The 71,892-nt window shown below is 34.0% G+C and overlaps 7 protein-coding genes and 1 pseudogene across 10 annotated transcripts in view; 4 read left to right on the top strand and 4 right to left on the bottom strand.

The window, feature by feature from the left end:
- The window catches only part of LOC7479689 (filament-like plant protein 4), a 6,027-nt gene extending 2,140 nt beyond the window's left edge, over nt 1-3,887 (top strand). For both annotated transcript variants that reach the window (XM_052450361.1, XM_052450362.1), the window contains exons 3-6: nt 1-85; nt 167-2,603; nt 2,778-2,823; nt 3,191-3,887. The exon at nt 1-85 is cut by the window's left edge and continues 135 nt beyond it. In XM_052450361.1, the coding sequence (XP_052306321.1) occupies nt 1-85; nt 167-2,603; nt 2,778-2,823; nt 3,191-3,646 (3,024 nt within the window). In that variant the 3' untranslated portion in view covers nt 3,647-3,887. The remainder of the gene's footprint in view (nt 86-166; nt 2,604-2,777; nt 2,824-3,190) is intronic.
- Nucleotides 3,888-13,390: 9,503 nt separating this feature from the next.
- Nucleotides 13,391-14,112, bottom strand: LOC7490659 (protein SMALL AUXIN UP-REGULATED RNA 51). The gene has a single exon (XM_002300681.4). It carries the CDS (start codon nt 14,024-14,026, stop codon nt 13,712-13,714), a length of 315 nt encoding a protein of 104 aa, XP_002300717.1. The 5' UTR covers nt 14,027-14,112; the 3' UTR covers nt 13,391-13,711.
- A 10,310-nt stretch (nt 14,113-24,422) lies between these two features.
- On the bottom strand, nt 24,423-28,386 carry LOC7490658 (ATP sulfurylase 2). Its single transcript, XM_002300680.4, has 5 exons — nt 27,588-28,386; nt 26,341-26,746; nt 25,903-26,163; nt 25,313-25,399; nt 24,423-24,818 (listed from the first exon to the last, which is right to left on the bottom strand). The coding sequence occupies exons 1-5, from the start codon at nt 28,133-28,135 to the stop codon at nt 24,687-24,689; spliced, it is 1,434 nt and encodes a 477-aa protein (XP_002300716.2). The 5' UTR covers nt 28,136-28,386; the 3' UTR covers nt 24,423-24,686.
- A 1,887-nt stretch (nt 28,387-30,273) lies between these two features.
- On the top strand, nt 30,274-41,691 carry LOC7479688 (5'-3' exoribonuclease 3-like; annotated as a pseudogene).
- Nucleotides 41,692-53,164: 11,473 nt separating this feature from the next.
- LOC7490656 (cytokinin riboside 5'-monophosphate phosphoribohydrolase LOG1) lies at nt 53,165-55,683 on the top strand. Of its 2 annotated transcripts, none has more exons than XM_006386116.3 (7): nt 53,165-53,475; nt 53,908-54,005; nt 54,108-54,138; nt 54,226-54,325; nt 54,558-54,628; nt 55,025-55,168; nt 55,250-55,683. In XM_006386116.3, exons 1-7 carry the CDS (start codon nt 53,341-53,343, stop codon nt 55,343-55,345), a joined length of 675 nt encoding a protein of 224 aa, XP_006386178.1. In that variant the 5' UTR covers nt 53,165-53,340; the 3' UTR covers nt 55,346-55,683. The 2 variants fall into 2 exon arrangements, with proteins under 2 accessions (XP_006386178.1, XP_024450628.1); XM_024594860.2 differs by having other exon boundaries at nt 53,899-54,005.
- A 2,167-nt stretch (nt 55,684-57,850) lies between these two features.
- Nucleotides 57,851-61,262, bottom strand: LOC7479687 (endoglucanase 2). Its single transcript, XM_002300679.4, has 6 exons — nt 60,813-61,262; nt 60,174-60,460; nt 59,371-59,805; nt 58,835-58,973; nt 58,547-58,713; nt 57,851-58,424 (listed from the first exon to the last, which is right to left on the bottom strand). Exons 1-6 carry the CDS (start codon nt 61,021-61,023, stop codon nt 58,092-58,094), a joined length of 1,572 nt encoding a protein of 523 aa, XP_002300715.1. The 5' UTR covers nt 61,024-61,262; the 3' UTR covers nt 57,851-58,091.
- A 1,522-nt stretch (nt 61,263-62,784) lies between these two features.
- Nucleotides 62,785-65,841, top strand: LOC7479686 (L10-interacting MYB domain-containing protein). 2 transcript variants are annotated; one of them, XM_024594415.2, is made up of 3 exons: nt 62,785-62,946; nt 64,325-64,660; nt 64,738-65,841. In XM_024594415.2, the coding sequence occupies exons 2-3, from the start codon at nt 64,331-64,333 to the stop codon at nt 65,338-65,340; spliced, it is 933 nt and encodes a 310-aa protein (XP_024450183.1). In that variant the 5' UTR covers nt 62,785-62,946; nt 64,325-64,330; the 3' UTR covers nt 65,341-65,841. The 2 variants fall into 2 exon arrangements, with proteins under 2 accessions (XP_024450183.1, XP_002301982.2); XM_002301946.4 differs by having other exon boundaries at nt 62,823-63,075.
- Nucleotides 65,842-71,205: 5,364 nt separating this feature from the next.
- Nucleotides 71,206-71,892, bottom strand: part of LOC7490655 (probable diphthine methyl ester synthase) — a 3,674-nt gene continuing 2,987 nt past the window's right edge. Inside the window, exon 7 of the mRNA XM_024594444.2 lies at nt 71,206-71,469. The gene's annotated coding sequence lies outside the window, so the exon portion shown is untranslated. The remainder of the gene's footprint in view (nt 71,470-71,892) is intronic.

Here is a 71,892-nt window from a genome sequence, read left to right as displayed (position 1 = left end):
AAGCTGTCTGCAGCCCATTCAGAGATGACTACCAAGGAAAACCTGGTGAAACAACATGCTAAAGTTGCTGAAGAAGCTGTCTCGGGTAGGACACTGGTCTTGTGATACGACACCTGAAATTTAGTTTGGAATGAATTGTATTGAATTTGGATACCTTTTAATGCAGGTTGGGAAAAGGCTGAGGCTGAAGCTTTGGCATTGAAAAATCATCTAGAAACAGTTACACTCTCAAAGCTCACTGCTGAAGATCGGGCATCACATTTGGATGGTGCTCTCAAAGAGTGCATGCGGCAGATAAGAAATCTAAAAGAAGAACATGAACAGAAAGTGCAGGATGTTGTACTCAACAAGAAAAAGCAATTAGACAAAATTAAGATGGATTTTGAAGCAAAGATTGGTAACTTGGATCAAGAGCTCCTTAGGTCTGCTGCTGAAAATGCTGCACTTTCAAGGTCATTGCAAGAGCGTTCTAATATGCTAATCAAAATAAGTGAAGAAAGGTCGCAAGCTGAGGCTGACATTGAGCTTTTGAAGAGCAATATTGAGTCATGTGAAAGGGAAATAAATTCACTTAAATATGAACTCCATGTAACTTCTAAAGAGCTGGAGATTCGTAATGAAGAAAAGAATATGATCATGAGATCTGCTGAAGCAGCTAACAAGCAGCATACAGAGGGTGTCAAAAAAATAGCTAAGCTGGAAGCAGAGTGCCAAAGATTACGCGGTCTTGTTCGGAAGAAATTGCCAGGTCCTGCTGCACTTGCCCAGATGAAGCTAGAGGTTGAGAGTTTGGGTCGGGATTATGGAGACTCTCGACTGAGGAGGTCTCCTGTTAAGCCTCCAAGTCCTCATTTGTCCTCAGTGCCTGAATTTTCACTGGACAATGTACAGAAATTCAACAAAGAGAATGAGTTTCTCACAGAGCGTTTATTTGCAGTGGAGGAGGAAACAAAGATGTTGAAAGAAGCTTTGGCAAAGCGTAACAGTGAACTGCAGGCTTCAAGGAATCTGTGTGCTAAGACAGCAAGCAAGCTTCAAAGTTTAGAAGCTCAATTTCAACTCAACAATCATCAGAAAAGCTCCCCAAAATCTATCACTCAGGTTCCTGCTGAAGGTTACTCTAGTCAAAATATCAGTAACCCACCTAGCTTAACCTCTGTGTCTGAAGATGGAAATGATGATACCCAAAGTTGTGCTGACTCTTGGGCAACGACATCAGTCTCCGATGTTTCCCATTTCAAGAAGGACAATCACAGTGAGAAGTCAAATAAGGCTGAAAATGCAAAGCACCTTGAACTTATGGATGACTTCTTGGAGATGGAGAAGTTGGCTTGTTTAAATGCAGATAGTGCCACTACCATTTCAAGTTCTCCAAACAATAAGGCTTCTGAAACTGCAAACACTGATGCTTTGGCTGAGGTCTCCTTGCAAAAAGAAGATGCACTGTCTGAAGAGAAGCGTGATTTGGATCCACTGGCGAATCACGTGTCTTGCAATAAGGATTCTTCAGCCATAAACTCAGGATCTGATGCTGATCTGTTGTCATTTGGGAAACTCCAGTCTAGAATCTCTATGTTACTTGAGTCTGTGTCGAAGGAGGTTGATGTGGATAAAATTTTGGAAGAAATTAAGCAGGTTGTGCATGATGCAGAAACCGCAGCAAGCTGTGGTTCCAAGGAAGTACACCATTCCGATGCAACGTGCGACAGGCAAACTTGTCCTGAAGATGCTGTTATAATGGGAGAGAAGGAAATCACATTGTTGCAAGAGAATAAGGCAGCCACACACACTATGCACACAGTAAGCGAGGAGTTGTTGGCTGCCATTTCTCAGATTCATGACTTCGTACTATTGCTGGGAAAAGAAGCAATGGCAGTTCATGACACTTCTTGCGATAGCATTGGTCTGAGCCAAAAAATTGAGGAGTTCTCAATTACATTCAAGAAAGTTTTATGCAGTGACAGAAGCCTGATTGATTTCATGTTTGACCTTTCTCGTGTATTAGCAGTAGCCAGTGGGCTCCGATTCAATGTCCTAGGATATAAATGCAATGAGGCGGAAATCAATAGTCCTGATTGCATAGATAAGGTTGCTTTACCAGAGAACAAGGTCATTCAAAATGATTCACCGGGAGAAACATTTCAGAATGGTTGTGCCAACATTTCCAGTCCGACCTCTAACCCGGAGGTGCCTGATTATGGAAATTTGGTACCTGGCTATGGATCAAATACCACATCGTGCAAGGTCTCATTGGAAGAGTTTGAAGAATTGAAATCAGAGAAGGACACAATGGCCATGGATCTAGCTAGATGTACTGAAAATCTTGAAATGACAAAATCTCAATTACATGAAACCGAGCAGCTTCTAGCTGAAGTTAAATCACAACTGGTTTCTGCACAAAAGTCTAACAGCTTGGCTGAGACACAGCTCAAATGTATGGCAGAGTCATATAGGTCGCTTGAAACACGTGCACAGGAGTTGGAAACTGAGGTAAACCTTCTGCGGGTGAAAACAGAAACTTTGGAAAGTGAGCTTCAAGAAGAAAAGACGAGTCATCAGGATGCCTTGACCAGATGCAAAGAACTAGAAGAGCAACTGCAAACGTAAGCTTCGATCCTTTTCTTTTACTTACCATCTATCTTGTGCAAACTTATATGCTATGGTCCATGTGTTCACCAGACTATTTCATATTTTTTGAATTATCTTGGGGAATTTCCTGATGCTTCATCTCTGGATTTGAAGTTTTCTCTAAAATGAATATTTTATCTTATTTTTAGGAAAGAGAGCTCGTCAGCGGATGGCATTGACCTCAAGAGCAAACAGGTTGGGCATCTGTCCTCTTCATCATTCCTTAAATTGTCTTTCGTTCGGACTAAATTTGTTTCTCATGTTATTAGCAATTAGAGGAAAATTATAAGAGATATAAACGTCAGGAATGAAAGGCTTTGCCCACAGATGCTTTCTGAAAAATTAATCTAGTGCTCCAAACATGTTTATAATACAGTAATGTACAACAACATTGTATATCACTCCATATTGCAAGCCCATCTTTGGACCTCACTAGAACAGACCAATATTATGAGCACTCTATGAAAGTTGACGTCGATCTCTAAAAGTAAAATGATCTTTTTTATAGAATGCAAGCCATCATTGATCAGTGTAAAGAGCTAAATTAAAACTATTGTTTCAGGAGAAAGAAATAACAGCTGCCGCAGAAAAGCTAGCAGAGTGCCAGGAGACTATATTTCTTCTTGGCAAGCAGTTAAAATATTTGCGTCCGCAAACAGAGATCATGGGATCTCCTTACAGTGAGAGGAGTCAAAGTGGCGATGGGATTGCCAAAGACGAACCTACTATAAGTGGCATTAACTTGCAGGATTCTGATCAAGCTGAGATGGACACAGGTGCTTCTGTTAATTTCCTCAAAGCAGGTAGTGAATCTCCATCGGATTCATACAACCATCCATGCTATCCATCTGATACAGAGTCAAACCTCTTGAGATCACCGGTTGGCTTAAAGCATCCAAAACACAGGCCTACAAAATCAACCTCCTCATCTTCATCTTCTACCCCCACGCCAGAGAAACACCCTCGAGGGTTTAGCAGGTTCTTTTCCTCGAAAGGGAAGAATGGACATGGTTACTAGGCTTGCAGCCCGCGGGCATAATAATGTTATGGTCGATAAAGATCAATGTAGTAATAAGCTGAATCACCAAATATGGAGTCATCGACCATAACTGGTGTTAGAATCACTTGTGGAGTATTCAAACTCGAGACCCTGAGTTTGTTTAGGTTTCATATTGTGAATGATGCTTTGAACACTGGGTAATTTTTTTGTAACTAATGACTGTATATGGTATCCACATCTATCACTACTACTTTCTTTATAGCATTTGCCTTCTGTAACTTTGTCGATCGAACATCACATGGTTTGTGGAGCTTTATTGAAGCATCTGTAACTTTTTCGATCGAACATCACACGGTTTATATTGAAAAAGAAAGAGAATTTTAAAATAACTAGGGAAACGAAAAATAAAAGAAAAAAATCTATTTATATTGGGAAGGAAAATAAATGAAGGAAATCTAAAAATAACTAGGGAAAAAAAATCTTTGTGGGCTAACCTTAACTTGTTACATGACCTAGCCCGTTATAGAACAAGACATGTAGAATAGCCCGTTATAGAACAAGACATGTACAATGTTCTAGGAAAATGGAGAAAAAGATTTTTTTTTCGTTGAGCTTAAACTTGTTCCATGAACATGTTTACTAGAACTTCCAGACAATCCAATTAGAACAAATTCATACACGACACTTCATATCCTTAAAGATACCGACCACAACCACATTGAAATGTAATTGTTGTGGCAGTTTGACATGGTGGATATGCCTAAATGAATAAATGGGCCTTGCAGTACACAGGCCTGTTGAATACTCATCCTCGAGGTGATGCTCGATTACTCGGCTAACATGAACCCGTCTTTAGCAATATGAATTTTTAAGTTTTCCACACATTTATTTTTTGTTTCAGAGGGAGATTTTCCATTTTTCTTATATTATGTGGCTGTGGACTTTTAAATGATCATGTTAAAGTACGTAGCAAATATCCAAAACTCGGAACGTTTCCACCAATAAAGCTATAGGATGTAAAATTTCTACCATTGAAGAGCTCGAGGCATTGCCTCTTCGTCCCGATGGAAAATGGTGTGCTAGTGGACATTTAGTTACATGGCCCTTTCTGGTTGTTCTTAGAGTCGTGGTGAGGATATCAGAGGGCCGACTGCTAGACAGCCCGAAGATTATCTTAGCCCATTGAGTAAATTGGGAATTTTCAACTCATAAGTCCCTTCAATCCCTTTGTTGCTTAGATCCTCGTGTACTCTAATGGTCATTCGGTATTCGTCTATTTTCCAACGATGCCCTGAATTATTTTAATTGACGAGAAAGGTCCATGCATGCCCAATTGATTATCCTGCATTCCATGACAGAACAAGCAAAATGTCTTTTTTTTTTTAAAAAAAAATTAGTATTTCGAGGGAGAATTATTTCGATCGATATTTTTAAGGGAGAAGATTTTCAACCTGGCTGCTTATATTTGGTGAAGTTTGCTTGTCTTGTCTGAGCACTTCAAAGACAATTTGCTCACTCTTGAAGAGAAATGCAGCAGACGCACACTCTTTTAGACTTTTTAAGCCATACTGAAGTCGAGAATCTGTGTTCATAAGCCCTGGGTTTATGACCTTCCAACACGCTCGCTCATGTACTAACGTTTGAAATTAGGCTCATAGGAGTCAAGGCTGTAAAGTTTACTTGAATATCTAAGATCTAAATAAAACTAGTATTAATCCAGTTTTTTATTTGTTTCTAGACGTATTATGGTACTTTTTAGAAATGGGGGGCATCGATATTTTTCCACTGCCTTGATGATTTAATAGCTCTAAAGCATCCATTAATATCAAATTAGATTTGGGGTGTACACATGGCCATAGATAATAAAATTTTCGAATAGAAGACTCATCGAAATCTAATGGATGAATCAAACCTTGGATATGGCTGCTATTATCCGGTAATTATACTCGGATGCAATATATGTGCAACAAATAATATTTTGATATAGTCTACTCGCTACCGATCACGAGGATAAAATATATGTGCAACAAATAAAAGCACACTCATTGATCATGTGTCCACAAAACTCAGAATTAAAACAACTTTTGTAATGTTTTGTTATACCTTTGTCTCTTATTAGTCTAAAATCTTCGATGGCAAGTACATTAGTCAACTTACTCTTATATGGATATATCGACGTGAGACTATGTCAAAGTATATTTTTTAAGAATTTATTTAGAAATATAGTTGTTTTTCAAAATATTTTTTACTTAGAAATGTATCAAAATAATATTTTTTTTATTTTTAAAAATTCATAATTGATATCAACGCATCAAAATGATCTAAAAACACCAAAAAAATATTAATTTGAAGCAAAGAAAAAAATAAATAAAATTTAATCTTTTTTTAAAATATTTTTAAAATGCAAAAACCAAACAGGGCTATATTCTTGTTCATATCTTAATATTCTTTGCATATAAACACATAAAGTTTGTATCTTCTATTTAAATTAACTTACTCATGGAAGAGTCCTTAGTTTTTTAGAGAACTTGTTTTGCAGATATTCTGATTTTCCAGAAACAAGTTTCTAAATCTTCCAATCCATAATAACCTTAGAAAAACCATAATCTTTACGAGGTTTTCAACAACCAAACTCATCATATATCCTTAGAAAACTGTGTCTGGTTGGCAAATTGGTATCTCATCTAGCTCTATACATATATCCATCCACTGGACATGTTGATCCCGTTTTAATACATGCCTCATGAAAGCATTTTCTTCAAGCTAAATGAGATGGATGTGGTACAAGTAACTATAAGCAACAATTATTTCTACAGAAAAAAAAAACTGTAATCTTCCCGTATGTCTTTGTTGCGTCTCCTAAGCAACCATGTTGACCCAAAATAAGAAATTAAGAAGGATTACCGGTGTCTTATACTATTCTCTAAATATTTATGTGTGTGTGTTTGCCTAGGGGAAAGAGAGCTAATAATATTTTTATTGGTCTGTAATCGTTTATAAATACACATATGTTAAGAGAGCTAATAATGTTTTCCGTTCAATTTATCATCTCTAAAAAAAAATATAGTATGCTAATTTCTCGTCTATTATTCATAATTCAAATCTTAAAAGGACAGTAAAAAAATGTTTTTTTTTATAAACACATCAATTTCTTAATCTGGATATTTTTCTTAAGAATGGAACTGAAAGATGTTATTAATTTTTGATTCGCAAAAGGTAGGTCAATGATGATCTTGAATGTTAGACGGTCACAATTAACTTCGCCCTTAGGGCAATTATTGGGTCAAGTCCTTGAAGGATTTTGATTGTAAAAAATGTACTCCAAATCCTGCTGATGATAGACTGACCCCCCCTTTCATTAATGGGATGTCACGAAAATAATAGAACATTTTTTTATCAGGTTTTGGTTCTAAAGTGTAATTTCTTCTTGCTTGATAAATACTGAAGACCGGAGGTTGCTACACACCGTTAGTCAAGAATTTCTGATGGTGTATGTGGTTGAAGGGGGCAACATGCCTGCCCTACAACACAGCTCACCTCCCAGAGCACGAAAGGCTCTCCTTGTCCAACACCAACTTGTTGGAGCAAAAAATTGAAAGAGAGTAACGGGATGGCAGATAATTACACCCATCAGGTACATTATCGAACAGAAGGCATGCATGAATAATATTATCCATGCAGAGATGGTATTAAATCCTCAAATTAATGTAGAATTTAATATCTCGACTTGTTTATCATCTTTCTTGCTGGATACATGTTTTCTACCATGTATTTCATGAGTTGTACACAAAAAAAAACAATACTTTGAGAAGGAAATTCTGCGAGGTCGCTCGCACAGTATAAAAGCTCCGAGATTTACCTAAAAGAGATAAATATGGTAGACGTTGAGGTGGAGGGGCACAGTTTTTGGTGACTTTCTCGAAAAAGGCGGGAGAAAGCGAGATGCTATCTAGCTTCACACATTCCGATACTCATCTGGAGGGCCCAGCCTAGTTCCGTCAGAAAAATGAATCTGATGGCATTTATGTTATGTTATTTACATAAATACGAGGGTTGGCCATTCTGTTCTGTGTTTCGAAGCCCTGTATTCGTGGATGAAGAATGGCACAGGGATTCGAGAGGCAGATGGCTTTTCTGGGTGCCTAAGAGCACCAGAGTCGATAAAATCTTCGCAGCAAGCGCCTTTTGCGCGAGTGTGACTCTTTGAAAGATACATGTACGGACAATCTATGAAATTTGAGGCCTTTCTTTTTGACGCAAAGGCGAGCTGTGAAATTTTATAGATCAGCTAGATTGATTCACGAAATACCCATTTCATTTTCAACCATATCATTGATGGTTTGTCCCTTGAATTTTGCCCATCTGCTACTGTGTGCCTTTCGACCTTCGCAAAGCGAATAAAAATGAAAAGAAAAAAGAGAGAGAAGGGAGGTTTTTTTCATATAGATGCAGGGGCTAAGAGACTAAAAAAGAAGAATTATGGAGAAGAAACCGGGAATAGCAACCCAAATAGCACCATGATGCAAAGGATCAGCAATTCCTGCAGGCGAGAAATCAAGATAAGGAACGCCGAGTTCAAAAGAAAGGTCCCGATTAACCTACCACCATCAGAATTTACATCTCTTTAATAATATCAGAATTCAAAACCATGCTGACAATTAATTTTTAAAATTTTTGGAAAAGATACTCGTCCATTTGCTTATTGTTATTCGACAATTAAACCACACCATACCTTAATTTTACTACAATTAACAACATTTTAAAAACCCAGAAATATAAAGGGCATGGTTCATTGATGATATTGCATTAAAAGGTATAATCGATCGATTATACCTTTTATAATAATTGATTATGTGTGAATCAAATTCCTCAAATTTCTAATTTTTTTTTAAAATAATCGATTGATTTATTAATAAAACAACCATAATTAGAAGAAAAACAATGAATTTTTAAAAAAACTAAATAAAAAAAAGATTGAAAACAAATTCAATTACAATATAATAGAAACATCAAATCTAAGCTTTATTCATTGGGCGTTTTATATTTATATTTGTCCGGATATGAATGCTTCCAAGTTCCATCACTATGAATAAGGTTAATTTCTGTGTATGAAGATTAAATTTACTAATTTTTATCCAACAAAACAAAGATAAAGAATCAAGTCAAAGACGACATCTCAATCCATTGTTTTAGCGTTAACAACAACTTAACTATTGAGAACCAAATTCCCAAAATTTCTTTCCAGTTGCAAGCGGCCGCCATTAATACAATAAATTATCTATTGTCTTTGGATTATTTTTCTAATAAATTTTGGATTTTAACTACTTTTACTATTTAGCTTTGGATTCTTTTTATTATGTTAGTTTTGTAAACAATTGATGCATTATTGTTTTTCATCTTAACATTGAATTTCAGACTTTTCAAAAAATATTAGAATTTTTTCTACCATAGTGTAAAGCTATAATTAACTTTAGGATTTAAAAACCCTAGTAGTTTTATATAACATTTCATAATTAAAAGTCTTAAATGAATTGTGAAGTTTGTTTTATCATCGGAGGAGGGGCATAGCTACGAGGGGACAAATTGATGTACCTTTGCAAAATTACTTACCTTTTCATTACTGCCAAGCTAGCTAGCGAAGATAAGCACAATGTGACATTGTAACCACTCGATTCGATACAACCACACGAATCGTTATCATTAGCATAATCCAATTCTTCAAACTTTTATATCATTAGTTTATATTATTTCGAAAGGTAGTCTAAAATCACATGTATGCAGCTCAAACTTCTCAATTCTCGACCACTAATGTCTTAATCACTATATAATTTCTTAAGTCAATTCATTTTGGCTCTTTTATTGTGTACAATTACGGCCACTTCTTGAGGCAGATATCAATCTCTTTAATGTGGGCATCTATGTTTGTTTTTCACGAAAAAGCGATCTCCATTTCTTGCTTTTTTACGATTGGATTCATCAAGGTATACCATTTGCATTTTTTAAAGAAAAAACTACAGAATAAGGTCCTGGATTTTATTGTTTCCCCCCATTCTCCTCAATCATGAGAGGTTGGGAAGGTTAGGGAAAGCTGAACTTGTCATTTCAGTAGACCGTGAAGTGGGCTGGCTAGGTTTACAAGAGATTAATAGGCAGAAGTTGACTCGTTTGAAGTAAGATGACTGAGGGCACGTTAAGCTCAGAAAAAGAAATCAGGTAGTAATCGACCCATTTAAACCTACATAACCTAGGATCGAAGTTAGCTCATGGTTCAATTAAAAATTAATTTTAATTTTATTTAATTTTTTAAATTAATATCATTTTGATTAAAATATTGAATTAACCTATTAAATTCAATAATGGGTATGAAGTGAGGTTTAATAGATTTGATTAAAAACATTTTAGTCCAAGATCAGTTACCTGTTTTTTTTATTAAGAAATAACAATAAATTAATTGGGCAAACATGGGTTAACAAGAAAGAGACATTGAAAAGACATAGAAGAATAAATAACCAGGAAAAAAAAATCAAACTCACCAACTTGAGTGATCGTTGATTTACGACTGAATCTAACCTTTTCTCTGCCTGTAATTTTACTCAAAGATTATGAAATCATCGCCAAGAATGCTATTATACATGTGAAGGTTGTCTCCATTTCAACTGCTGCTTGGGGTCCCTTACTTTAAAAATACTACTACGTGATTTCTCTCTCGGATTAGTATATTTCGGTCTTGTTAACGAGGGAATAAGTTAGTGTTTGAGAGCACAGTGTAACTTTTGTTTTTTTTTAAAAAAAATATTTCACTTGAAAGTTGATATTTTTTTAATGTTCTTCGATGAGTATATTATATTGATATAAAAAATAAAAATAAAAAACTATTCAATATATTTTTAAGTTAAAAATATTTTTAAAATGCATTACACATGGCAGCAGCAGACACACCCTATAGACTTTTAACGTATGTACAAGCCTTTTCAATCCAGGAATTTCTTTTACAGCGTCTCAGGTTTTTCTACCACGTATTAGACTATAAGATAGCTTTCTCTATTCTATGAACGTGACATGCCATATTTCAAGACGATGGTGATATACAATGAAGCCACAATTGGATAGGCATTCAATAAAATGGACCGAATATTGAAAACATGAAACCATCCAAAAACATTCCTGTAAAACGTCACGTTATGGTAAATAGGTATTGTTTTTTTTTTATTTTAAAAACGTTTTTTAAAAAAATTTGAATTTTTTTAATATTTTTTTACTTTAAATTAATATTTTTTGATATTTTTAGATCATTTTGATGTGCTGATGTTAAAAATAATTTTAAAAAAATTATTTTAATATATTTCTAAGTAAAAAATACTTTGAAAAATACTCTCAAACACGATCGTAGCAGTGTAAAATGACACAGCCTTAAATTCAATAAATTGATTATTAAAAGTAAAATAAGGGCACCTCATTCAGTGAATAAGATTTTAATATTTCCTTGCTTATGTTATCTTCAAACCTAGCTATTTAGTTAGGTTAACAACATGTAGGAAGAGGGTCCCATGACCATGTTTTATATATTCTACTCATCTACCTACCTCTAATTAACTAATCAAATGTGATTTATATATTTTTTATTTTTTTTTGTTTAAATCTAAGATTAATGTTTAAAAAAATTAATGACTTTTTAAAGATCTATAGACTAATATTATAAATACATTTTGAAAATCGTGCACAAAATAACTTCATTGTAAAATAAAGGCGCGAGAGGTACCCGCTAGCCTGCAATCTGCATGGTCTCCACTGTGTCGGCTATCCTCTGAAAAGAGGGCACCTCATCATGTAATTGCACCTTAACTAATGTGCCTGAGACTAGCTGCTGGGGCACTCTTATCTTCTATTCTAACGATGTGCAGTTCTCACCTTTCACTGGATTAACCATCTGGCTCGGCTCGAGAATTTATGGAGTCCATGAAAGTTTTTAGAGCGTGTCCGTTCAGTGCGGCTCTCAAGGGCTAGATATGGGGTTATGGACCGCAAACAGTGAGATGGGACTACCCTAACAAATATCATGCCCATTTTTTTCAATTAAAAATATTATATATCAACTCACCAAGGCATTTCTTTAATGTAAATGATATTTTGAACTAATTTTTACACGTAAAAATAAAGTTATTATTGATTACATTTGAGTCGTGAATCATGCATTTTTCCTATAAAATTAGATTGAGTTTCATTACTTGATTTCTTAAAAGATGTTATATTTATGTATGAACAATCCTGTTTGTAATATATATATATATATATATATATAATTTTATTAGCTAGGTTTGGAAAATTATTTTTCTTTAATTTATTTTTATGAGTACAAATATTTAAATTTTGTACTTAATAGATAATAGATGAGAATAACTATGACCATGAGAAAATGAAAATATGGAAAGTAGAAGGACATCTCTGGGATCACTGTAATAAAAGTAACCCTGAGTCACTGTTTTGGAGCGTGCAATATGAGCCCTTGCTTTGGTGGGCCACCACTTAATCACTGTGATTATAATAAGTTGATAAGAGATGCTTGTACAGTGCGGTAAAGAGTTGATTTTAAAAATATTTTTTTATAAAAAATATATTAAAATATCAAAATTTTTAATTTTAATATTAATAAATTAAAATAATTCAAAATATATTAATTCAAAATTAAAAAAAAATCTTTTAAAAACAGTGTTTGACAGCAATGACAAACAGTCTCGAAGATTATACCAGATTTTAGCAGTGGCCCCTACCACGTGGGCTATGGTGGATGTGATTGATGAAAGTCTTATGTTTTGTTTTCTGGATTAAAAAAAAAGATTTTCCTCGAACAAGCAAAATTCTCCCTGATTTCAGATTCTGTTTTGGTTTTGTATTTTAAAAATATTTTTTAAAAAGATTAATTTTTTTATTTACTTTCAATTAATTTTTTTATTATTTTCAATATAATAATGTTAAAAATAAAATTTTAATATATATTTTAAAAAAACCCACTAAAAAACAACTGCTTTAAACTCCCGAGCACCCGCTTTGCCCTTTGATTGCGGTCGTAGCTTAAATAATGGTTGGGCAAGGAAAAGGAAGAAGGAAATTCCCATAGAGGACAGAATAGGTTTAAAATATTCCAGAAGATACAAAGACTTTTTATATTTTTAATGAATTCCTCTTTTTATCATAGTTTTTATCGATTGATTTTTTTTAGTGCTACTGCGGTACTGGCATCCAGAGTACTTGAAATGTACCTAAAGCAAAAGGGACTCACTTTCTGATCAAATTCTTTGTGAAAAATATCCACAATCCATAAAAATTGGTGAAGCAATTGCTAAAATATTGTTATAAAGTTATATAAGAGAAGAATTAATTAATACCCAGCTGTTTTCTCAAAAAAAAAAAAAAAAACTACTCAGTTGTTGAATTTAGATCACAGAGACATTATAACATTAATTTGGTTGTGTTTTTTGCTATTTTCTTACTTAATGGAAGAAAATACCCCATGGAAAGGAAATGAGAGTGGTGCTGCGACATGGGTTTTATTTATTTACTTATTTTTGCTAATATATTTCTGACAAAATATTCTTCTTAGGTGTCTGTTAGGCACCATCTTTAACAGTTTTAACGGCCAAGCTGGGAAGATCAAACCCAGGGATAATATTGCAGCCCCAACTGCCAAAGACAAAACCCTAAAATCAAGTGAAAAGTGCGATGCTGTGTCTGTACAAGCTCCTGCATGAGAGAAAGAGAGGGACAGAGTAAAAAGGGGAGCAACCCTATTGTATTCCTTGCATTAATTAGTTCTCTCACAGGGTACAATTTTAGTGGTTGGCTAAATTTCAAACACCACTGTGAGGAAAACTTCAAGCTTCGAGATTTACAAATCTAAACTTGGTGATATTTCACGGGGGTTTTGACCAGTCAGAGTCGCCGTCAAATTAAGAGGGGAAAAAATTAAAATTTTATAAGAGAAAATTGAGGAAGAGAAGCAGTGAAGCAGCTTCATCTCTAACTACCATGCCTTAATTTTCTCCAAACAAACAATATAGCCTAGCACTGATGCAGCTTCCTCCAAGCTCAATATCTGACCAGAATGGACTGAAAAACAACTTCTTCACAAGGAATAGTGAGGCCCATGTCATGATCAAACCCAAATTCTTCTTCTGCTTGTTGAAGCAAAGTTTGAAACTCGGGTCTACTTAAGATAGAGATAGGCACAATGTATCTGCTTCTGTTTTCACCAACATATACTACAAAGTGGCCTTTCGGGACATCCAAAGGAAGGCCTTCTTGGTCATGATAACCTTGTTTCTTTCCTAAGCTTGAGCACCTCTTGAGGATCTGCTTGATAACTGCTGTTTGAGGCAATTTGTTTGATTTCCTGATAGCCATTTTTCGGAGAGTGAAGTTTGAGAGAGAAGAGAGCTTTTTGGGGTTGTGGTAAGTAAGAGATTTTAAGGTAAAGCGTGAAAAGGTCGAAGGGATTGGGGGGGTATATATCGTGAGACTTGAGAGGCAGAGAGAGGAGTAGTGTCATGTGGGGTCGTGGGGGCAAAGGACAAACCAGGGGTGTTTTTTGGGTCTGTCTGACCTTAAGGACATGCTGGGTGTTTAGCCCATTGGGTTTACACCACCTTGTTGTCGTTCCTAGGGACATCACGGGCCCTCTCCCTCTTTCTTTTTTTATATATATATATATATATATATATATATATATATATATGCGTGTGTGTGTGTGTTATATTTAAAAAAAAGATCAAAAGAATCTAATAGAAAAAAATGATTGAGGGTAAAATCATCAAAAATAAATAAATTATAAAATTATCTCAAGTGACATAAATAACAATTAAAAAAATAAAAATCAAATCTGAAAAACTAAAAAAATCAAATGAGGATGAAATTGAAACAAGTTTTTATTTTCATAAGTTATTTAAAATAAAATAAATATCAATCAAAGAGAAGAAAAAAAATCAAATGAGGATAAAATTAAAACAAATTTTGATTTTCATAAGTTATTTGAAATAAAACAAATATCAACCAAACAATTAAGATTTAAATAAAAAATAAAGAGAAGCCAGGGGATTGATTTAAAAATTGTAGGGTAGGATGCAAAAATTAAGGGAGAAAGAGGAAAGAAAGAAGAAGAAAAAAAGAAATTGTTATCAAAGCCATATCGGAGCTCCTTCTTCTGCATACGCCACTGTTATATGGAGGAGACACCGAGAGGAATCTAAAAACGCTCCAAAATGATATTTATGGTTGTTGAAATCAGCTGCATGCGCCCTTCAAAAATGGAATAGCTGAAGCGTGCCTAACACACGTTAACGAATTATTTTTTAAAAATATATTTAGTTAATTAAAAAACAAAACTAACCCTTACTTTTTCTAATAACAAAAAAAAAACCAATAGTGCAATAATAAAAACACCCTCAAATCTAAGGCATAAAAAATTAAACTCCTAAGGGCAATGAGGATTTTTTTACTGTGCAAATAAAAATGATAAGATGAACTCTTTGGCAGTCAAAGTATTTTTGTATATAAGGATAAATTAGTTATTTTAGTGTACATTTTATAATTAAAAATATAAATCTACCTCTCAATAAAACACAATAATGTATTAATTTTAAGGGTACTTATAACAGTTTACTATGTAATTTAAAGGGAAAATATCAATCATGCTCCGGTCAATTTAAAAATATCAAAATGCTCTCATTGCAAAGACAACTTTACGTTAAGCCTAATTTTTTTTTAAAAAAAGATAAGAAGGTAAATTCATTATTCTTGTCTATAGTAAAATGTACCCAGAGAAACATGTGAATTCATAACTTTTTTTTTAGTTGTACCTTCAATTGCAAGTTCATGGAAGCACCCCTGCAGTTTCCTATGCTTCCTCTTTATTTACTTGGTTTTTTTGGGCAGACATTGATCTTCAAGTCAAAAGTGAAACAGTGAAAACATTCCTGTAATAGGACTATCACTTTTCTCGTCAAAAGCAATTTTATTGATCGAGATCACCGTTATCAAACCTATCCAGTGCATGCAGAAGGTCGACTAATCAAGTGATCATCGACGCAGAACTTGACTTGGATTTGTTTATTTCTGAATTATGTTGGGAAATGATGCCGTCAACCCCGGACAATCACAATATGTAAACCCGCGATCTTGATCAAACTTGAGCATAATTCAATGGACTGATTTTAATATATATTTTTTAATTTTTATTTAAAATGATGTTATATCAGTCTATTTAAAATGTTTATTTAAACTACGTTGTTTTGAAATAAATCCGGGTAAATCTATTAACTCGATCCGCTACCTCATAATCCAAATCCAAGCATGCCATAACCTTGATCCATATAATTTCCCTTCACATTTAACTGTTTTCATGCTAGCTGTTTAACTTTTCTGTGTGGAATATTAATTATACATTATTTTTCTTCAAGTTTCTAAGATACAGATTTTTCAGTGTTCCCTCTTACGAGTGGTTGGACACATTCTTCAATTTCTTATGTTTGATCTTTGAAATTCTCACATCACTAGTAACTTTGACTTCGCTTCTCTTTCACTCTTTCACCAGGACTAAGAGCATAGTATCTTAGAAAAAAGAGCAACGTGTGATCAATTCTAAGTGCAGTTCATATGACATTCCTGTGGTAATTCAGATGGAAAATCCAGCCAAGGTTCTACAGGAATAGCCAAGACTTGGCTTAAGATTTAAGGTGATCTGGGCTCGAGTCTTTATATGTAATTAATGATCAAAATGGGGCCTCTTCTCTATATATAAACAAGGTTAATTGACCTGACACTTGTAATTCTATATCTTCATCACTTACGAAATACTGTAAAAAAGAAGAGGAGAATTTTTACCCTTCTCTCATTTCTACGTTGTTCATGATTCAGTGATCAATAATAGCTGTGCTGACTGCTGAGGGTTTCGCTCATCTTAACTGCTAGGCTTGTGATTCTGTGGATTGAGTGACAGATAAAGAGCAGTTATTCACATGCATGTGCATCTGGTACGACTTGCCTTGAAGGGTTTTGCCATAGCAAATTAAGCATGCCGTGCATTTACTCTCCTTATATAACTATAGTTTAGGAAATTCATACATGTATTTGAGAAATAATTTGACTGCTTTCAACAATTTCTTTAGGTGAATGCACTCCATCAAACTAATAGTGACACGGCAGCTACACACTTCGATGCTCTATTAATCCATGTCACTCCTGTTGATCAGCTCTTTCCTTTGCTCTTGGAGGGAGGAGTAGTGCTGATTTTATCAAAAATTCTTGATGTTCATCTACCTTTATTTAGCATTAAGAAAATAAAAATCGGATGCTTTAACTTGATGAGGGCTAGCAGCAACAGGCTCAAGCCAAGACAAGACCACGGAAGATGATCCTCTCATTCCCTTGCTGCTAGGGGTGCTCTGTAAAAATTGAAGAATCCTTCGTATTCTTGGAGAAGGGAGGCAGCACGGCCCCATTAATCTGTCAACGATTCCCACCAATATTGTAATTCTAACACCACTTTTTACGGAATCCAGCGCCATAAATATGGTTGATCAATTATCATTAATCAATCCTTTTGCTTAGCTAATATATATCAGTTTTAATAGATATTTAATAGTTCATATACCTTATTCATCTCACACATACATGTTGAATCCACACATTTATACAGTATTTAAAGCATGAAAAGTGAAGAAAAATCTAAAGCGTGTGAGAATTTGAGGGCGTGGAAAGCTTTTCCTTCCCAGTGAAATAATAGTTCTGATAGGTTTAGTTTTTAACTTCCTGAGAACTCCTGTCAATATATAGCAGATGGGTACCTGTCAGTAAAAATTGTACTTAGTTAAAGAAATGGAAAAAAAGAAACATATTTTTGTAATATTTTTAGGATAAATTTTTATGATTTCAAAATATAAATCTCAACTATCTTTGTTTTTTCTATTTTGAGATAATAACTGATCAGAAAATATTTATGTAATTATAACACGTTTATTGCCTTGAAGAAATTATTGGAAATGGCCTGTGATGGTTCTCCAACTAGTACTAGCCAGCACCACAAAATAAGAACGTAAATGGTCTTGGTCAGCCATAAATAGGGAAAATAAATGAGAGAGAAACAGGAGTGCATTGTCCTAACTCCTAGCCTGGCTATAATGCAGAATACCTTATTCCCCCCATGTTCTAAGGCCCAGAAAACTTGCCATTCTACGAAATTAGCTCCCTTTTTAATGTTTCATACGGCTACTGTCCTGCCTTGTCCTCTTTCTCTTTCTCTTTCTGTATTTTGTTTTTTACTAGATGATTGACCTTTATTACATTCCGGGTCAGACTACGCTGTGGGTAAGATCTTGAATGAAAAGGAATGGTTTTGTGTTGATAATGTTTTTATAGTAAAAAAAATTAAATTATGTAAGGGTTGATTTAATATAACTTAGTTAATTTTATGGGTTAATTCACACAACATGTAAGAATATAATTTGATAAAAAAAATATTTAAGATGATATTTTTTTAATATTAAAATAACAATATATTGGATTGATTTGGGTCAACTCGAGTTAACATATCAAATCTAATACCTGGGTTATGAGACTATGATAACTTCATAAAAAGCAAATTAAAATAAATTATGAAGCCTAATTTTTAATCGATTTGAAATTAAAAAAAAATTGAGTAACAAAGGACCTATAAAAAGATCCGAATTAACCTATTAAATTCACGACCTTGATCATAAGACCAAAATAATCCCAAGAAAAACGAATTAAAACAAATTATAAATTTTAATCTTCAATCAGTCTAATATTAAAAAGATGAGACTAAAAAAAATCAATTAAAAAAATATAAAAAGTAACCCGAGTCAATTCACCAAATTCATGACTAATTAAGGGGATAACTCAATAAAAAAAATAATGAATTTAAAAAAATATTAATTAAAAAAACAAAATAATATTTAAATTAATAATAATATATGAGATGGGATACAATAAAAATTACTCTTATTTTAGTTTATAGTTAATAATCATCATGATAACAACTAGTACAGTGACAGTACCTCACTCCTCGTTTAGTTTGTAGTTAAGTTAATAATAATCATCATGATAATAACTACTAGTACAATGACAGTACCTCACTTCCTTACGGCAATACATGCATGCTTGTATGGTTTATGTCTATCGATACTCATTTGAGATTCTGACATGTTAAAATTAAATTTATTTATTTATTTATATATTTTATTATTATTTTGATTTGGTGATATAAAAAAAAATTAAAAAAATTATTTTAAATTATTTAAAAAAACAATTATTATATCCCAAACACCCTTGACTTTATAAGCAAATACCTGAACGTGTAAACATTTTTAACACTTTCTTGTCGTCCTTCACGGGCTTCTTGAGAAAATGTCCCCAATAGATTACACAGGTTATAGCTATAAGCAATTCAAAGAACAGAAAAACTGAGTGGAAGATCCATGAATCTTGCTGCTTTAATTAGTCCTTGGTCAATAACTTGCATCAAACGGTCGATTTGATAAATCATGAGTCTAATTATGAAAGTCTTATAATGGTATGACTTGACTATAACTGGTGTAGATCTGTGCTATTTACGCAACCGATTGAAGGTTGCCTATGATGCCTGATTGAGGATTTGAAGGAGAGCTGAAACAAGAACTGGGCCATGAGGGTACTCACACGGTCTTCAAAGGAAGCTACCCCCATGTTCTGCGAATGAGATTAGCTGGTGAAAGGGAGATAAAAACAGAAAAGTGGGTCCTCTATAATTCTCTGAAAAGCAGTGACTATTGATGGCTAGACGAAGGCAATTTCCTGGGTAGAAAATGACCGTCTATTATAAGCTAAGCACATGAAGGCCATGTTACTTTTGCCTTCAATACCTCTTGTAAAGACAACGTTGTAAGGACTTTGACCCAAGTCCCTCCCAACTGCTTTAGCCATGTAGCTTACCAAACATTTTCAAACTGTCCCATTTGGATCTTTCGTGGAAGGGCATTTCTTACCATATACGAAATAAAGGGTGGTGAAGCATTTGCCAATGAAAGCCCCATCTGTGCATACTATCAGTTGACCCCACATTTGTATCCTGTTTTTTGTTTCGAGATTAAATAGAAAAAAACCGTGAGGAGTATAGGGCGTGGGTTAGAAGCTGAAAAGGATCGATCCAAGAAACTATATCGACAGTAATAAACATGCTGAGGACAAAGAAAAGGTTGCCATGGACCATACAGGCTACAATGGTAACAAAACCATAGCAATAACAGCAATATACATGGAGATATTGCCATCCTGGGAAGGCCTTAGCCACCACATATGATCATAGAGTCCAATGTATTAACAATTTTGAAGACACAGACGAGATTGATGCAGCTTTCAAACCTAACATATGAAAGTATGTGTAAAATCAAGAAGAAAAGGAATTTTGCTTTGGCCCCCATATAGGGGTGAGCAAAACCGGTTCGGTTCGGTTTTTAACTAAAAAACTAACCAAAATCAAAATTTAAAAAACTTAAAAATTCAAACCGAAACCGAACCGAAACCGGTTTGAACCGACCGGTTTCGGTTCGGTTCGGTTCGGTTTTTTTAACAGAAAAACCGGAAAACCTGTATTATGATTTTTTGGGCTTTTTTGGGCTTTTTAATGGGTTTTCTGATGAGCTTTCTAATAGGCTTGTAATTAATGTAAATATTATCTAATTTTGTTACAAAATTCTATAATATATTTAATATTTTTTGTCACTAAATATTTATTTATATTAAATTATTAGTGCTAATATTGTGTTTAATATGTTGCAAGTCTTTCTAATATTTGTGTTTTGGAGTTTGGACTCCTCATGCATCAAAGTTTAAATAACACACACACCAAATTAAAATTAAAATTACAAAGCATTGCCTTCAAAAGGGCTTAAAAAAACAACAAATAACATTACCATAAAAAATAAAACACTTCATGCAAAAAATATAAATCTTCATTGTGCACATCATCCCAATCAAAAAGCACATCAAGATGACAAGAACATTGCACTTTGATTCCGTAATATCATTGACATCAAAACCTGAAAATCAAGATCTAAAATTATAACATGATAAAATAAATTAGAATATGTAAAAATAAAAAGTAGTTTTTTACCATCAAAGTAACTTTTGAACTAATTATCATCCGTTACTAAATGTAACTTTCCACCAAATTCTACAAAATAAAAAAGTAGACATGTTAGATGATTGCAAAAAATTTAATTAATAAATTACAAAATAATAGGTGCAAGTTTATTAAAAAACATTTACCTGACTCAAGGTTTTCGTAGGTTTCAAGATCATTTATCAAACTTCTAATATCAGTTGAAATTGATCCATGATGCAACCAATTTTATAATTTATAATAGACTTAAATGTACTAAAATTCAAAGAAATTATCAAACTAATAAAAACTTAAATGTCAGGCAAACAAAAAAAAAAACAAAATGGAAAGTAATATAAGCCAAAACATCTGCCAAGCTTAAGTTCACTGCCAACCAATCCTAAGTTCACTGCCATCTGCCAACCATCAAATTGTCCTTGAAATTCTGATTAACAGTCTATTTCAAGATGCAATAAGAACAAATTTGCATCATATATTATAAAAGCAACAGATTCTTAGTCATAGAAACCAGTTTTGAAGACAATCCTAACAATGTCTGTGCATAATGAAACATGCTGCCAAACATAACCAATTTCACAACATCTATATCTTTTCCTTCCAACCAACATCAAAATGAAAGAGGAAATCACACAATGCTTTTCCAGAACTTGAACCGTAAACAACAGCATGAAGAAAATAGCATCTACCTTAAAAAATAACAAAGATGGCAACCAGAAAAATCCAATAGCAATTTCAATACTGTGAAGAGACATATGATGAGAAATCAACAAACAATCAGGAAACAGCAACAAAAGAAAAACATTATGCAACTCCCAGATACTAATACACCCTAATTTTGAAGAAGAAAAAAATAATAAATATACATAAAACAGAGTAACACACTGCATCAACAAATAACCTAAAATGATTGACAAAGAACAGGGAAACAAAATACAAAAACAAACTAAAAGAACCAAGAAACTAAAAAAAAAGGAAAAAAATAAAAACAGAGATTGACAGAAAAAAGAAATCATACCTGTGCGAGTTAGGACACGATTTAATTTCGGGTGTGAAAGGCAACTTGAGGCAGCAACAGAACAGACTTTATGGTCTCAAACCAGCCCACAGGTTGATCATGTTTTCCCTTCAAACACAGAGTTTGTTTTTTTCGTCACACAGCAAGAACAAATGACAAGGTAGCACAATTTGAAAAAATAATAGGAAAAATGGCATAGTTATAAAAATCAACAAAAAATACACAGAATGCTCAAACATTGATTTTTTTGTAACGATATACCAAAAAATACACAGAATCACAAAGCATATGTAAAAAAAAAAAAAAAAAAAACAGAGATTGACAGAAAAAAAAATCATACCTGGTGTGAGTTGGGACGCGATTCAAGTTTGGATGTGAAAGAGGGAGGGACTGGTTTGCTAGATTTGGACTCTGGAGTGGTGTGTGTCGTGCGACTCGTGGCCGTGTGGGAGAGGGATGTGGCTGACTGGCTAGGTTGTTTGTTTTGAAGATGAAGATGGTATGAGAGAGCCAGAGAGGGATATGGATGAAGAATCGAAGATGGATTTACTTGATTTTGTTACAGAGTGAGTGAGAGTGTGGATTGTGAGGTGCGGCTGTGAGGATTGAGGGAGCGGCTGCAAGGAGTCGCTGGAGAGGAGAGAATCTAGGGTTAATTAGGTTTTAGAAATGAGAAAGTGTTTTTTTTTTTCGTATTTATAGTACCCCTTAAACCGAACCGGTTCGGTTCGGTTGGGGTTTTGCCGGTTTCCGGTTTCGTAAACCGAAACCGAACCGAACCGAACCGAAAATTTTAACAAAAAAAATAATCGGTTTACTCGGTTTTTTTTTCGGTTCGGTTTTTTTGGTTGTTTTTTTTTTCGGTTTACTCGGTTTCTCGGTTTTTTTGCTCACCCCTACCCCCATATATGACAGCTAAGCCCCAGAAAATGAAGAATCCAAAGGACTTTACGGATTTGTACCTCAAACTCATTAAGGTGCACATGTAGTACTGTAACAGCATGGAGGAGGAGAATTAATGTCAAATTCATTTGGTGTGGAACACAACTGTATGATAGTTTTGTGTTGCACGTCACAAGAGGGACCAATGTTTTGTAACCATGGGTCCAAGCCAGGGTGGATGAGCTAGGTGTGGATTGCAAGGATGAAACGTGTACGTGCCGTCAAGGAGCCCATGAACTCCAGACAATTTTCTAACTTGTAAAGCACATTCAAGTGCTATTAAACTGCAAAACAACTAACTGTATATATGGATTGATTTTTTGAGATGTTTCAACTACTTTTTAAATAGGGTTCAGAACCGACTTCCATTTTGGAAGAAAATCTAGTGGTTGCGGTTATAAAGTGGTAAATCGTTCGTGTTCTTACTTCCATTTTTCTTTGTTTTGCTCTTAGGTGTTAGAGAGCAGAAACCCAAAGCATTAAGGACAGCTAGTCGCAGTGGTCCTCCTAATAAAGAAGGACTAGCTATCCTTCAGGTATCCCAGTTTAATAACAAGGTTAAGAGTGCAAAATGGCCTGATTAGACCTGCTTGTTAGCACATTATGTCCCTTCGGTTCGGGTCTTAGACTTAAGTACACTTATGGCTAAGTAGTTGAAACTGCGTTTTAACTGTTAAAAATATTAAATTGTTGTTTTTTACATGGATAAAACTTTTTTACTTGTTGAAAACCCAGAGCCACACCAAACCTATTTCGTTTACCTACCATCAAATTTGAGTCACTTTTGGTACCTCAAACCCCATTTTGCGTATGATTCGAGTCAATTCACTCATTGGTTATAAATTTCTCATAAATAATATGTTCTTTTTTGGCCGCTACCATCAAATTGAAAGGATTGTTGACTGACCATTAGTGGTTGAATATTCGAATCCTTGCACGTTAGCATCCTAGCCAGACAGAATCAGAGGGCTAACCACGCCTGTTAGGCCTATGTCCAGTGCCTACCAAACCAGAAGAGCCCAGCATGCAGTGAAACTGGGCCCCTCGTACCGGTTATTTCGAAGAGAGCGTGCCATTATTTTGGAGAGAGCATGCAACTATCTGAAAAAAATTTAGTCCTTGCAGTTGCTGAGCCTCCAACGATGAGACATCGGAAATATCTTGCTCTAGGATAGTATAAAATATAGTATAAAATGGCAAGAACAGAAGAATCATGAGAGGAAGAAAATTGGTAGAAGGCATGGAAAGGCCCACCCAGCATATGCAATGTCTTGACAGTGTCTCTAAAATTTAAAACCTCAAGTCAGAAGAACCTGTTGAACACCAGGTGGCTACATCAGCAATTGAGCTACGAACAACCTCGTTCATGACAGTAAAAAAAAAAAAACCCATCTGGTTCTTCTGGGGTGATAGTTGATGGCAGTTTCTCAATTCAATCTCTACTGCATAACCGGACATGAGAATTTCTTCTCATCCCGCTCCTTGTGAATGAAATGATTATCCAATCAAACTATCAGTCTTTTGAGCTTGCACGCTGGTAGTGATCCACAGCATACAATCCACACAAATCTTTTAAGCAAACAGAATGCACAAAAGCACACACGTTAGTAGCTAACCGAGATACAGCTCAAGCTGACACAATGATATTATCGCAAGGCTCACGGGGAAAGTAAGAAAACCACCTTGGTTAATTTTATAATTGACAGCAATAAATGTTTTTCTTGCGCGTGGATCATTAATTGTCTTAAAAATGAATGACAGAACAACTCAATATTTTAACTTTTAACAAACAACCTAGTGAAAAATTCCATGCTAACTGCCAGGTATCGAAAGAAAACTCTTCAAATAAGTAAACCACCACACCAAATCCTATAGGAAAAACTCTTGCTTCTCTTGAGCTAGTTCGGCAGTAATTCTGGTGATAAATCATAGGTTTAAGCAGATGCAACAACTGGCATTGCCTCTTCGGCCTGCAACTGCTCATAATATTTGACGAGGACTTCCCAACCACCAGGGCACATAAAACCATCAGGAGGGTTCTCACCATTTCTAGCATAGGCCCTCATCTGCAACAAAACAAAGCGGATACCAAATTACAGGTAGAAAATTATATGCAAAACCTTCAGCTGCCTAAAATACGAAGAAAAAAAAAATCTTCAACAGTATTACAGGAAGTTTGAGAAGGTTCTTAAGAGCAAACTTCCACATCTTGAACCCACTATATAAAACCTACGGAACCATGCAATAACTGTGCAATAGCAAAAACAATCACCTAATGATTCCACATTACCCTTGATCAAAGAATGCACACAATCAGCAGTGATTATGCTTTCCTTTCTACTCTTAAAACAAGATTTGCTTGATGTTGTCATATTCTTTGTCAACAAATGGAGCTTGAAATGATTGGATACCTAGGACTTTTGAGTCAAACAACTCATCATAACTGACTTATGGAAATGAATTATTGACAACAAGGAGGAATTCAAGGCTTTTTTGAGCATCAACTCTGTTAGATCCGTAGAAACAAAAATAATTATGATATCAGATATATTGTTCCTACCTTGGTTCCAGAGATGAAGAGGAACTCTTTGGAACGAGATGGATCAAAAAATGCCATCTTCTTTGCCACAGTGTCATATGCTGCCACCTGCACAGTATAATAACAGAAAGATTACTCAATGGCTTCGCTGTGGAGATAATGCCATAAACAAGGATGTTAGAGCCTTGATTTCTAAACATCAGTAATCCATCACATCTTAAGCCACAAAACTTAAGCCCAGCAGATGCATTACAAACTCTCAAGTGTAAATTGCCACCATTTTGACGTTAGATAGAAACAGATATCAAAGTGGAAAACAGTAAACAACAGCACCTCATTACTAGATCTAACCCTGTCTTATATGCGCTTCCACCTGGCCCGCATGTTTGTCAACCAATTGTCTTCTATACTACCTTCAAAATGTTCAGTCTGATCCTATTGTGTCTAGTCAGAGTTAGCAATGGTTGTAATATGTTTCTGCAATGATGATGTTATTAATGCACTTAGATGGAAATAGAAGTTTATGATGTTGTTACAGATCCTAGCCAAAAGTGACAAATAATGCATAGGAAAGGAGCTTTGGCAGAGAGGTGAGAGGTTGTGAAACCTACCCTAAATGGCAAAATATTCAACTTCTCCAGACCTTGAGCCATGCTTAGAACCTTTTTTCCATGATCAGGGTCATATAAATCTCTCTTCTCTGTCGGGTGACCCATACCAGCAGGATCACGACCTACAATGTAAAAGTTAGCACCTGCATTTACCCGTGCCTTGGCATGCCATTGCACTTCAGTAGGACCAGCATAATGCATAGGTGACGGGAATACAGCAACAATTGTAGTTTCAGGGTCAAGAACTCCATCTTCTAGAACCTGCTCAAAAGCAGATCCATGAATGCCAATTCCACAGCAAATAGAATCATTTTACATCATTGGTTAAAGAAAAGAATGGTAGCGGTTTTCCTAGGGTGTCAGAATATGTATCATCACAGAATGGATGATCAGATCAATGTCATCACAGGCTATGTAGAAGAAATTAATGAATACAACCTTGCTGTGTTGTTCCATCCGAACATCCAAAGGAACGTCATCAGCCTTTGTGAAACCTCCTAATGGATGAAGCAGTAGAATCGGATTCTTATAACCCATTTCCAAAAGCCGCCTGCGTGTATCATTCATCAATAAGGCATGCCCATTATGAACGGGGTTTCGTAACTGAAATGCAAAAACTGCATCAGCTTGACGCCTATCAAATTCCTTCCTGAGTTGTTTAGGAGAAAGCCTGTAATGATCAAGTCCATCATTGTATTTGATGGGCTTTAGCACTTCTAGATCTCCACCTAGGAGCCAATTTCCTGCTGGAGCAATGAATTCCTCAACGTACGGCAATCCAGGTGCAGTTGTCCCCCATGTTCTAGCTATTCTTTCTTCTTTGTTATGCTTGTATATCTCAATACTGCAATAAAACTTTAAATTCAGAAAATTCCCTTTTGGTTAAGAGAAGAAAGTCAAGTAACTTGGCAGGTCTGGAGCAGCTTGCATAAGTGAAATGATTTTTTAAATTCAAAGGGCAATGCAGCATGACTACCCACCCAACAACGGAAAATCAAAGTATAACAGCAGGAGTCCGCTTTCCAGCAGTGTAAAGCACAGCCTCTGCTGAAATTTCAGCCCATATGGTTTCTAACATGATGATCACAACCAAGACAAGACCGATAATTGGGTTTTGACACACATGGTAAAGCTGTTGGCTGTCCTGAAGCTGTTTCACATAAACATTTGCTTCAAACATGTAAACAAGAACATCCACTATGTGTTTAAATGAGCTCCTCTAATGCCACACGACAATGGGTATTCACACCATCAATTCATTCAGAATTCCAGACATGGAAGTGTGCCCTCCTGGAACATCAAAAGATTAACCGAACGAAAGCAACTTCGTAATGCATTTCTTTGCTTCAATTCCCACATTCAGAAAATAGCTCTTATCCTTTCCGAAAGATCAACTACCATTGTTTTTTTACTCGAAAACACAACACGAGTTATTAAAAATTCCTGTCAAAACAACAAACAGCATTCCATTTCCACATAAAACTATTAAATAACAGATGGTGTAACCTCGTATAAATTCCAGGTTTAACTGTACTGATTATTAAATTTGCACGCTTGACCACATTACAGAAATGTGTGTGCGTATTCTATTGAGATATACTTCTTTAAAGCCACCATGGCAAAACACGACCATGAATAAATAAAATAAGAAGAAAACATATACAAGAGAAGGAGATTAACTAAACCTTCGAAGAATAGCAAGCAAATCACCCTCAGGACCAACCAATCCAACATCTTTTGAAGACCCAATACTCTCTTTGGTCTCGTCATCAATTGCCAAAACAATAGGAAGCGACATATTCACAACAGTCCTATTTTCCATTCTCAAAGAATTAAAATGCAAACTCTGCAAATACTCATTCTCCCTCATAAACCCTTTCAAGGGACTCGCCCATCCTTCACTTATCACATGAACCCACTCCACATCAATCTTAGCCAGCCTCGCTTTAGGCAGTGATTCTGCTTCCAAGGTTTTTGACCCCCTCTCGCTCTCTGGCACTATAACATCCACCAAGACCCCACCATCTGGCTCAATCAAGGAGCTCTTGATAACTGTACCGGATACAGAAGCTTGAATCATTCCGGGTCTTTTGTTGTTGTATAGAATAGGGTTTAATGCGTTTGAATGGTAGATTGGTTTTGGTCGGATTGCTGGGAATTTTGTTCTGTTTCTTTCGTGACAATTAAGGTTAATTATGCGAGGAGATATGGTTAGTTTAATTGTTAAAGACATGATAATGACGGTGTTTTTTTAATGTTTTTTAAGGTTGCTGTCAGAATTTGGGGGGTGGTTGTTGTGGGAGTAAGGTGGAGAGGCCTGGAGGGGGGCTCTGAATTTGGGCAGCATTTTTAACGGGAATATGATTCAACTGCTAAAGAGATCCACACGTTTGCTTCTCTTGCCTTTCGTGGATGGAGGGAGCCTGGCTTCTACTACTAGTCTCCATTGTGGTTGGGGTACAGAGCCGGGAGGGCAGTAATGGGCTAGAAATCATGAGAGATGAATGAAAGCAACTAGGCAGTAATGGCCACAACTTGTCGTGGCGTGCCCAGGTCTAAACCACTGTGATGGTCAAGAAATCCCGCCCCCTGGCCAGGCCCACCAACTAGTCCAGGGCCCACCGAGAAAAAAACTATATTTATACAAATTTTAAGGCACTTTAATGAAAAGAGTGTTTTTTTTTTTTAAGGTTTAATCTGTTTTTTTAATTGATTTTTAAAATTTTTTTGATATAAAAAATTTAATATTTTTTTTTTAAAATCCGGTGTAGTAAAACCCACGGCTGGATAGGTATTGCCAATATCTTGAAAACCAAAATCATTCATGTTTGCCGCCATGCGTTTGGTAGTACCAGGAAATCATTCCGCCTCTCCCCGACTTTTATTTACTTGTGTGAGTGTCGGACTCTTTTACTTGTACTCTGTTTTCCTGAGGGATTGGAAAAGGGGTGGATGAGAGAGGAGAGATTAGACAAGAGGGGTTGGAATTATTCTTTGTTTTGGCACCAAGTATGAGAAGAACCCTTGAAAGAACAAGAGATAAGCGTTCCTCGGCTATAATTTTCACTCGATTAAATATATTGGTTCTTGTGTCATTCGTCATTTCTCTTCTCGATCATTTCCACCTTGTCCAATCTATTAATCTTGGTAAATGACGGTAGCAGCTAGAAATCGGCAAGGAATGGTCCAATTTAAATACCTTCACATGGTAGACCCCAGTAGAACAAAACTGAAGAGTAAGGGCATCGGGTGATTGAGTTCAGTTGCTCCTCTTGTAAAATTATTGAATATCCTTATTTCATAACAAAAGAATTAGAATTAGGTTTGGTCAACTATAATGTGTATATTATCCATACGAGGAATCTTCTAGTTGAGAAGATCCATCGAATTGAAACGAAGAGAAGGTAGAGCAGTCAGGCAAAGGCTTGCTCTTCTTGTCCACCTGCCACAAGAGTAGTCTTTTCACGCTTGTGTTTTGTCAAGGGGACTGAAGAAAAGGTTACTCCTATAGGGATCTTCGAGATAAACAGAAAATCTCAAATTCACGAGGTCTATCCTTGTCCCGCCACCCTTCTTGACCTCAATGGTTATGCAGATTGCTTTCTACTTTATAATTGACTCGAATGAAAAATTCATCACAACTACTATAGTTTGATCGCAAATAGAGCGCATGATCAAGAGCTTGGTGTTATTTTTTCTCTTAAAAAATAGTTGTGAACTAGCCCATATCGTCATGGACTTCGTCTCTGTGGACCGAGGAGAAAAGGGCTCAACGAGAAGATGACTGTACCATGAGAGAAGCAAGGAGGCCAGTCTTGGATTTGCCAACAGCTTGAAAGGTTGGCCTATTTTGGTGACATGGATGCCTAACTCGACCGGTCAATTGGCCCACCTAACAGATGATGAGATCCTCGTTGATCGTATTTTTGAAAACTCTTTCTCACTACTAATTAAGAACAGCAGAGCTTTCGATTAAGGGAAAATATAGCACACATAGAAGGAGCTCTTTTTTCAATAGTAAAAGATCACATTAAAAGCAAGGCTTAGATGTTGCTAGCCTTAAGACTTCAACAAAGTTTGAAGATCCCCTAGGCAAGGCCCTGGTGTACCATTAAGTTTCCTCCGGATGTATCCTTTATTGGCAGCAAGCCTTAAAAAAAAAAATGTTAGTAAGAATAAACATTAAAGAAATTCCAAGGAAAATAAATAACTCAATTATTTAATAAAAAAATAATATTATTATAATTTCGAGGGAATGTTACAAGACTCCCTCCTTTCATACAGGAGTTTAGCTTGCCAGCACGTGACTAAAATATGAGAAAGCACCGTCAACACACCAGCAACAAAAATCCAGCCATATCAAATCCTTCCCCCGCTTTTCCCAACAGTATAAGAACAAATATCTTTCGTGTCAAAAATCTGTTTTTGCGCGAGAGAACAATCCATTTCCAGCCCCCGTTCCCGATCCGCTTGCTGACCCTGTTACCTTCTAAAAAGACACAATCACCCTTACACTTATCCCCATGTATCTTCCTCTCTTACTCATGACGTCAAATTACCCAGGGGCATCTCTGTAAAACAATTCCCCGTACCCTAACTCGCTGCCGCGTAACGAATCCTAAAAACTAAAAAGTACCCATTATCCACGGACGCAACATGAGAAATTTGCTTTTCTCATATTCTCCGTGGTAAGGGTTAGGGTTCACTTCCTTGCTGTTATGCTATCTATTCAATCCGTTTCTTCAAGCGAGTTGGATTGGTGAGTCGCTGATTTGAGTGATTTGCGATGGGAGTGCCGGCCTTTTATCGGTGGTTAGCGGAGAAGTATCCGTTAGTGGTGGTGGATGTGATCGAAGAAGAACCGGTTGTTATCGAAGGCGTTAAGATTCCTGTGGATACAAGTAGACCTAACCCTAACAATATCGAGTATGATAATTTATATCTCGATATGAACGGGATTGTTCATCCTTGCTTTCATCCCGAAGACAGAGTAAGATTCCGATTCTCTCCCGCCCTTGCCTTTTTGCTTGCGTATTTGAATTTATTTTCTGTCTTTGGAAGTTAATTCTGTGTTTTAGAATGCTAATTTGGTCTTAATGGAGTTGAATCAAACTGGATTTATTTATTTTTTTGATAATGTGATTTATTTTTTGCTTGTTTAAATTTTATTCCTCTTGCAGCCTTCGCCTACTTCTTTCGATGAGGTATTTCAGTGTATGTTTGATTATATTGATAGGCTTTTTGTGGTGGTGAGGCCTCGGAAATTGCTGTACATGGCAATTGGTGAGTGATTCAAATTGGGTCGTTTTCTTTTACTGTATTTTGTAAGTGTACTGATTTTGTGGGAATGACTTGTAGATGGAGTTGCACCTCGTACGAAATGAATCAGCAACGGTCTAGGCGTTTTAGGGCAGCTAAAGATGCAGCTGATGCGGTATGTGTTTATGTTAACAATGGAGGCCTCCTTTTCGTGTTTGCAGTTGGAGAGTGTCATGGGTTATTGGTTAATCAGCAAACCAAGTTTCTTTGTTAAAATTACTGTCTTAGTTTTTTTTTATATTAAGTAAAATTATTTGGTATGTTCATGTATTGATGCAATGGCTGACAATGGATGCTTAGTATCTGAAAGTGAATTGAAGTAACACGAGTTTTTTGGATAAAGCACATAGGTTAGCTTAACCAATTACTTATTGAAGAAGGAAAAATATTTATAAAGATACAAAAACAACTCTTGAAGGAATGCTTATTAGATAAAGATTTTCTGAGGAGCACTTAGAGTTTGTTGGATGAAAATAATCTTTCTTCTTCCTGTGGAAAACTGATGGTTTTTGGAGTTATCAAATTGTTTCTTTGAAATGAGAGTACTAGAGCCCATGATTCTGATAACTGCTCTGTAGTCCCTTTTACTTGGTCATTTCTTGGAAACTGCAATTATCCCTGGTGAACTTTTTGGCCATGCAATAGATAAATCCTTGGTTATGCAAACATCCTGTTTAACTATTTATGGAATTTTCATTAGTTTTGGAATCTTCAAGTTTTTGCTAGTGAACATTTACTTAACTTTTCAGGATGCCCATGACTGTATTTATCGTACATTTTTGGATCTATTTTGGGATTATCTAGGTTTTCAGTATTCCTTATGGTTTTTTTTTCCATATATCTTCATTCTTATTTTGCTATATTCTTCTAAAAGAGGAAAACTTAACACATAGCAGGACATACACCATTTCAATAACTATCAGTAATTCCCTATTTGTATTGTAGGCTGCTGAAGAAGAAAGGCTAAGAGAGGAGTTCGAGAGGGAGGGCAGGAAGCTTCCCCCTAAGGAGTCATCTCAAACTTTTGATTCCAATGTTATCACTCCTGGAACTGAATTTATGGCTGTTTTGTCAATTGCATAGCAGTACTATATTCATCTTAGACTAAATTATGATCCTGGATGGAAGAAAATTAAGGTATAACCCATAATGTGGTCCCTTGTTAATTTTTTTCTCATGCAGTGCTTTGTTTTCTTTTGCAAATATAATGCTATACTCACCTTCTGGTGTGTGTAACAGTAGCAAATGAATAATGCTTGAATTTCAGTTCACATTTCTATTTTGTGAAGGCTATCCTTTCTGATGCAAATGTTCCCGGGGAAGGGGAACACAAAATCATGTCCTATATCCGTCTTCAAAGTAACCTTCCCGGTTATAATCCAAATACACGCCATTGCCTGTATGGTTTGGTATATTTCTTCCTCAACTGAGTCTCCTGATCTTTTATAACCTAACTGTTAGTTTCCTTGTAGTCTAACATTCTTTCCTCTGTTTATTGGTGTTTCTGATAGGATGCAGATTTAATCATGTTGTCTCTGGCTACCCATGAAGTTCTTTTTTCAATTCTTAGAGAGGTCTGTCTTGATGTTTAGAGATATTTGCATTTCTCTAAAAATGAATTCAATTTCAAACTTCTTATGCTGTTTCTTAGCTATTAGTATTAGTTATTTAGCAGAGAGTAAATAGATGGCACTTATTTTGACCAAAGGCTTGTTCATCAATCATCAGAATAAGTGGATTGAAAGAGTCTATTTTAAATACCTGTAACCCACTGCTAAACGTCCACTTATTTTGACAAAGGTTGATGAATCATCTGCTAAATGTTGGATTTTAATTTTCTTTAACGGCCTTTTTTAATGGTTTGGTTCAGATTGTTTTCACTCCTGGACAACAAGACAAATGCTTCCTATGTGGTCAGATGGGTCATTTAGCAGCTGATTGTGAAGGAAAGGCGAAGAGAAAGGCAGGAGAATTTGATGAGAAAGGCAATGACGTTGCTGTGCCCAAAAAACCATACCAGGTAGGTGCATTTTAAAGGTCTTTGAAAGTTTTGGGTGTAAACATCTTTCATTACAATGCATCAACTAGCCCTTTTTGCTTCATAACTCTTTTCTTGATGCAGTTTCTCAATATCTGGATTCTTAGAGAGTATTTGGAGTATGAATTCAGAATTCCTAATCCTCCATTTGAGATTGATCTTGAACGCATTGTAGATGATTTTATATTCATTTGTTTCTTTGTTGGCAATGATTTCCTGCCACACATGCCCACACTGGAGATTCGTGAGGTTCGTGAATAGTTTACTTGAAAGTACATTGTTTCTGTGTTTTAAGATGGATATATTTACTTTGTTGATTGAACCTGGCACATGTGAAAAACCATATGAATCTTTTGGCAATACAGATTGTGAATTCTTTGAGTTGCTGCTTAGGATCCTTTCCCTGCTGAAATAGATTAACTACAGCATAACAAAGAAAACACCCTTTTTTTTAATAAAAAAACTCCTTTCTTTCAGGGTGCAATCAACTTGCTGATGGCTGTTTATAAGAAGGAATTTAGGGTGCTTGATGGGTATTTGACTGATGGCAGCAAGGTACTTCAATGTTCGTGCTAGATGTCCTACATAAATAGTTGGCTGCTGGCAATGGGTTCTATCACTGAACTTACGACTGTTTGTAAGATTGCTCATAAATTGTTCTTTATAACTTTCTGTTTTCTCAGCCTAATTTAAATAGAGTGGAACATTTTATTCAACCTGTGGGTTCATATGAAGATAAGATATTCCAGAAAAGAGCACGATTGCACCAGGTTAAATTTTTTCTCCAAGAGTTTGGATGCATGCATCCCTTTTACTGGAATTATATGAAGTTTAGGCATAATTGTTTTGTGCACCTTTGATCAATTCTGAATTTTATTGATTTTTTCCTGGTTACTAATTGTATTTTTTTCCCTTGTAAATGGGACGATAATGTGATATCTCCGGAAGGGTATTGAAAAGATGGATATGAGACAATAAGATATCTATTAGCTGTAGAAGCAAAAATATTTTCATTTATAAGCAACAGTCTATGGAACCTTCTACCATAAAGTTTTGGATAGACAAGAAGAGGCACAGACAGAAAGAAGCACCTCTTTTCAACACCGTGAACTAATTTATTTTGTCCTTACATTGCAGCGTCAGGCAGAAAGAATTAAGCGTGAAAAGGCACAGGCAAGGAGAGGTGATGATGCAGAGCCTCAAAATCAACCTGAATCTTTGGTTGCAGTTGCCCGATTTCATGGCTCTCGTCTTGCTTCAGCTCCTACACCTTCACCATATCAGGATGATGGAACACATTCTCAGACATCTGATGGTAAACGATCCTCTGTTCGGAGGCATAAAGTTGCACGTTTGTCTTCAACAGCCAATATTGGTGCTGCCATTGTTGAGGCAGAGAATAGTCTGGAAATAGAAGTATGTTTTCCTGCTTGAGGAGAGGCACTTTAATGTAATTCTGACTCCTTCAGCCATTCTTTTTAGGACTCATTTTCTATGGGCTAGCCTTTCATTTGGTATGAGCCCTTGCTGGCAAGGGATTAAGAGTCCATTTGTTTACTCATTTTATTTTCTTATGGAACTGAAATCTGCAGTTTGTTACATTTATATGATGGGCACTTAATTTTTTTCAGGTACATGAAAACCAAGAAGAATTGAAAACTAAGCTTAAGGAGTTACTTCGTGAGAAATCTGATGTTTTTAACTCAAAGAATCATGGAGAAGACAAGGTTTGAGTCTCCTATAGAAGTGTTGATTATCATTCATGTTCTATGAATTTTAGTATCCTGCCAAACTCCCTTTATTGTTTTTCCTTTTTTGGGCCATTAGTTTTTACTGATGTTTCTCTCCAATGTTCCTTTACCAGGTCAAATTGGGAGAACCAGGTTGGAAGGAAAGATATTATGAACAGAAGTTTTCTGCAAAAACTCTGGAGGAAATGGAAGATATACGGAGAGATGTTGTAAGTACATGTACGACTGTAGCTTTGAATTTCCTCCGTCTTCGATGTTTCTATGAGACATGTAAGCTGATCTTATATCTTTGACATTCAACTGAGTAGGTTTTGAGATATACAGAAGGTTTTGAGATATACAGAAGGGCTGTGTTGGGTCATGCATTATTATTATGAAGGTGTTTGTTCTTGGCAGTGGTGAGTTTTTGAATTTTCATTTGTAGCAGTTCTGAGTTCTTGTTTCTGCTGCAACTTCTGCTCTTTCCCTTCTTAAACTTCATGCCTGCCAAAATAAATGGCAATTTGGACACTGCAGTTTAGGTGTTGAGTCGTTGACCATTATAATTGTAGGAAATATTCTTACATGGCTCATTGTTGCAAGATGATTTGATGGTTCAGACCGACTTCTCAAGATAAACTGCAGTTTAAATGTTGTCTTTGCACTTGATGTGTCAATGCCTTCAGATCTTCAACTCAGAACTGGATAAATTCTTTGTTTCAGGTTTTATCCCTATCACTATGCGCCCTTTGCTTCAGATCTCAAAGATCTTGGTCAACTGGACATTAGTTTTGAACTTGGTTCTCCATTCAAACCATTCAACCAGCTTTTGGGAGTTTTCCCTGCAGCAAGGTATCCTATCTATTTACTTCATATCCCCTCAGGGAAGCCATTTCTATTTGCAAAAACTCCTTGAGAAGGAGCTAACAAATTTTTTTTGCAGTTCCCATGCTCTCCCTGTACACTATAGGAAATTGATGACGGATCCAAGTTCACCTTTTATTGATTTTTATCCTACTGGTACACATCTTTACTAGAAAAGAGAGCTTGACCCATGACTATCTTTATATACATGCATGATCAGATGTGTTCTAACCTCTGTTGCATCTATCAGATTTTGAAGTGGACATGAATGGAAAGCGATATGCATGGCAGGTTAGTTTATCTTTGCGATCTTAATTCATCTGGCCTTCCAGGCATGATTGTGTGGTTGGAGTAATTTTCTAGTGAAGTGGTTCTCATTGATTCTGTTGTGTTTTCCAAATAGGGTATTGCAAAGCTTCCCTTAATTGATGAATCTCGCCTTCTTGCAGAGGTCCAAAAAATTGAGCACACATTAACGGTATGTATCTTGAATCAAGTTGGTCTGCTTCATTATTTGTTTCTTTCATTTCTTGAATTTTCTTACAAGAAGATCCTATGGTTTTACATCACCTGACCTGAATGTCGCAATGTTTTGTAGGAGGAAGAAGCAAGGAGAAACAGTATGATGTTTGACATGCATTTTGTGTCATCATCTCATTCTCTCTCTGAGAGCATAAATTTACTCGATAATCATTGCAAACAATTAACAGACAAAGAACGAGCTGAAGTCAAGGAGCGTATCAATCCTGAGTTGAGGTCTGTATTGAATCACTTAAAACAGAATAATTTACATAAGTATTAACTTTGAGTTTTGAAAGTGGGTAACTTTCATGGGGGTCTGAATTTTATTGGTTCTGATTTTTACATGCATTGCTCTTTGTTGCTTCTGGATGTGAACTTTGATAAGTTGGAATAGGAAATGTCAAGTGATCATCTGGGTTGCATAACTTTCCATTCTTAGTGTCATGCCTTCAAGCTTGAATACAACTTTCCTTTCTGAGTCAAACTTTTGACAGAATGCTAAAAAGTTGCACTGGTTGGCAGACAATAAAGGGAAAGCAAACCAGTAATAGTATTTTAATATTGAAATCAACTGTCATCTGGGAAGCAAAGTTCATGTGGCTGCTCTTTTCTCGCTGACCTGGATTTTCTATTTATATGTTGGATTCATTTCATTTTCGAATATTGTTTGTAGATTGTATATGGATGTTCATTCTTGTCTCAAAGAGAATCTTCTGATATGGGGTTTGTGCTTGTGAAATAAATCCTTTATAAACCAGAGAATCAGTTTTCTTTATTTTAATCAAGTCTATTTTCCATAATTGTGTTATCTGAAGTGTTGGATTCTTCTTGTGTTCAACCAAGTTCCTACCATCCCAGAAAGTGGATTTAATTTTGTTGCAGGCTGTTTTCTAGCTTTGAAAATGTTACCTTATAATCTTTAGGCTACAACATATGACACTAGTTTTCCTTTGAGACTGAAAGCTACTCTATGCTCCAAAATCATGTTTTGATTGTGCTTGCTTCCCTAGCGATCCATTGGTGGGAGTTGTTCTACCAATATGTTATATGATTTGTGGATTTAGCACGCCATGCATTCATGTGCCTATTACTGTCAACTTTTGGATGTGACACTCTTGAAGTTTCATATCTCGAGTCATGTTTTTAACTTTTGTTCACTACAAGCTCACCAGCTTGTTATATTCTCAGATTTTGGGTTTAAATGAACTATATTTTCTACAGTAATCACAAATTTAAAATCTGTTTGGATGATTTTCTGATTTTATTTATGGCTGCAGTGATGGGATGAATGGCTATTTATCTCCTTGTGCTGGAGATACTCACCCTCCTATATTCAGGTCTCCAGTTGTAAGCATGGAAGACATTTTGGCCAATGAAGTCATGTAAGCTTATAAATGTTTGAGTGTGATATGACTATCAGATTATTTTAAGTCATAATTTGTCTATGGTTTGTTCCTGTTCCTTTCTCTATTGTTTTTTCTTTTTTTCTATTCAGATGTGTCATATACAGACTTCCTGATCCACACACACACATCACTCGTCCGCCTGCTGGTGTTATATTCCCCAAAAAGGTATGTATTTGGTTGTGATGCCTAAATGCACCCGCAATCAAAGTTGTTACTTGAAATCTCCTCTAGCATGATATGTTTTTTATTAACAGCAAGCGTGACTGCTTAGCTGACAAACCTTGTTTGTTTCTCTGTACTGGTTTCTCATATGCATTTCATTTGCATTTTATCATATAACATCAGGTAAATCAATACTTTTAGATGTGCAAAATCTGGTGCATGTGGGTAGTTATTTACTCTGAGCATATATAATCTGCAATTGCCTTTCTGCTTATTGAATGAAAGTTTGCTGGAATAATTCCAGTCATCTATAATAATTAGTTGGTGTAGGTTTTTTATGTTTGTTTTGGTTATTTAACTTCTAACATGGAGCATGGATATGTTTGGCAAAGTTGTCTTAGCTTGAGAGTCACTATATCAATTTCTGTTTCTTTTTTGTAGACGGTAGATCAAGGTGATCTGAAACCTGAACCAATTTTATGGCATGAGGATTCTGGGAGGAGGCCTTGGGAGAATGACTGGTGTGCTTTACTTGATCTACCCTGCAAGTGAAATAATTCTTGTTTGGTTGATTGCATGATAAGATGCTCCATTCTTTCCTTAGCCGATCACACGCGCATTTATGCTTCAATTACAGTATATGTTCCACTTTTTCGGCTATAACTATTTGATTGGTTCTTCCTTTCAGACGAAATCCCCCTAGAACCATCTCTGCCCATCATCTTGGGGAGGCATCACATCGACTAGTTTCCAATAGTCTACAACAGAAGATAGATCGCAATGGCTATGGCAATCATATGCATACCCCACCACCACCTTATTTTGCAGCTCCCTGCGGCCCACCACACTCTTCTATTCAAATGGGCTGCACAATCATGGACACTATGGAACTTTACAACCAGAAATAGATTATTCTCATGCAGGTTATCCCCGTTCTGCAAGTCCTCATATGCCAACTCACTATGACCATGGATATGGTTCGGCAGGTGCCAACCCCTCTTATAGAAGGTCCCGTCCTCAGAATGAAAGAGAGAACCAAATGAGTGGGCCACATCCAAGGCACGTGTACCACCCACCTGAATTTCATCAGAATGGTAGACCAAGGTATCCACATGGGCCGGTGGAACATACGTCAACTGGGACCTCAACATATGCTTATCAAGGTGGTTATGACGCCTATCAGAGTTACCAATCACCTGGAGCTGGTAGTCACCAGCAATGGGGTGGTAGGTTTCCCCCGCCTGCCAACCATAGCAATCCCAGCAGCAACCGATTTTCAGCACTGGATCATAGAGGAAATAAAATGCCACCACAACATGGTGGAGCAAATCGGAGACCCCAGCCACCTCCTGGCAGTGCTAATCGGAGGCCCCATCCACCAGCTGGTTATGGTCGCCAATGAAGCTGTTTCTTATAACAGAAAGGTACTCTTAACTTTAAAAATTGGGGTTTAAGTTTTTTTTTTTTTTCTAAAACTTGTTTTTAACTTTTTTTTTTTTACTCAAAACATTTATAAAACAACCGTGATAAATTTATTTATTGCCTAAAAAAACCTAAAAAACCCTCCAAAAAATTGAAATCAACCCGAATCCCATAATCACTGTGCTCAGATTTATTTTTTCACAAACTTTAAAGGTACAAAAACACCCAATATGAACTCCTCTAATTAAATGGAATCATTTAATACAAATATAGTTTATTTTGATGGCATAAATCAGTGTCAATGATATTTTTTTTTCTCTACTGTTAGAATCCAGTGACCTCTCTCGCTCTTCCCTTTTAATCAGGGACAAAAAAAAAAACAAAAAAAACTTTTATACCAAAATTAAGTTGGAAAAATATTGAGTGGTATGATTTTTAAAGTTTAAGGATCAAAGTGTATTTTTTATGAAATTGATGGCATGCCATCCATGTTTGATGTCTTTTTATTTCGGTTCTTTTTTATGTGATGCTATTTTTTCATAAGAAATCAAAATCAAGTGGTTTTTTATTAGGATTAAATCATTATAAAAAAGTTTGAGGATGAAATTGAAAAAACATAAAATTATTATAATGTTTGGTGTCTTTTTATTTTGGTAATTTTATTTTTTCATAAGAAATCAAAATTAAGTGTGCTTTTATTAGGACTAAATTATTATAAAAAAGTTAATTGAAAAGGTGTAAAATTTTGCAAAACATTCATATTAATGTGTGAGAGAATGAAGAATATTAATGTGACTTGTACAGTGAAAAACTCATGTATTTTAGAGTAATACTTAATTATATAGATGGCAGAGGGAAAATTATAGTAATAAACAGTGAAGAGTGTATGTACATCACATCCTCGACAAAAGCCGTAGATTATTCCAAGGAGCCATTTGATTTTAAGGAAACGTACATGAAGTTTCATTTCTTTTTCCCTCCTCTCTCTACCGGTCCGTAGTTTGAAGTCGTCGCAGCATTTGTTTGTTCAAGTGTCAAAAAGTTAATGGCCTTCAGTTTTCCATAGCAAATCTACTGTGCGCTTTCGCCTAATTATTTCTTATGAGGTGATTAGTTATTCTGCTATAAGATTGTAGCGTGGCTAAGAAAGAGTGCAGATATGGCTAGGGTTTCAGTTCTGTGGTCGAGATGATGGATATTCTGTTTTTCCAGAATTATCCAAATGATCTTGAAGTAGCCCTGTTTAAATTCCATAAACGAAGACCTTAGCAGTTAGAGAATTTGACGAAATAAATTTCTTTACGAAGTTTAGAATTATTATTCCCACTCTAATATCTTTGTGCAGGGAATGGTATCAGGAATGCTGGTGCACGAGCTGCCATATTAATCTTCTGTTTTTGGGGAGGTGAGTATTTGGGAGAATCTTTTTGAGAGGAGAAAATGTCACGCTTCCAAGTTTGGCCCCTCGCTAATCATAGCCCTTGATAGGCTATATTACCCCTTACCTTTTAGTATAATTATTATGAAATATCTTACTATGACATAATAAAAAATTATGGAAATATTATTTTCTAATAATTAAGCTTCAAGATTAATTCAAATAAAAAAACATAAAGTTTATAATTGAAACTTTTAAAATTTTAATTACTATATCATATTTTTTTTTAAATAGAAATTTTATAGGGAGATACTATTTGGAAGCACAAAAAAAATTCCTTAACAAGAAGAAATGTAGTATGACAAAAAAAATGAAGAAATCAGATTTGGTGATATGCAGTGATTAAAAAATGAAGATAAAATTGAAATATTCTAATTACAGAATAAGACTTTCTATTAGTTATATATTTTTAAGTGTTAGTTTTTTTGACACGGGCTTCAAACATGAATTATTTAATATATTTTGCTATTTTTTCATAAATCAATTTGATAATTATAGAACACACACAAATTAAGAACTCTTAAAAATAAGCTTTACAAATTTTGTCTAATGTTTTATTAGCATAGTCAAATATTAAAAAAAATATATTTTTTGAGTTGAGAGATCAATTAAATTAAATTTTTTTTTGGAGAAATCATATTAAGAGAATATCGATAATACACCAATCAAATATACGATTAACCATATGATGAACCGCACGTATACAGGCAGGCTAGCACCGGCTAGCTTGGTGGGGTTGGAGGTGTGAATTAATTAGTTTGATCCGTATTGTAATTATTTGAACTTGCTTTAATTATATACCCTTAATCTTACTTCTTTTTAATAGAAGAGTCAAACTCTTATCTTGAAGACATTATGATATTGAATAATTAAGGGACAGATTGCTGACTTGGGGAGCCTCAATTTTTGGAATGTCAAGTTTCAATCAGTTTCCCTTCACACGGTCTGCAGTTAGGAGTCTGATTTTTTTTATAAGCTACACGTATGGATGGTTAGGTAGCTAGTCCAAGTCTATGTTCTCACAAGAATTGTTTATTTAGCAAAATCCTACTAGCCGACGTGTATAAGCAAAGGGGAGGTGTGGCACGCCTCCACTGCTACAGTTCTTGATTTATTTTTCTGCTTCTTTTTTTGGTTCCAAGAAACACGTTCCAAGGAACTAGCTAACACGAATGTCACGCCAAGAGACTTAGCAAATATCATTGTGAACAAAACTGAAACTCCCCTTCAAATCTTTACTCGTATTACTGCATCGATATACACTCGCAGTGTCTCCTCTTATACATAGTTTTTCTTTGTTCTTTTAATCTCATTACTTAATATAATACATAAAATACTAATCTTTGAAAGTTTGATGAAAGTGATAGATGAGTTTGCTGCCTGTATAATTTTCTATTCAAATTCAAGGAAAGAGGTCATGAGAGTGTTAGCTGTTACTTTTAGGTGTTTTTAAAAAATATGTTGTCTTAAAATAACATTAAATTGATTGTTTTTTTAGTGTTTTTTTTATATAATTTTAATGTAATGATATCAAATATTATATATATATATATATATAATTATTTTAAAATATTTTTGAAAAATACTCGGCAGTATAATACCAAACAATCAATCATGTATGTTAATGGCAAGTGGTTAGTACATAAATTGCACTTACTCATCTATTATGTATGTGTGTATATATAGATGATGCTATATTGAGACAGTAATGATGGCGATACTAACAATGTTATTTGTCATAATTATGTGATTCTGGTGAATGCGATGGACATAGTGGGACAAAATTCGCACCCATCATGTTTCCTATTGTTTCCAGGTCCTTAACTCCCTATGATCAAGATTAATTTAGAGTCAACCGACATTATCACACACTTTTCAATTTTCTTTTGAACAATTCATTTTCCATAATAGCGATCCATTAATAAGTCATTAGAGATGAGATCAAATGCATCTCAAGCATATACTTCAATAAATAGTAGTCAATGGCATATTATGCGCATACATAATTGTGTAGCAAATGATTAGTAGATACTAAATAATTATAGCCTGTCTTTTCATGTCAGAATTTCGAAACCCTAATCTTGATATCACTTGTCAATTATGCTTGTCCTTTGTCAACAAAATTGGGGATTTGTCAAGAAAATCACCAAGAGGGAGATAGATTTGACAGAGGTTAAAGACAATCGACTTAATTAGTTGGCCTAAAGAAGGCAATGTACTCTCACCATCTTATAACGAAAAACATGTTCCAAACTAATAATAGCAATCCTTTGATAGAGATAAAATATACAAAATGCCATTTTACATTCCAGTCACAAGGTAGATGAGATGACTCGAATTAATTTGATGCAATAACCTCTATATATATATATATATATATATATATATATATATATATATATATAGAGAGAGAGAGAGAGAGAGAGAGAGAGAGAGAGAGAGAGAGAGAGAGAGAGAGAGAGAGGGTACTAGCCTAATATACCTAGACTTGACAAAATATCAAGTTTATTAGCCTTTCTTGCTTCTAGGTATAACATCTTTGAGTTTAGTTATGCGTTGAGTCTAAGTATATGTGGGTGCTTCTAGGTATAACATCTTTGAGTTTAGTTATGCGTTGAGTCTAAGTATATGTGGGTTTATAAAGATGTCATACCTAATATCTTTGAATTTAGCTACGTGTCGAGTTTAAATACATGTGGGTCTGACAAAATATCAAACTCAACGTTCTTGATAATCTTTTTAAACCCTATATTTCTCAAGAGGAGATGATGCTCTAAACTCTCCATTCAAATATCATGACAAAGTTCTGAGACTATATATATCCTCTAAACCACTAGGTAAATGGTTAATATTTTTCTTATTCTCTAAGCATTCATACTTTTATTTTACCAAGTATTTATCATACACAACTAAGAACAAATACTATTGTTCTTAGAATTTAAAGTTCATTCTTTTATTTATTACAATCTTTTATTAAAAATCATTGACTTTATCATCAGAGGATTCCTAATTCCCATAAAAAAGAATTGTTTTGTAGTTGTTAGGTCTTTTTATCATCAATCATCAATTTCATGAACTCTAAAGAAAGGAATATTAACGTGAATGTGTGATCACTCTGTATTCAAACATTTTAAAAACTCAAATTCTTGAGCATGTTAAATTTTAGAACACCATCACAATCAAATCAAAACATCACTTTAATTTTGCTTAAAAAAAGTTAAAACTCATCATTTTAAACTTTTTTAAGAAGTCAAATTAGATTTTAATCACGTTAATAATCTCAGTTATATATTGATCACCTGGATTTAATCAAGTCAATTTCCACATGATGTTCTTGTTTAATTAGACCTTAGGTCAATTTGCTAGACAGGATCATGATTAATTACACCGATTTTATGTCATCTATCAAAATTCTTACACTCGAGTGCCACGTGGTCACCTATATTTTTCAGTCATACAATTCGGTGATTGACATTTGTATTTACATTATCTATATCTAGCTTTTGAGGAGATCTGGCTTGCCAACCACAAGATCCAGCCATGAAAAATTATATTGAGGCTCAAAGGTCATACAAATTCCAAAAAAAATTTGTCACCAACATCCCTTAACCTCAACAGCAACGCCTTTTATCCATTAGAATCCAAATGAATAATCCCTTTTTTAGGGGTGTTAGGTTTTTTCTTCTTCTACCTTCCAAAAGATCAAGCTCCATCGGAGGAGATCATATGTTATTGTCCAAATTAACCACATTAAGGTCTAGGCTACAAAAACCATATAAAAATCACAGGTATAAATATTATATTAGCAATCAAATATGGTTGGTCAAAAAGACTCATCAAAGCTTCTTTAAGTGGAATATTTTCTTTCTTTCTGAGACACACTCTTTTTAAAAGTAGAATAGAGTTAAAATATGATGGAGTAATATGTGATGTGGAGAGACAGACCAACAAGTGTGTTCATATTAATTTGATCAAGGTTATGTGCACGACTTCAGGCCACAAAAGGCAAGTCGGCTTGATCAGAAACGAATGCAAGGAAAGGAATATTTAAAATTAGAGGGGAGTGATTGTTTGAATAAAAAACAGCTAATTATTCGAGGAATCCTCCTCCTGAAAACTAAAATATACTACAACTGGTTAGCCAACATGCTTCGAAACACGAGGCAATAACCAAACCATCTTTGATAAAAATTTTGTGGGGGTTGGATAAGAAATATGGAATTGAAGAGATGAAGAAGAAATTAATAGAGTGGTAACTTATATTTTTTTGGTAAAATATTAAACTTATGGTTTTTTTAATACTTCTCAATAATTTTAAAGTGTTGATATAAAAAATTTAAAAAAATCTAAAAAAAAATATTTTAATATATTTTCAAGAGAAAAATACTTTTAAAAAATACATTTCACCAAAATATCAAACACACACTTATAAGATTGTGTTTAGTATTCCATGATAGAAATGTTAGATATAAAAAAAACAAAAAAATATTTAGTTGAAGAGATATAGTAGGAGACAAAATAAATTTGTTTATTAAATAATTTTAGGGAGAATTTCTATACTTTCAGAATAAAAATATATAGAAACATATTCCTTCTATCTCTATTATCTCTGTCTCTTCTGATTTGAAACTATAATATCCAACATTATTTATAATTGTATGTTTTTAAAAAATAGAGTGATATATAGATTTTTCTTTCTTTCTTCTTTTTGTCCTGTTTCGAGACTATAGTATCCAACATTACTTATAATTATATGTTTTAAAAAGGTAAAGTGATATATAGATTTATTTCTTTTGTTTTTTTATCTAATGATATTTTAATTTATTCTAATGAGTAAATTGTCTTCGAATTCATCCCTCAAAACTTCTAGAAAATGAAAATCATAGGGAAAGAAAAACAATTTTTGGTTTCTGCAATTTTTGAACATGTACATGGATGGTGGAGAAGAAGCTACGTACGTACCCAATAATTAAGCACCATGATACCAAACTACTCAATCAATTTGAATTGTATTAAATATTAACTCCACTAATCAATGGGACACATAGCATTATGTTCTTTTTCTTTATTTTTCTTAGCACCACATATATAGCATTATGTAGTTGAAAAGACTCCATTTTTAATTCCTACTTTATCATACATTGTTTATCACATTTATGGCTGCTTGTTACATGACAAGGATTCGGTTCAAATCTATCTATAGAATGGCCATAAAGGCACGTCACGTGGGTGAAAAATATTGAATGATTAAATGTTCCAAATATTGAATTAATCTAACTAATTAAATAATTGATTTTCCACCCAAACTTTTGCTTAATTTGCTTGGTTAATTATAACATGGATCACGTGGCTCATATTTGTTCTAAAAAATTCATAAATAAAATTAGAGAAGTGAAGAAAATATGTTTAGTTTATAAATATGCGAATATAACAACTTGAAATTATAATAAAAAGACTAGTATATTTATCAAATAAATATATGTAAACTTGCATAAATAATTGAATCACAATTCTAGCATACATATTAATGTATAAAATTAAACAAAACAAAAAAACTACTTACTAGTTGAATGACTTGAAAATTTATCAACTTTGTTACTGTTAAGGATCAATCACGTGTCCTTAAAATTTAATTGCTCCTTACTTGGTATAAAAAGAAAATTTAATATACCTCCTAAAATTCCAACAACTCTATTTTATTTAGATGCACTTCTAAATAAAATCTAAATAACTCAAAAAATAGTACTTAATTCTATCTATAATAACCGAACCTAAAATCTAGATAAAAAGGAAATTTAGAGAGAGAAAAAAAGTTTAAGAAAAAAAAACAAATATAAAAGCAAGGATGAAAATTAGGTGATGAACAGTGTCAAGTTTTATCAAAACAATACAAAACTAATCAACTTCAAACACTTTTTTTTCATCCCGTTTTTACATAAAATTTTAGGCTCCAAAAGTTGATGGACTTTCTTTACTAACAACTTCAATTACTTACCATCAAACTAGTATTACACCGGAATGTTTTTAGACTTAAATAATACGACTTTCGAGAAAGGTCATGGCATGAATGTATAAGTTAATTAACCACACCCCACCCCCCCTGATTACTCACTATAAAACTAATATTAAACTTAAATGTTTTTAGACTTAAATCATGTGATTTTTTATCTGAAATATTTAATATACATATAAGTTGATAAACTTTTAACACTAACAACTTGATTACCCACCGTAACTAAACTCGAGAACAAAAATCTCAATAAGCAAAAAATAATATTTTACCAAAAGAATATTATTTTACAATAAACTCTACCTTATACCCCACCTAAGTGACACATGTTTGTGTGTGGGTTTGAAGCTCAAACTCCATTTTGCTTAGAACATTTCTTATATAAAAACTTAAGTATTATTTGAGTTTAATTTTAACTTTTTAGCTTTTCATTTTATACACACCAAGAAAGTTACATTTTTTTTTATATGAGATATAGAGTTTTTTTTAAGAGGTTTTGGGTTTCGCTAAAATTAATATGTTAATTAAGGATTTTCATTCACCCATAATTTATTTAAAACACATTAATGTTTCATGTTAAAAAATTTATATTAGAAATTAAGCTCCAACAAAGTTCTAACCTTGAAAATAAAGATACTCTATTTTTAATTTGATTTCAAATATATTGATTAACCATGTCGTTAAACAAAGTTTTCAACATTACTTAATCTATTTGCACTTCCTTAATTTCGCATTTCTTGTCAAATGGTCGACAAATTTTAAATCCATGATATATTACCAGTCACCACCTGTTTCTTGTTAGTTTGGTTATAGTGGCACAACATTGAAGGAATATCATGGGTACGTAGCTAACCCTGTCTTGGTGATAGTTTCCCCTAGTGAAAGTATAGCCTTTGAATCTAGGAATTGTCATAATTGGCAATGTTGTCTGGAAGTTATCTCTATTGACCTGCAACTACAAGTAGACACAATCCTTGATTCATGGAAGATTTGGCTTGAACTTTTACCCAACAAGGGCAAAGGTTAGATTGGTGGATTGTCGGCTTTTCTTCTCCTACTTGTTTTCATGTAGTTCCTATCAGCTTCGACAGCAACTACTATTAAAGCCATTTCAAACTAGTTCAGAGAAATTACACTAATGATTCTCAGAATAATAATTAAAAAATAGAGAGACGGAATTTACACGAATAAGTTGACTTTCTCCTAGTAAATTAATATCAGAATAACTTGGACCAAAGTACCTTTTTTTCTCCTTAATAAAAGGGTATTTTTGATTTATTCTCATGCATAAATTAAGAATAACACTCGTTTTAACCAGATTCTAAACAGGTCATTCATGTTTGGAATTATATAATTTTTCTTAATATTTTTAATAAGGTTCAAATTCTAAATAATAATATTAGAAATATATTCAAAATCCTTGCCACTTGACATTAAATGTACGAGCAAGACTTTTCAAGTCATCACTTGTTTTTGTTTCAAGCCTTTATTATCTATATCAAGTTCCAAGTTGACTCACCTTTACGAACTTCGATCTTTATTATTCCCATCGAACGGTCAGAATTAGCAATAAACAATCCATTCTGATCATATTAATCTACCCACAAACATCTTCGTCAGGAATCTCCAGGCAAGAACCCTCCAAGACTAACGTGATTAAAAGTCGTTTACATGGCAAGTGGGTGCATGGAAGTGTCAAAGGTCAGTACTGTAGTTGAACTATCATGGAGTATACTGTTATTTTAGCCTCAAGTTGGTTTACACAATTGCATCCACTCTCTTGATCGTCCTTCTATCCCATACACATGTATTTCTTCCGTATTTATAGGAAAAATATAATTTCTAGGAATAAAAGCATCAAATTAAATTTTTATCCTACCTTAACCTATATTAAATTTCATATCAAATTGAATGGAAAATGACCTGACAAGTTAGCTCCTGACTCGTTCAAAACCCAAATAAGATATATTTAAAAATCGTTACCTGAATTACTGGCCGGATTTGGTTTTATACTAAGCAATGTACAAATTAAACCCATTAATATTGGAAAAGGAAAATTAAGAAGAAAAAAAACCCTAATATTTGTTTAGCAAAATTAAAGGGAAAAAAAGGGGGGGGCGACATGTGAGACGTTGAAAAGGCAAATGGAAATGGAAAATCGAAATTAAGAGAAGACCCGTTCTATATGTCTATTCAAGCCCTTGGACAATGGGAACTATGCAACCACCGTTACAGCTGTGTAACAGGTAATACAGTTTCAATCAGTAGGTCCAAATCGTACGGACCATGACATTCTGATTCCTCTTCCTCTCAAACCTGAGATGGCTCCTCTGGACCTGAGAGTTCAAGAGTACATGTGATGACGTGCATATACCTGGTCATAATTTGAAGTGGGACAGGCTCAGCTTCACATTTTCACGTGCAACTCCTTGAGCTCCTCCACGTAAATGGCTACTACTTGTCTGATTCGCAGATATTTAAAGATTAAAAATTATTGGAGATTTTGAAGACTTCTTTTCAATTCTTTTCTTTCAGTTTGTCTTAGGATTGATTCAAGAAAAAGTTAAATTATTCAATCAATTTATGAATTACCATGTAAATTTAGATTAACCTTTTTTTAATTAAAACTATGTTGTTTTGTTCTTTAAAAAAATTATCAATGTTAATTCAATCATATCTGAATTAGGTTGGGTCGGGTCAACATCCAATCCAATTCAATTGAAAACTTGGTTCGAGTTACATTTTAAATTCTAAATTTATTGAATTAACCTATTGGTTTGGAACGAGTTTAACAATGTTATTGTGATGATAATTACATAAGGTTGTCTTTAAGGATGTTTTAGTGTTTTCCTTTTGTTTTTTTTTTTTAGGTTTGCTTAGGGATTGTTATGTAATTTTAAAAAATTAAATAATATTAAAAAAAAGTTGTTGACGTGTACAAAGAAGGCATCAACGCATGACAGCCCTCTTGTCATTCGAACAACGCGTGCGGGATTATCTGACTATCAAATTCTGCAATCCAGGACGACATTAAAAGTGGCATGTCATCCCCATTCCACCAGTGTGGCGTATACTCACATCGAAGGTATGGTTGGCTTTCAATTGGCTTTTTTTCCTCTCTTTTCTTTCTTCTAGTCTAGAAATTTGCATCAACCCTTCCAAAAAACAATTGTATCCTCTAGTATGTATTTCTATCAATTTTGATACTTATTTTTTTTTATTGCTATTTGTTTTGCTTTTAATGCTTTTTGAACTTTAGATTTTTTCCAATTTCATCCCTATAAATTCTATTTTATTTGATTTATTTATTCAATATGGTTCTTATTTTTTTATTGCTCTTTTTTTTTTCAATTTTGTCTCTCGTCATTTTATTGAATTTATTTTTTATGCAATTTTAGTCATTTGTCTTTTGATTGCTATTTTCTTATCTTATTTATTTATCTTCTTTAAAAAAAATTATCCATCGACATCTTATTTTATTTAGTTTTTTGTCTAATTTTGGTTTCATTCTTTTAATTACTATTTTTTATCATTTTCTTAATATATTTTTTTTTTTACTTTAGTCCCTAATTATTTTCTTTCATTTAGTTTTTATACCATATTTGGTCCGCATTGTTTAGATTTTAAATTATTTTGTGAGTGAAGATTTTACTTTGTTATCTTTTCGTGTCTACCTTTCTATAGGGTAATTCTAATCTCATGACCCGGGCTGATTTAAGTTTATTTTTTTTTACTATTTTTTTTTTAAAAAAATCATCATTTGACATTTGGTTCTCAAGCCTCAAACTTTGCTATTTGCTTCACTTTTCTTTTTATTGAGTTATCCCAATCTCATATCACGGGTTACGGGTTAGTCAAGTTGACTTGGGTTTTTTCCTTGATGTTTTTTTTTCAATTTCTTATTTGACATTAAGTTATTTACTCTTGAACTTTGTGATTTTTTTTTTTCTGTAGTATTATCCTGGGTAACGAATTAGTCAAATTAACCTAGGTTTTTTCAATGTTTTTTTTTATTTGACTTTGATTTTTTTTGCTAGGTCCTTTTGAATTTTTAAACCCGATTTCATATCGTGGGTGATAGGTTAGTCGAGTTAACCCTGGTTGGATCAACTTTTTTTTCTCGACCTTTTTCTATGAAATTGATTTTTTTTTCAATTTTATCATTTAGCATTAGATTATTGGCCCTTGAGCTTTGCTTCTTTTTTTTTCTCTTTCCTATAGGTTATCTGGAGTGCGGGTTAGTCAAGCTAATCTAAGTTAGGTTGAGGTTTTTTTTTTCAATATTTTTTATTGAACTTTGATCTTTTTTACTAGGTTTTTCTTTTGAGTGTCTATTTTTTTTTTATTCCGATCTCATATCGTGGGTGATTGGTTAATCAAGTGAATTCGGGTTGACTTAAGTTTTGTTCTGTTTTATCTTTTGACATCAGACTATTGAGCCTTGAGCTTTTTAATTTTTTTATTTGTTTTATGCAGTTTATCTTGATTTTATATTTCGAGTCGCATGTTATTAAAATTAAACTGGATTAATTTAAATTATCATTACGTTGATATATTTTTTTTAATGTTAAGAAAAATTTATCTTAGCTTGCGGCTTAAGAGAAGTCACCAATCTTGCGTCTTTATTATGTATGCACATAATGACGTGCTCCTTCCTCTTCGTTCATCAATTATTTATTTAATGACGATTCAAGTTGTGATTAAGGGGTTGAAACTTGGAATAAATGGTTTGACCACACCATATATTTTATTTATTGGAGTGGACGTGGTTTGTTTTGATGGAAAGGACGTATGGGGTAAAGGTAGATTAACCACACCATATATTTTACACCCGTTATTTAATGGTTAGATAAATTCAATTGGTGGGTGGTTTCATATTTCTTATAATAGACCTGGCTACAACTTAATCTACCATTATCCATGTCCTGATCGATACGGCCGTTTGCCTGAAGAAGCACAGCTTTTCCTACATTGTTTTGCAGTCTCAATTTATTTTTATTTTTCTAATAATTTATGGAAGTATAATCTCTTGAAATTGTATGATTATTAAATAATAACTGGATCTGGTAATGATAATAACCCAACCATATTAAATCTAATATCTTTTATTTTATTTGGTTTGCGTAGATTTTCATAAATTGCTTAATTTTGATGTAAATAAAAAGAAATATTTTCATAAAAAAAAAACATACCATCTCAATAAATAAATAAATAAATAAATATATAGGATATAAAGCCTAGTATATTATCGACGACCGACACTCATAACCATAACCATAAGTATATGTAAATTTAGGATATGGATTTTACGCGTCTCATCAATCACACGTCATATCTTTGATTTCTCTCCATGCTTTATTTCAATCAGCTCTTATAAAGTTAAATTCTTCTAAATAGACGTCTTTTGACTCTATTCAAATTTATTTATTTATTTTACTTGTTAGCACGTATATTAACGTGACATGCCATCCGCGTAATTAATTAAAAATAAATGTAAAACAAGAAAGTGAAGAAAAAAATATAAAACAACAAATCCCAATTAAACATCAATTGAAGAGTTGATGTCCATTAACTTACACATCAGAATACTTCTCAGAAAATAACGAATTAGAGAGAGTATTTTAGTCTGTTTAAATAGCTATTTTTAGAACTTATTGATTGAATTATATCCATATAGTCGATTGGATTTCCCATTAATTTACACATTCACATTTGTCTTGGAAAATAATGCATTGGAGAGAATCTGGCATCATTAGCAAATAGGCTATTCAAAATTTAGTTGATCGAACTTTAATTTAACAAAAATAAACAAATATTATGATATATGAGATATAGTATTATTATTAAACTCGTTCTGATTTAATAGATTAAATCAATTATTTGTTGATTTAGCTCCTAATCTAAACTAAATTTTAAATTAAATTAAAAGGAAGTTGACTAATTCAATTAAAATCTAGTTTAGTTTTTTTAAAAAATATATTATTTTAATTTTTTAAAAATTACTGCCTTGTCTTGTCTTGAATTGACCCGGATAGTTCAGATTAACATACTCAACATGTTATAGGCGGTGCCGGATTAAATAAATTTGCATGAGAGCACGGAGCGCTTGGTGTTTTTTCCTTCGGTATGCAATCGAGATTCACATGTAATATATTAACGTCAAGATAAACAACTACACATGAATAATTCTTCTTTGTGATAGTGAAACCTCCATCTTAAAAATTCAATGTGAATTTCGTTATATATATATATATATATATATATATATATATATATGGGTGACGTGTGAAGCGTGCGAGTGTCGAGGGGCATCCATTTTTTGATATAAAAAGGGGCCAATGGCAGCGTTTTTCTTTCCCTTACTTTCGGCCTTTGTTTTCAATAGAAAGCGGTAGTAATAGGCTGCCCATAGCCCAACACAACAACACACATTCTCCTCATCCTCTTCTTTCTTTCCTTCCATCTCTTTGTCTCGACAATCCTCTTTTAAGCAAAACATATTATTTGCTAATTAAGCACTTTCACCCATGGAAATTCCACATCAACAGCAACGTCAGCCTTCGATGAAATCAAGATTCAGACGTGTCTGTGTGTTCTGTGGCAGCAGCCCTGGCAAGAATCCTAATTACCAGCATGCTGCTGTTCAGCTTGGCAAACAACTGGTATATATACTACTACTTAGTACTTGCTCTCTCTACAGAAATTAAATCCTAGGCTTATGCTAATGTTCTTGTCAAGGCTTCAATGTTTTCTTTTAAGAATTACACAACTTGGGCGTTTCTCAGGAGTCATATATATGTATATATATTGTATCAAGAATATAAGATCAGCACCTGTTGAGCAAAGTAGCTTGAGGTTTAGTCAAAGAAGCTGAGAAGTTTAGTAAGGGACAATAAGATCAGCACCTGCAGGGCTCCATTCAGGAGCAATCCTCTGCCTTTTCTGCTCTGTTTGGATTAAATGAAACTAAAGAATTATCTAAATAATTGAGTGTAGTTGTGATTATATTGTTTTATATTGGACAGGTAGATTTTACACTTAAACACGTAATTTTTGTTAATTAAAAAAAATTAAGAGCAATAAAGATTTTGCAGGTTGAAAGGAACATTGACTTGGTTTATGGAGGAGGCAGCATTGGTCTCATGGGCTTGATCTCTCAAGCTGTATATGATGGTGGCCGCCATGTGTTGGGGTAATGTTTTTGCCTTTGGTTTCCCACTTCCCTCTCCCTCTGTCACTTCTCCCTCTCGTATTTATCTTGAGTTCTCTCATTTTTTTCTCTTCTTTGTTGCAGAGTTATTCCCAAGACTCTTATGCCAAGAGAGGTAGTTACTTTAATTAATCAGCTTAAAATCACTTGGAGAAAAGGGTTATAAGCGCAGAATCTTACTTACTTAATGTGGTAATTTCAGATTACAGGGGAGACTGTGGGAGAAGTAAGAGCTGTATCAGGTATGCACCAACGCAAAGCTGAAATGGCTCGCCAAGCTGATGCATTTATAGCCTTACCAGGTACTTAATTACTCCTAAAATAAGAAATTAATCAACACTTCGAGCAATAATTATGTTGATGTTTAAATTACCTGCCGCGTACTGGTTGAAGTGCAACTCAATATCTTACAATTTACCAATAAATGCAAGCCGATCATTGAGCTCATAAGATTTTACAACTCAAGATAACTGTGGATACAACGGTCAAGTACCATATTGGACACAGTGAATTTAACTCAAAATCCTCTCACAGGTGGGTATGGAACCTTGGAAGAACTCTTGGAGGTCATCACTTGGGCTCAATTGGGAATCCACGATAAACCGGTATTGAAGATTTTCTTCATATATTTATGCAAAGATTATCTTCAATATCACTGCCCTAGCATTGAAGTTATTCCAGTTAAACTCAACTCAATAACTTGTTAATCCGATTTTTAACTAAAACTAAAACGACGTAGTTTTAGTTTTAGTTTTTTTTTTTAGCTACATGCGGGTTAATCGAATCTACACATTGAATGTAAAAGAATTTTTGAAAAAGTCAATTCCAAAGAATTTACAATGAAATTAGCATATTACTCTTTGATAATTACTTGATGATCATGTCAAGGCGGTGAAAAACAATAGGAGATAAAATGAAAAAACAAAACAAAAATACTTTTCATTTAAATATAAAAGAGGGTAAAAGAGTAAAAGAAACATCTACTTTTTTCTTGGTTTCAGGTGGGGTTGTTGAATGTTGATGGGTACTACAACTCCCTTCTATCATTCATAGACAAGGCTGTCGATGAAGGATTCGTAACACCAGCTGCCCGACACATTATTGTTTCAGCCCACACTGCCCATGAACTCATGTGCAAGCTTGAGGTACAAATTTTTTCATCTTCTTTAACACAGTCAACATGGTCTAGGCCGTCAATTTCTCATATGATTTGTGTGTACATATAGGATTATGAAGCTGAGCATTCTGGGGTGGCGTCAAAGCTAAGTTGGGAGATGGAGCAGCAACTGGGCTACCCAATAAAGTCTGATATCTCTCGCTGACTTGATCAGATACTCCTAAACATGATGGAGAAGAAATATTGACCATAGATTCTGGAAAATCTTTCTAGATGTGAGCTCCATTAAGAAGCGCCACCACAGTTTCTTTTAGTTAGCTGTGTGTGTGGATGATGATATGATTTTTAAATTTTAATTTTTTTCTTGTTTTTTGTCATTATTTTTATTTTATTTTTGAATTAGAGTTTTACCAGTGAGTTTGATTATTACTAGTTCCTATGTCGGTAGTACTAATTGTGTGTTATTGTATATTAATTGCTTAATCCAATAAAAGAAAAAAAAAAGAAAGAAGAAGAAGAAGAAGAGAGAGTACATTGATGTCATGTCTTGAATCGATGGGTTGTTATAAATTAATTTCATGAAAGGAGATTGATAGGGATGTTTATGTAAGACAAAATCATGAAAAGGATCAATAAGGGCATTGGCCCAAAAAACTTCACTGGTTTCTCACATCAATATCAGAGTATACTTTATAATATATGGTTTATATATGTGCCTTTTTTGGTTAAAAGATCCCATTTCTCATTTCTTGAGTACGAATTAATCCTGTTCTGGTCTCAGATATCGAGTTTATGCCTCTTCTTCTTCCTTGATTTGCTATAAGGGGGTGATCAGTACTGTGATGCAATATGTGTTTTTATTTAAAAATATTTTTATATGTGTTTTTATATTAATAAATTAAAATTATTAGAAAAACACTAAAAAATATCAATTTGATTTTTTCAAGACAAATATCCTCTTGAAAAATATTAAAAATAAAAGCTATCGCGTTCCTAAACAAAACTCGAGTATCCGACAAGACGTGATATTTTGTTGCTATTTCAAAACAGAAAAAACAAGAATAATAAAGATAGGAATAAAGCAGATTTAAAATAAATTTTTATATTTTAAAGTAGAAAACAAAAGGAGATATATACTTTATGTAGATGCCGTATAGAAAATGACAGTTGAAATTGCTATTTTTCTTAGGCTGCAAAGGACTTAAATTGATGTGTGTGTGCTTTCTAATTTTATTTTGTATATTTCAGAAGCAATTCACAAAAAAAACATCCTTAATGTAAAGAAACATCTTGAATGATAAGTCCTAACAAACGTAAGGTATTGTGATAAAGCAAAACACAGAATGGTTTGCGGAAAAGATTTTTTTGTCATCTAGATGGAGACTTTACGCAGGAATCTAGCTAGGTGGGGTGCTTGGGAGTCAAAGGATTCAGAAGACCAAGCTGTTTAAGTGAATAATTGAAGGAACAAGGACACGTATCCTGATCGTACCAAGAAGGGCCATAGACAAGTGACTCGTGCACAAGAGGAAGGAGGAAAGGAATGGTGGATAGTATAGTTGCTTTGCTCTTTACTCTTGGTGATGATAACTGTTGGTGTTGCAGATAAGGCCTAGGGACGATGTAGATGTTAGTGCTCACATGTGAAAATGGCATTTTCCTAGAAGTTTCTGTTGGGTCGTGAATGGAAACCAAAAGGAGAGGACCTTTTTGAACTCCATACTTATCAACAATGTTATGCCAATGGTGGGTCATGATTTCTGGTGGAGATGGTATCTAGTGGCCATAGAATAGATAAATTATTTAGCAATGGATCTCTGATTGCATTAAATTTGTATGAACATGAGTTTTCAATCAGCCCAATTGAGTAGTTATTTCAGCCTCCTTTTCTATTGTGCTTTCTGTTTTTGGACAAGCATATACTTGGTGCTCATATTGTTGTGGAAAATGACAGTGCTTCTTCAGGGAGTCTCCATCAACAATTGCATACGAGTCATGAGCTTGGTACGAAAATCATCACCAAATCTTTCGGGAAGATGCAACCTTTCTCGTAGCTTGGATTGTTGCTTCAAAACCTGTTCTTGCATAACGTGCATGGTTTCCTTTTTGTCTTTCCTCGGTAAGAGAAAATCGCGAATCTGCCAACTAACCTTAGTGATAAAGTATTCTGGCTGAGCACCACAAACTTGGAATTAAATCTTGCCTTCGTCAAAGTGGGTGAAGGGAGGGAGAGGCTTGACTTGAAACAAAGATTCGTCCCATCATAGTTCTCAAATGGGAAACTACAAAGTGGGTGAAGGGAGGGAGAGGCTTGACTTGAAACAAAGATTCGTCCCATCATAGTTCTCAAATGGGAAACTACACTGGCTTTCTCTGACTTTACACTTCTTCTGCTGCCCATTGGACATGCTGAGCCAAATCATACCATTCCATGAACAAAACGCCACCTTAATCAGTCTGAAGACTATTATCCAACAAATTTTCAGAAAGGGTTAGTTTTAATTTATAATTTTGTGAGTATCATGGCTCACGTTTGCCAAAGGGTTAGTTTTAGTTTCTAATCAGCAACGGTAAGTTTCTTTCTTTCTTTCTTTTCCTGTGCTGCACTGCTCTTAAGAAGATCCTGCCTTGGTTTCTTTCGATTTTGATATAGCAGAAGTTTTAGAAATTTCAGAGTCTATTAAGAAGTAACAAAGCGGAAGAGAATACATAAAGCAAAAGAGCAGAACACCATATAATTTCAACAAAATTGGCAGAAAAATACTGCTAGAAGAACATTTATATTCAAGGCCCTCCCTCAAGAACAAGAGAAAAGAGCTCCATGCATTAGAATCTTGTCTCAAACTTAATTGTATGAAACAAGCTATTGAACACTAATTTGAAGTGAACATCTCACGACCACAGCTAATACGATACAAACAATGTGTACCTAATTATATACCAGGATTGATTTAGGTGAAAGATGGAACTGCAGAAGAAGTGGTGACAAGACCTGAGAGGAGGCCAACAATCACAGCACCGTTATAGGTGGTTGGCTCTGCCTGCATTGAATTGTTGCGATCATCGACAAATGTTTCATTTAAGAAGGGACCACCAACAAGTGCTCCAGTTGCTACGTTGGGATTAGGTTCCTTTCTTTCAAGCCATGTCCAGCCATCTTTGCAACCAGTTTTTGCATCAGCTGGGATTGAAGCTCCCCTATGATGCACATATTGTGGATAATTCTCGCCATACCCAACAAGAAAGCTCATCTTCATAGGATTATTTCCCAAGACATAATCAGCCTAAAAAGTAAGATAATACAGCATTATCAGGTTTGCAAGTAATCATGGCTCTTGGACATGGTAATTCATCACATCCTAAAGCCTATACTATGTATGAAACAAATATAACATGGGAAACCTACCTGGGATTTAGCAAATTTCCGAAGATCTGATGGTTTATATGAATATCCATTGCAGGATAGCTTTGCAGTTCCTGAACTACGCATGTAATCGCTGTAAAGAGAAGCTAAAAATGCAGAAGCAACGGGATGCTGCAAAGCATTCCATTCACTGACCCATATAAGACCACCTGCACCAATAAGTGGAAATAAGGCCACAGTAATTAGGTATAAAATTTTATTAAAACTTTGAACATGTGCCACACATTTTGAATATCAAGAAAATTAGGTAGCTTGGAAAAAGAATATTACTATCTGTTCTACTCTGTGTGGCCGTTGGAGAATCTGGGATGAGACTGCACATAACAGCCTCGGCTGTTTTCCTATACATCTGAAGGCCTGAGTTTGAGGTGTCTTTGTTGCCAAAGAAAGTTAGTCTCGACAGCAAAACCTGCATCCAGAATAAATGAATTGTTCTCTTAAGAAAGGACATCTGTATTTCAAATGTTGTTGAAGAAATGTACTTCACAGTTCAAGGCCTAGTGTAAGGTATCTTAGTTTCCAAGAAATTAGACCATGATCTATATCTGAACACATTCCAAACAAACAAGGATCTTGACTTGAGAAATTTTAGAGATGGTACCTTCAGGATAGAGAACCAATGAACACAAATCACACCAATGATTTTGTAAATTTTGGCATAATTTAAAAGTAAAAGAACATAACTCTGTCTTGGAATGAAATCAGTATGCTTTAAACATACGTATGCCAAATGTAGAACATGTCCTAAGATTAAAAGAAAAAAGGGGATAAAATTTACATCCAATTACTTGGAACATGACAGATACCTGTGTTCCTGCAAGTTTGTTATCCCAACTGAACCATGTTGCACTTCCCCATTGTGCGAAGACTTCACCATTTTTCCCAGTCACATACTGAAGATATGATTTATCCCCCGTTGCATGATAGAGCCAACTAGCTGCCCACAAGAGCTCATCCCCGTATCCTGTTGAGTTGTAATACGTGGAAACTTCTGGGATACTTTCACTATAAGAACCTCTATATTTGTCGGCAAAAGTAAACAACTCTTTAGCATGCTTAAGCAGCGCGCTTGAATATCTGGAATCAGATTTAAACACCAAAGATGCTGAAGCCAAAGCTGCTGCAGTTTCAGCTGCAACTTCTGTCCCAGGAGAAGATGTATTAATCTGAGTAAGGGGCCTCTTTTCACTCATAACTTCAGGTCTTTCCCAACAACCATGATCAATTTCAGGGTCACCAACCTGTTCCCAAATGATAGCTAATCATATAAGAAATTGTTCATATCCAGGATTCTGCAGATGAAAGATAAAGTTACTAGCATAGCTCTAGGAATGGTTGCAGCTCACATTTTGATTCATCACTACCTTGATCAAATGGCTCACTAGATTAGTTTGATTTTTTCTCCAATAATAAGATTCCAGTTTCAGGGAAAGCCTTGACAATGACAGAAAAAGGCCAAACTCTGGAACTTAAATACCCCCAAACAATCAGCATAAATTTCAAGTTTCTTCCACTTCAAGTGCTCTGAGTATAGCTTATTAAGGCTTGCAAGCAAATAACATCATGACTCAAAATAGAAACATTTAGTGGCTATGGAAAAGGAACTAACTTGAACGTAGAGCACATTCTCTTCAGGATGCGCATTGATAAGGTAGTCAGTGATCCATTTGAGCGAATCTTGTGCCGGATCCAACTGATTCACTACAGCCATTTGACCTCCATACTCAAGGATGGCCCATGAAAGTACTGTAGCAGTAAAAGCCATTGGAAAACCAAACTTCATAAGATCCCCAGCATCATACATGCCTTTTGAAAGATCCAATTTCGCTTGACTTCCATCTGTAAGAGTTGAATCCCCTCTCCAACTAAACTTGTTACTATATCCCAACTCGCCAGCTGGATTAATTAAGTATCATCTTAGTGTTAACATTCATAACCAGAAAGATAATTACAAGGTACAGAAGATTGCAATGCAATAAAAATAGACACAACCAGAGCTACCAAGACAAATTTCTAAGTAATCAAATCAAAGATAGATAAAACAAGGCTTCTAAGCTCAAGAAAAGATCCTAACTTGTGCTATCAATTCAAAACAACAACAATCAAAACCAAATCCCAGTCCTTTTCGTTGCTTCCTTACATTGTGTATTAACTTTAAACAGTCAGAATTATACTCATGTGTTCAAGAAAAAGAATGCTTCGAGTATAGAATAGTGACTGAAACTAAAGTAAGGGAAAGAGAACATACATCTTTGAATGTCAAAGAATTGCATAGCAATTTTGAGAGCATCAGCATATTTCTTCTCAATAGCACCAGGAGGCCCTGTAATAGGAGCAGCCCCTTCAGATTTCTCAGTTTTCTTTTGGACTGTATAAACAATGGCATCATAAACCAATGCCAATGTTACTACCACCAAAAACCACCAACAGCAACCTCTAGAACTTGGTTTCACTCTCATTTTAGCAAAACTAAATCACTCAAAACCAAATCAAGATCAAATCTTTAACGTCCATATCTGAAGAAAATGAAATTCTACGATAAAGGGCACTCCTCGTGTGCTTGCATTGAGCAATGCAAGGAAGAAATTTGGGCTGGCTTTTGGGTGTTGTGTTCAAGGTGTTTGTTATCACATGGAAAGCGAAATGATAGTAGTGGAAAAGATGGTTGCTTTAGGCGCCAGAATCCTACTTATCAAGCTACGGTTAAGTTAGATTGTTAATTAAATAGTTAATTAACCTTTTGCCTCTAGTCTTCGGCACAAAACGAGACACCGACAGTCGTATTATTATTTTCCTAGTAAAAACTATGATTCAACAGTTTTCATTTTGGTCTCCATAGTTTTAATTTTTTCATATTGATCCTATGGCTCAAGGGAAGGTGCCTGTTAATTACTCTTTTTTTATGCATTTCTTTAGTGTTATAAAGTATACAAATGTTGAAAAAACATAAAGTATAAGGACTGAAATGAAATGGGACTGACAGTACAACGGCCAGGTAATAATTTTTTCTTGTTCTCTTTAAGTTTTGTAAGTTTCCCTTCGTGAAATCAGAGATGGATGTTGACTTGGTCAAGAGAGAGGACTCGTGTCTGCCGTTTAATAATGGGACCCGTTCTATATGGACCGTTCAATCGGGTCACTGACGATAAGGACTGTGGATCTGTTTATTCTATGAAGCTGATTTGTGATGGTCAGCTGTGTTTTTAAAGCAAACACCAGTAATGGCTATGGGCTTCAGTGACAAGAAGATGGCAGCCAGGATGTTGGTGTGGTGTCCATTTCAGAGAAAGAGACAGACTATTAAAAGAGTTGGTAAAGTGTGACCCCCTGTTTTCTGGTAAATGTTTAGGTCCAAGAAGATGAGATATATTTCGCTACCTCAAAGTACAAAATGATTATAAAACTTGAATAGGTTACCTAGATTAATTTGAGTTGAAAAACAAATATAATAAAAAAATTAATTGAATTTATCTCTATCAAAAACTTAAATTAATTTATAAATTGATCAACTCAGAGTAAAATAAAATCAAAACTTATTAATTTTTTTTTGTTAAAATAACATAATTTTAATGTTACTCTTAAAAAAAATTAGTCTGGTTGAACTCAAATTAACCCTCTCAAATCAATCACTTTACAATTATGATATTATGAAATTTATACCTAAAACTTTTACTTCAGCAGGGCTTCTTCAATTATTATTAATAGCAAGAAAGTTTTTTCTTTTTATTATAAATAAGAGGTTCAAACTCATAGTTTTTCTATAGTTTTTTAGGAGAGAGCATAAATGCCAGTTGAGAAATGCCCTGGGCAGAGAGAGTCCTAATTTTGTTTAAAGGGATACATTATTGTGTTGCCTAAAGAAATTTGGGCATATATAATTTCCATATATATTTACTTTTCATGTTATAGTTCTAAATTGCAGAGACTTGATGGGGAAATAAATATTTTTTATTTATTCAACGTTACAAATGTTTTTAGATAAATTTATAATTTAACGGTCTTAGCTTTTAAATTGCACTAAAATGAACCAATTTTTTATTATTTTTTTAATAAAAAATATTCAAAAACCTGTTCAGTTTAATTAATTTCAAGTTAGTTTTTATAAATACTTTAGATAATTCGATTAATTCAATCTTATTTTGCAATTAGGCTGAGGACCCGTTATTTATCAAGATAGGGAGCAAAGTTAGCCCATTTCCCAAAACGCGGCCGTTTCCATGGTCGAGTCACCACCAACGTGTAAAACTTGCCGCTATCAAAGCCCAAGAGACAACCAATCAGCTATTGACATGTATTTGTCTCTCTTCAATTCCATCGCACCTGATTAATCAATCACTCAACACCAATTCCAGGCACCAGTTTTTTAAGCAAACGATTAAAAGGTAAATTCCTTCTTCTTCTTCTTTTTAACCTAGTTTATTATTTCCGCCAAGACCGACGGCGCTTGGTGCCGGAGTGACGCCTCTCTCACTCTCCATTCTCTGGCTTCCCGTTAATTTCCTGCCGATCAGGTACCTTGCCTTTGATCACGAGCAATTAACTTTTATTCTGTTTATTTTTGCTCTCGTTTAGGGTTTAATCAGGCGAACAATTAGGTATTCAAAATGGCTAGAACATATAGATTTATTAGCAAAGAATATATTTTGAATGGTTAATTACAATTATAACTGTTGTTAATAACGTGATTAAGAAGTCCATGAATGCGAGCAGACGCGTCACTAAAACTGAGCATCTGTGTTTAAGTTTTGAGTTTTAGGAGTGAATTTGAATTAATACAGTTCTGTGAATCGTGTGATGTTGCGGTACTCCATGACCGCAGCGCTCCGTAATGATGAGTTTATTAGCCTAGAAACCTGTAGTTTTTAACATTTCAATGTGATGCATTTGAAAAAAAGATATGTTTGTTTATTTATTGTGATTAGAATTTTCGATGCTCGTGGATCTTAGTGTTATTGATAAGAAACCGAATTTTGAAATTGTGTGATTTGTGGCAAAACTGATGGACGAAGAGTGAAGTTAGAAAGCAGAATGTGAAACTGTGGAGTTGCTGATGTTGTCGACAAATGATGCTGTTTTTGTGACCGTGTATGTTTGCAGGGGGGACTCCATTGATGGTCTTATGTGTGTATTGAGGAATTGTTTGATTCAGAATTTAACTTAAGGGGATGATTACAAGTTCTGGGAATAATTATGATAGATTTGTGCGTGTGTGATTCTTGTTAATCATATGATTGTTTTGGATGGATTTCGGTGTGACTTTTGCAAATTGATTAAAGTTGTTTTTTAACTATTGACTCATAAAAAAAGTCATAAATATGTGTGGCTAGGAATAACTCTTCACTTGTGAATTCTAATTTGTACTACTACATCTATTCTTTGCAAAAGTTGCTTTGAGTAATTTTTACCAAACATACTTTATTTTAACTTATTTTTGTTACGAGTTATTTATGAAAAACAACCTTTTGAATTATGACTCAAAGTCAAAAGTCTTTTTTACAATTCATGCCAAACATACTCTTATTTAGTCGATTGGGATTCGATATATGATGTTGATGGATTTATGTAGTCCATTAAGATTAGATATATGGATTTATCTAATAGTAGTATAGTACTCTGTATTATGTTTTCCGATCCATGTTTGGCCTGGAACCTGATTGTTATCTTGTTATCTTTGCATTTGAACAATCTTCTTTTCAACTGGAGAGTTTCTGATAATCTTATTGGTAGTTGTTTTTCTGACTTCAAATGTGCTTTATGTAGTTGTACATGGAAGGTGAAACTGGTAATCAATCTAAGCAAGAACGTTTTAGAACAAGGTGGACACCATCCCTTGATAGGATATTTGCAGACTTGGTAGTGCAGCAGATTCAGCTAGGAAACAGACCAAATAATGTTTTTGACAAGAAAACTTGGAATCACATACGTGATGAATTCAACAAGGAGACGGGTTCAAAATTTAATAACAATCAACTGAGAAAGCACCTTGATGTACTGCGGACACGATTCAATAATGTGAAGTCAGCATTTGCTCGAAATGAATTTGCATTGGTGGATCCCTGTGGTGTTGGATTTGATTTGTGGGAAGATTCTTTTGGGGTGTGTTTCTTTCCTGCAGTTACCCTGTTTTTCTTCTTGATCATCTTATTTTGCATTCTGATATCTTCTACTTACAGGCACAACCTAGGCCTGAGACAGTTAAAGTCAAGGACTGTCCCATATATGAGCAACTCTGCAAGATTTTCACAGATACATCAGCTGATGGGAAGTATGCCCAATCAAGTCACTTTGAGGGTTTGGACAAATCTGTTGGAAATGATATTGCAGGTAGAATTTCATGGCCAGATGGCGGAACCTCTCGTTCCGAAGATCCATCATCATCATCAAAATTATCAAAAGGAAATTCTGCATCATCAGAAAAGGCAGTGAAGAATGCAGGGGAAAGAAAAAGGAAACGTCCGTCTGAGACACCTTCTTCAGAGCAGAATAATAGGGATCAAGAACTTAATGAAGCTATGGCAGAAGCCTTGTTGGAGATGGTAGCTGCTTCGAAGTGGAGGGAAGTTGCCGCAAGACAAGATGAGGAGAGATTTACTATAACTAATTGTATTGAAGCTCTGGATGAGATTCAAAAGATTGACCAGCACCTTTACTTTGCAGCTTTGGACCTTTTTGAAGACCCCACCTTACGAGAGACCTTTCTCTCTCTGAAAGGTGATGACCTACGGTTGACCTGGTTGCAGGGTAAGTGTGGTAGATATAATCATTTTGTAGGTTAAGGCATGTCATTTTAAACCCCTCCCGCCCCGCATCGTTTTGCTCCGCTCCCTCAAAGATCTTTACTGCCACTCTTAGTTTTAAGTAGCAAGAATATCCATATCATGGCTTAAAATCTTGATGTACATGGGTTTTAGTAGTGGCAAGGCTAGCACGCTGCTAGGCACTTTCGGTTATTCGTGATTGATCTGTGATTATCACCACCCACAAGGCACTGGGACCGTATTTGCAATCTTGGTGCCATTTGTTAGTAGTGTTTTCCATTGCGGGTGGTGGAGAGCCATCTGGCCATGGTTTTAAAGTCCGGACCAGCTTTTGCAAGTCAACCTGTGATCTAGACCAGTAAGGGTTGAAAAAAGAATAGGAAAAGGAAAAAATTCTCGATGATTGACCTGTAGGTTGACCTATTAACAGTAAGGAAAGTATCGAGCATTCGAGCTGCTTGTGGATAAGCATTATATTCCATTCATTCTCTAATTCTATCCATTTTCGTTGACTTTTTTTATTTTTATTTTAAAAAAAGTTGGGGTTGTGGATAAGCATTGTATACCTTGTCCCGGGTTAGGGTTTACACTATGCTTGTGGATCGCACTTGGCAGTGGTCCTCTTTACTTGGTATGAAGGTCCATTACAGAGGAGCGCTAACTGTGGGTGTTAATTTTGCTCATGAACTTCACTTATCCCAATTGGGCCACGGCATGCTAACTTGAAGGTCAATCTACCATCTAGGCTGATGTCAGAGATGCTCTTGGAAAAATTCTCCTCTATGGCGCACCAATTTTCTACCCCTAACACAAATGATAAAACTCGACTTGTCAAAATCTGGCTATTGGCGATGACTAAGAACAAAATCTACAAAGTGCGTATTTTGTGTCATGCCTCGGAAATCAGAAGCACTCCGAGCAACAATATTCAAGATTCAGTCTAACAAAGCCAGGTGGAAGATGATGAAAATCACTACCATTATGAACCGGGATGTTGTAGCATGGAATCTTACGGTCTTTCCAGACAAACTCTTATTATACTCTGAATTGGCATTTTGGCAGAGGCTCAGAAGTTTCAAAACCTTCTGAATTTAGAAATCAATATATAATCTAGGTAGAATAAAAAAAAAATATACAAAAAATATTAGATATTGTTAATATTTTTTTAGTAATTTTTTTAAAAATAATATGAAGATTAACCTGATATGAGCTGATCGACTTGATAGATCCAAAAGTAACCAGATAACTAGTAAAAACGTTGTTTGATTAACAAATATTCAAGACAATATTTTTAAAAAAATAATATTGAAACGATAACCTGTTAGATCGATTTGGGCCAACACATGTTAACATGTTAAATCCATGACTCAAATCATGAGACTATTATAACTCCATATAAAATAAATCAAAACAAATTATTAAACTCAATTCTCAATTAACTCAATGCTAAAAAAAAAAATTGAAAAAAAAATAAAAAATAACAAAAACATTGACTTGAGTTAACCTGTCAAACCTGTGATTTGGGGTGTGAGATCGGGATAAACTCGTAGAATGTAAAAAAAATGACCTAGGTGAACCCGGATTAATTTGTCAAACTCGCAACTAAGATCATGAGACTGTGATAACTCCATAAAAAGCAAGTCAAAACAAATTATAAAGCTTAATTTTCAATAAACTCATTGTTAAATGTTGAAAATGAAAAAAAAAACAAATCAATCTAAAAAAAGAACACAATAAAACAAACCGAGTCTACCGCAAAACACGTGACCCGGATCATAAAACCAAGATGACCTCATAGAAAGCAAATCAAAATAAATCATGAAGCCCAATTCATAATCAACTCAACATTGAATGATGAAATAGAAAAAATATCAATTAAAAAAGACAAGAAAAAAACTCGAGTCAACTGGGTAACCCGTCAAACCTGCGACTCGAGTCAAGAGATTGAGATAACCTCATAGAAATCAAACTGAAATAAATCATGAAGTCTAATTCACAATCAACCCAATGTTAGATGATGAAATTGAAAAAAAAAAAAAAAAAAAAGGTCAAAACTATTACACGGGTTATGACACCGAGCTAACCATATATAAAGCAAACCACAATAAATTATGAAGTTTAATCTTCAATAAACTAAATATTGAAGTATGATATTAAAAAAAAGAAATATAGATTTATAAAAAAAAGACAACAAAAACATAACTAAAATAAATAGTATTTTGTGAGGTGGTGCACGGTAAAAGCACCACCTAACTCGAGTCTACCAAGTTAATTCGTCAAACCCGTGATATTGTTTATGAGATTGAGCTAACCATAAATAAAGCAAGTCACAATAAATTATGAAGTCCAATCTTGAGTAAACTAAATGTTGAAATATAAAATTAGAGGAAGAATTATAGATTTAAAAAGAAAAAAAAATATTGAAATGAAAAGTGTTTTATGAGGTGGTGCATAGTAAAAACACCACTTTTAGTTTATACTACTAGCTATTTGACCCGCACAACGCCACATGTCATAATTTTTATTTAAGAATAAACCTTAGGTATTCATGCAATTTTCAAAAAAAATAAAAGTATAAATTAAAAAGCTCATGCAAGCATCTAATTAAGTAATCCAATAATCATTTATGTAAACAAAAAAAAATTCCAAAATATAAACTGGAAAAATTAAGAGATGGATGTTAGCCAAGATATCTGATCTTGCAAAATAAAATATTTACTTGTTTGTGTCTACTAAATTTGTTTATTACAACCAGTAAAAGATAATAGAAACAAAAACAAATACAAAACTGATTGAATAAAATAAAAGGAAAAAAATTATGCAAGGCTAAATATATAAGAAGTATTATTTCATAATAAATATTTTTATATAAAATAAAGCTCATCTGTATAAAATAAAAGGAATTGTTTAAAAATTGAATACAAACAACATTATTTAAAAAAAAAACCTTTACACAAAACAGGTATGCAAAACTCACGGCCTAAGCCATGAGAACAAGATAACCCGATAGAAAAGAAATTAAAGATAACTACAAAACTATTTAAAAAAAAATGTTGAATGATGAAATCATAAAAGAAAATGAGAAAAAAAATTATTGAACCGCATGAACTTGTCAAACTCATTACCCATGTCAATAGATCGGAAGCATTACAAATGAAAAAACTCTTCTCTATCAAATTAAAAGTTGAATGATGAAATCGAAGAAAAAAACCACACAAAAACTATGATTACAAGAATAAAGGAGGAAATTGAAATAAATAATTAAATTAGAGGACATCAAAAAAAATTAAAATGTAGGGTTAATTTAAAAAGAAATAAACTTTAACAAAAAGAAAAATAAATCAAAAGAATAAGGGCTAAATTGAAAATAATAAAATAACATAAACTTTGATTAAATGATGGAATTTAAAACTAACAAATTTTAACAAAAGAGCCAAGGAAAAAAAATCAGAAATCAAAAGAATAAAGATTGAATTGGAAAAAATAATATATGATAAATTGTAATTCAATAACTAAATTGAAAATATTTAAAACTTCTATAATAAAATTGTAATGACCCTAAATATAATCATAAATTATAATACATATATTCACAATTATCAATATATATATATATATATACGAAATATCTTCCGAGTATTCTTTGTATTTTTTATACCAAGTTATCGACTCTATATTTTTCAATTTGTAAACATCAATCACAATAATTATCCCATCATCTAGACCTTTAAAACTCAATCATAATATCAAATTCTCATTTTAATTTTATATAAAACAACTATTTATAGCAAATTAATTCATGCCAAACATCAAAGTCTTTCCAAGGTAATTATGTTTAAAATATATATACAACCACATGAATAAATATTACAATTCTTAAACACTTACAACAAAATATTGGTTTTTCCAATAACATCAATTACTTAACAAAATTATATATCCATGCATCTACTTTCTGGTTCGAGGGTGTGATGTATCTAAAAATATAATCATATTAAACATGATTAAAATTGTACATTACGATAAATAAATAATTAAGGACTAACTATTAATGTGCATTAATGTAATTCTCGCATCATTAAATGAAATATCTTATATTTAGTAATTCAATAATTTCATCAATTTTTAATATGATTTCCAAATTAGAAATAAATTTTCAAAAATACTAAAAGTGTATCTAACAAACCCACATATTTACCTTCAATTTAAATCAATTAAATTCTACAATTATCCATTACATCAAGTATTTATCCCATTAACCAGGAAGTTATGTTTTCTTAAATTGCCCATTTGTAAGGACAATATTTATCTTATAATAATCATATTCATGCACCTATTTATCAGGGTATTATTTTCATTAACCATGAAATAATCTTTTGAACTCGTTCAGTCAACAAGGCATTAAACTACCTCTTTATTTCATGACTTGATACTAAAATTACTATATAAGAAAATTGCTTTTGCAATCATTTGAAATAAGCTATTAAGTTACTTCGAAGTGTTAAACACCTACTTGGTTCCTGTGTGTATGAAGAGATCCCTTGTTGCTGATTAGGTCTTGTGGTCTTTTTTGTACCAACACAATTTACCATGTCATTACTCATTCATTTGAACCAGTACAATTCTAATACTAATTACATATTTCTTGATTAAATCCAACACTCTTAAATAAGTTTAATTGAATTTTTAAATCAAGAAGGATAAAATGCCCTTTGTAATTTTTTTTATCGATATAACTCCCCGAACTCTCAAACGATATACTCAATTCATCTAAAACCATCTTTTATATTAACAAAATCCAAATCGAAACCCCCCCCCCCCTTTTTTTTTTTATGTGTCATGGCCAAACTTCAATAAGAAAAGAAGGTGAAAATTTGCCTCCCTTTTTACAAAAATCATTATTCAATTAACCTATCAACATTAATTATCTATAATTTGGTAAAATTTCTAAACAATTTTATCAAAACTCAATTGTCTCAATTTTCTTTTTCTTAACCGAAATTCATTTGAAAAAAGAAAGTGAGGATTTTTCTTCTCTCTTTGAAAAAACCTTACTCATTTCATCTATTAACATTTATAAGCCTATATTTTCCTACAATTTCTAAACAATTGCATTAAAACCTTAAATATCTCAAATCTTCCTATTTGATCGAAACCTCTAATAAAAAGGGGGAAAAGATTTTGTTTTTTCTATTTAAAATTAAACATTTATCCAATTATAATTCATGCTTTCTAACATGGTTCGATCATAATTTGCATTATTCCCATAATTAATGCACAAACCCACAATTTTACATAATCACAATAATTCAGTTCCTTCATCAAAACATAAAATTAAAGAAAATAAACATTTGGAGCATGTTCTTTACCTACTTTGACAAGGATTCAAGGAAAGAATGCAAGAAAAATCAAGTTTTCTTCTCCTCCCTCTTCAAACCCTAGCTTGAATTTTTTCTTCCAAAACACTCACAACACAAAAATCACCTCTCTAAATTTGTTCAACTAAGTTAATCATTCTAATTATACACTTTTATTGATGAAATCAACAAGAATTAAAGTTGAAAAATCACACAAATCCTCCCCCTATCTTTGTTTCAAATCGTAAGCCAAGAGAGAATAAACAAGGCATTTATAGTCCAATTTTTCTTGTGTTTACACATTGACCCTCATTACTTTTTATTTCTATTTTGACTCACAATTCTCCTTTTTACTTAATTTACATCATAACACCTCATCTTTTATTCTGTTGTATCCCTTCACAATACCTAAAATCTTTTTATTTAATCTATTCAGTGTTTTATTTATTTTATTTGGATTATAATTTATCAGGTTTTCACAAAAACCAGGGAAGAAAAAAAAATAGAATTGACAAATCTAAAGATAAAAGAACAAACATGCACTTATTTAGAAAAAAAAAAAAAAGATTGTCGATAACAAAACAACCATCATCTACCATCACATGTCATCTCACAAGGAAAAGGACACAATTGTGTATCCAAGGACATGGCCATTGGATGGTGTTGAACATCCCACTAAAACACTGCGGACAACACCCATTCGTTGGCATGTGAATAACACGCGCTAACAGCTTTTTCGAATAAAAAAATAATTTTTCAATTTAAAAATACCAGAATGCCCTCCATAAACCTGAAAATCACAACAAAAAAACCATCATGAAAGTACACAAATGCCCCTAAACACATGCCTTGATTTTTATCTTTTATAAAAGTATAATCATATTTCTATTGTATTCTAAAATGTAAAAAAAAAAAAAAAACCCTTGATCAACAATTCTAGTTTTTTTTTCGTTAATGGTAAATAAATATTTTAATTATTTCAAAGCTTTTGAAATAAACTAAATCATCTTAGTTCAAGAAATTGTTAACTCCAGGAGTAAAATCATATTCTATTTCAAAGTTTATAAAAAGACTAAATCATATTTGGTAAATAGTTAAAGAAAGTGTCAACTTTGGTAAAATCATATTTTAATTGTGCAAAAAAATAAAAAAATACAAATATATCTCCAAAAAATCTTTTAATAACTAATAGACTGCTATAAAAAACTAAATA

Source organism: Populus trichocarpa, chromosome 2 (assembly GCF_000002775.5).
Source record: "Populus trichocarpa isolate Nisqually-1 chromosome 2, P.trichocarpa_v4.1, whole genome shotgun sequence".
Taxonomy (NCBI): Eukaryota; Viridiplantae; Streptophyta; class Magnoliopsida; order Malpighiales; family Salicaceae; genus Populus; species Populus trichocarpa.
This window is presented reverse-complemented; position numbering and strand designations above follow the sequence as displayed.

Coding starts and splice junctions, on each gene's coding strand:
- LOC7490659 (XM_002300681.4), bottom strand. CDS start 14,026: ATGGCTATCAGGAAATCAAACAAATTGCCTCAAACAGCAGTTATCAAG.
- LOC7490658 (XM_002300680.4), bottom strand. CDS start 28,135: ATGTCTTTAACAATTAAACTAACCATATCTCCTCGCATAATTAACCTT. Junction 26,747..27,587: donor TTGCTTGCTATTCTTCGAAG/GTTTAGTTAATC, acceptor GTTTTATTGCAG/TATTGAGATATACAAGCATA. Junction 24,819..25,312: donor TCTTCATCTCTGGAACCAAG/GTAGGAACAATA, acceptor GTTTTGTTGCAG/ATGAGGGCCTATGCTAGAAA.
- LOC7490656 (XM_024594860.2), top strand. CDS start 53,341: ATGGAAATTCCACATCAACAGCAACGTCAGCCTTCGATGAAATCAAGA. Junction 53,476..53,898: donor TTCAGCTTGGCAAACAACTG/GTATATATACTA, acceptor AGAGCAATAAAG/ATTTTGCAGGTTGAAAGGAA. Junction 54,629..55,024: donor TGGGAATCCACGATAAACCG/GTATTGAAGATT, acceptor TCTTGGTTTCAG/GTGGGGTTGTTGAATGTTGA.
- LOC7479687 (XM_002300679.4), bottom strand. CDS start 61,023: ATGAGAGTGAAACCAAGTTCTAGAGGTTGCTGTTGGTGGTTTTTGGTG. Junction 58,974..59,370: donor ACAAACTTGCAGGAACACAG/GTATCTGTCATG, acceptor TTCTGGATGCAG/GTTTTGCTGTCGAGACTAAC. Junction 58,714..58,834: donor CACACAGAGTAGAACAGATA/GTAATATTCTTT, acceptor TTATTGGTGCAG/GTGGTCTTATATGGGTCAGT.
- LOC7479686 (XM_024594415.2), top strand. CDS start 64,331: ATGGAAGGTGAAACTGGTAATCAATCTAAGCAAGAACGTTTTAGAACA. Junction 64,661..64,737: donor TGTGGGAAGATTCTTTTGGG/GTGTGTTTCTTT, acceptor TTCTACTTACAG/GCACAACCTAGGCCTGAGAC.